Source organism: Arvicola amphibius, chromosome 5 (genome assembly GCF_903992535.2).
Source record: "Arvicola amphibius chromosome 5, mArvAmp1.2, whole genome shotgun sequence".
NCBI lineage: Eukaryota > Metazoa > Chordata > Mammalia > Rodentia > Cricetidae > Arvicola > Arvicola amphibius.
The window spans coordinates 158,910,807-158,982,895 of NC_052051.1; positions in this window are offsets into that span (position 1 = coordinate 158,910,807).

The following is a 72,089-nucleotide window of genomic DNA, read 5'->3' on the forward strand; positions in this document are numbered from 1 at the left end:
TTTCACCCACAGAGAAAAAATGAAATTACAACATTTACAAGAAAGTGTACTTATCATTGTAAAGAAAATTAATCTCTACTCAGTAAAACAAACACCTGCATGAGCTGAATGGTGTCTTTAATATTTAGATTTTAAAATTCAAACATTACACAGTGTGTGTGTGTGAGAGAGAGAGAGAAAGAGAGAGAGAGAGAGAGAGAGAGAAAGAGAGAGAGAGAGAGAGAAATAGAACCAGGGCCAAAAGAGAAGACTGATTTTAAAAGAAAGAGATAATAAAATACACATGGTATGAAAGTTAATTCCACGGCAATTTAGGAGGATTGTCAGGAGGTAGACAGACATGGTAGGGAGCAGTATGTGATAGAAATAAATAGAACAAAATGTATGAAAAGGCTATGGAGAAACCCATTACCCTGTGTAATAATTTAAAAAAACTAATAAGTTAACTAATTTGAGCATAAACATCAGATAATACAGTAAATCAAAAAAGCAAAATTAATACAGATATTATATATATATATATATATAAATTTTTGCAGAAGTCATTCCAAGTTTTAAATATGATAAACTTGCACACATACAAACACTCAAACACATGTGTGCACACACACATTTTTGATCAGATATCAGATGCTCTTTTATAATTAGCCATGCTACAACAGTGATAGTTTGCATCTCCAGTCAGGTGGATTATGTCTGATACTTTACTAACCTAGTATACTTTTCTGGCTTGATTCCAGCTAATGTGTGATGGAGGATTCTCATTGGCTAATAAACAAACTGCCTTGGCTTTTTGATAGAGCAAGATTTAGATAGGTGGAGTAGACAGAACAGGAAAAAGGAAGTGTATTACTTTCCTCAGTAAAAAAGTATCTTTATATAACTCTAAGCAAAATAAATTGATTCATGGTCATTTTAACAGGAATGAGATCACTACATGACGAATGACATTCACTGATGCCCAAGTCATGTTTAAAATTCTTCCACATCATTATTCCTCATGATTGCCAGACAGCTGTCACAGTTGTGTTAAATGTGAAAGGATATCTTTATACTTTCAGACACAAGTTTCTGGTGACACATACTTTCCTGATATTATAGCACTGAAAGAGAGAAAACGAGGAAAAAAATACAGAAAACTTTTATTCTCTTAAACCTTAAGTAATGATAAAGTTCTTTAAAATGTGTTAATTTTTAATGCCCACTTTAATAATGGATTCTGTTCTTATAGCAAATTTAATAAACAATTATATTTAAAATTGTAGTTGCCAAAATATAAATTAATTTTATTGACAATTCTATTTTACAGAATATAACATAATGGTTCATATTTTAGTAATATGACTATATTTTAAAATAAAAGACAATAAGACTATCTCTCCAGTGGGAAAGTGAAAATAAAAGATTATCATATTTCTTCACTATCATGTGATCTAAACATGACCAGAAACAAATTAGTTGCATATTTCTAGAGTGATCTTATTTCTGAATAATGAACCTCTGATATGAATATGGCAGGCAATACTGGGCACTTTCATTTTTGTTTGTTAGTATGATAGTTTACAGTCGGGTAGCATCAGTCCTGATATAAAATACTCCCATTTTATATATTTATTTATTTGTATCCAGAGGTTGGAAGGTAGCAGTGCTAGCTACTAGAAAACAACTAACACCACCAAAATGATTATATTCTTTATATGATATACCTAAACTAGAAAGAGTACCTAGCAGAAACCTCATGGTTGCCTGGGTACTGTGTTTGTATACACACACACACACACACACACACACACACAGAGAGAGAGAGAGAGAGAGAGAGAGAGAGAGAGAGAGAGAGAGAGAGAGAGCGCACAACTGTTTTATGAATATGTGTAAGTCTGTGTATGTGTTACTAATTTCTTCTTTGATGATTGCACACATGTATTTAATTCACTCTGGCTATTCCTGTCTCCTACACTATCTTATTCACATCTTATCTCTGTCAAACTGCCCTTGTCTTAGAAATCCTTTCCTTTATCACATTCATGTCTCCTAGTTTTGACTTATAAGTTTAACCCAGGGCATCTGTATGACTATTTCAAACTATCCAATAGAGCCTGTTCCTCTGTGTGAAAGCCTGTACATTCTCTATATCCATTAGGGTAAAAGATCATCAGAAGATAAACATAGAGCTATCATACAAATGTGTTCTACCACTTATGGGTGTATATGAAATTTATAGGTAAATGCGTGGAACTGGAACAATTACACCTAGTTAGGTACTCTAAGCACTGAAGGAAAACACCTCATATTCTTTCTCTCAATTTTAGTCTTTAGATTTGATGTTTAACTTGGAATACTTGTGGAAATGAGGAAAGTAGAAGGGGTTTCTTGTGATAGGGAATGCCTGAAGGGAATATGAATGAGCAAACATAGGTGATATGAAAGGAGGGGGCAGATATTGTGGTTATGATGGAAAGGTATGACCAAAACAATGCAATTCTGAAACTGCCATATCGAAACCTACTGTTTAATGAATTCATTAAATATATATGTAGGTTAAAAAGAAAGTAAATGCCATGCATAACAAGATAATGTTTTACTAAAAAGTATAGGTCTCTATAACTTCTAGGAAAACATCCAAGTGACAAATGTGCGACACCTTCCTATGGGCTGTTGGTTTGAAAGGTACCAAACACCTTCCAACTAATGCCGCTTCTTATTGTTCTTCTTGATTGTTCATTGGAGTATGTTAGAAGACACTATTGCTGGATACTGTGTTACTGTGTCAGAATCTTCCTCCTTGTTAGGGACCTTGTAGTATTGAAATGCGATGTGCAGGTTGCTGGGGGGAAAAAAACATCAAAAATCTTAGCCAGCTGTGAATCCTACAAACTACCATGCTAAACTGCTCAGCAAGATGTGCTGACTGTGCAACAGTGGTATAATTCCTATAGTCCTAAGAGACATTCTCTGCTTGGATTGAATCCTGCTCAACAAGAGGGAGTTTGTATCCAGTACTGTATATGCTGGGCAGGAAGACTTGACTGAGAGGGTCTTAAGTCCCATGGGAGAGGATCACTTACTATATAGTCTCACTACAGTTCTTTAGTTGAAGACACATAGAACCAAGATGCCTTCTAAATATTTGTACTTATACACGCAGACAAATGCTACTTAACTAGAGATGCGTTCTTTGTAACGAACTGCAGAGACTCTTAGTTTTTTAGGGTGCAGAAAAAAGTGACAGCCCAAATTCTCCTCTCTAAACAGAAGATACATCTCTAGGGTTGTCTTTTCAGTCAGAGTCACAACAACACCACATTCTTCTCTATAGTGTGAGAATGAGAACTGGAGTTCATCTGTCAGATGGGATGAAATTATTCCCTAGGAGACACTGTCAAAGGCTCTCGGGACACCAAAGATGTTGTATGCATGCTCCTATCTTGCTATGCAAAACCCCACATAGGATATGGGGCCTCTACCACTAGTTATTACATATTACATACTGAGTTAAAAAGTGTCTACCTATGCCCTCTGACCTAAGAACATATACAAATTTTAAAGGGTACTTTTTGTGATTTTTACCATTTTACCTAAAAAAATGGACATCTGTCTTAGTAGTTATAGCCATTCAGAACTCTTGAAAATGTCCTTCTATGTTCCATATGCACTATAATTATGTGAGAGCAATCAAGCAAAAGTATCAGTAGGATTGACATTTTTAAACATGATTGCTGAAAATGATATTTCCCTTATGTAACCATGGAGATCTAATGGGAGGAATAGGTTTGTCAACAGTTACATGTTAGTGTGTGACAGTCCTTTGTAAAAATTTGTATAAGGTAAGATTTTTTTCTCTATATTTGTGAATTTTAAATCACAAGTATAATTTGTATTTAATTCTACAGACTGATTAACTTATTCTACACTAAGCTCATTGGAGTGTTAATCTTCTCAGTGTTTGCATATTTAACAAGATTTCCTTGATCCTCGTTTTTTACAACCAGAACAAATGACAACTTTATAGGTTTTCATTCACTTCAAGTAGTAATTCCTATGCAAAATGAATAGTATTTTAAAGTGCATGCAATTTTGAACTTAAACAATAATTTTATCAAAATGGATATCTAAGAACAGCCGAAAAGTTTGGCAAAAACAGAAATACATCATTTTTATGAACACACTAATGTGTTCTTCTTAAGTAAATAAAATTATGAATACAGGGATCCCCTACTAATGTATAAGTTTTATCAGTCTTTAAGCATATTTATCAACATGTTTTGAGTACCTAACCATTTGCAATATAAATAACTGCTATGTCTTATGGACATTTGAACTTTAAAAATGTTAGGAAATTTTTCTACAAATAGTTCAATGTATATTTTTTTTGGATTCTTTTTATACCATGAAAAACTTTCAAAGTCTGTTGGGTCAGTTTATACTTGTGCCAATGTCTTTCCCATCGAAAGGGGATGCTGTGATTATTATATGCCTTGTGTTTATTGTTGTGTGTACCCTCCCGAGATTCACTATCTTCCAAAAACCAAAACAAAGTTTTCATTGACAACAGTACATTTCTTTTCACTTTCCTTTTCTTTATACAAATCTTGTAATGAAAATAGATTTTATGGCCAGATGAGCTGGTCTGTATATATTTATCCCTATTCAGTTTGCCAAACCTAATTATAATTCATGGGGAAATCCGTGATTCAGGAAGAGGTATCTCTAAAGAGATTAAAGGCAGGAAGGGGAGCAGAGAAAAATGTAGAGCTCATTAAAAATCAATAAAAAAGGGATGAAAGGAATCAAGTGGTTTTCAAATCTTAGAACTAGAAAAAGAGAGCAATACCAGGACATATCTCTTCCCCCACATGAACTCATGAAACAGAAACAAGATTGGTCATTAGAATTTGACAAAGTACCTAACAGAATGCACCACAAAGATGTGATATCCTACATTAACAAAAAAATAGAAAAGCTGAATGCTACCTCAAGAGAACATTAGTGACCTCAAGCCAAGTAAAAATGTCTCCAAATAGCATGTCTCTAGCAATGCCTTTGCCATCCAAAGACCCTCAAATAGACAGCTTCTCTGCTAAAAGCAGCTGGGATTTAACCTAAAAGGCAGTTTGGAAATAATTTTAGTTTCTACTCTTACTAAACCAAAGATAGAGAGTGATTACGTTGCCTTTGAGACACAAATTATATACATTATGATATCTGCAAAAATTTGACGCTGTAACTACTGATAAAACCTGAGAGAGAACTGATCATTTATTCTACTGGTCTATTTGTACATTTGTACTTGCATTAATTACATTTTATATGTGGGCAAATACCACACTTTAAATCAATAATTCATAAAGTACAGCAGTATAAGATGTAATATAATGAGATAGATGAAAAAATAGGTAGCTAGACGATACATAAGTGGATAAATATATTAGATGATAGATAGATAGATAGATGATAGATAGATGATAGAAAAATAGATTAGATAGATAGATGATAGATAGATAGATAGATGATAGATAGATAGATGATAGATAGATAGATAGATAGATAGATAGATAGATAGATAGATAGATAGATAGATGATAGATAGATAGATGATAGATAGATAGATAGATAGATGATAGATAGATGATAGATAGATAGATGATAGATATAGATAGATAGATAGATAGATAGATAGATAGATAGATGATAGATAGATAGATAGATGATAGATGATAGATAGATAGATGATAGATGATAGATAGATAGATGATAGATAGATGATAGATAGATAGATAGATAGATGATAGATAGATAGATAGATAGATGGAGAGAGTCAGATAAATAGGTAGATAGATGATGATAGAGAGATGCATAGATAATGATGTAATGATAATAGATGATGTTTATAAACAGAGATGTATGATAAATAGATGATAAATGTTATACATACATGTATACTAATATAAACCGAAACATGTAGAATAAAAACACATGTGAAAATATGTAAAATAGAGAGATGGTTCGATGGATGACAGGAGAAAATAGCCACATAAGCTCAGGAAAAGAGGGGATTTGAGATTCGGCATTATGTAAATGTAACATTTAGAAAAACAAACAGCTGAAGAAGGATTGAATAGAGAAAAATATGATTAAAGATGATGTGTGTGAAGACAATTTTTAATGTCAAACTGTCATTACAATAAGAAATAATGAAATTTAAGATCTCAATAATTATTAAGATATTTAGTATTTCACTTTGTGGTTACCTAAAAAGATATACCCCACCTTATTATCTACTGCTACACTTACAAAACATCACTCTGTCTTTCTTTTCTAATACTTGAAGGTGGTTATAAAACTGCACAAATCAAATTCTTAGTTGTATTATTTTATAAAGTAAAAGGTTACATCTGATGGTGAGATATTCTTTATGTAAAACTGTTTCTAAAACTGATTAAATTCAAGAACATTTTGAAAATTCCATCAGTTGTTTAGATTATAGTATTTTTTTTCTTTCGTACCAGACAAATATGTCCATTTCTATAGATGTTTGTAATTGGTTATGCATACTGTGTGTTCATTTGTAAAAGTTTTTATTTATTTATTTTTATGTCTTGATATTCCTTATGGCTTCTTAGTTTGTAAATTAGTGTTTTTTATAACTTGAAATTAATAACATTTTGACATTACTTCTTTAAAAATACTTCTTAGTTTTCTCACTATACTTAGGCAAGTTAAGGGTGTATGAGAAAGAATATTTAAATATACACAAAATTATTACCCATTTACTATTTCCCAGAACAGTGTGCTAATTATCTATTGACAGAAAGAATAATTCCTTCAAGATTTTTAAATAATGACTCTGTAGAATTTCCCAGTCATAAATACAGTCTCTAATTCACTCTGTAATTTTTTTTTTCTTTTTTGGTTTTTCGAGACAGGATTACTCTGTGTAGCATTGACTGTCCTGTAGACCATGCTGTCCTCAAACTCACAGAGATCCGCCTGTCTTTGCCTCCTGAGTGGTGGAATTAAAGGTGTGCACCACCACTGCCTGCCTAACTAATTTCAATATGGCATTTTCATATATAGTTTCTGTTCATATCTGCAGACCTATATTTAAAATTATCATCATTACGATGAATAAAATATAGGAACTTGGAAACTCAAATTATAGAAGGTAATAGTGGTGATATCTCAATGATTCCCCTCTCAATAATCATTTATCCTCATGGGGAAAATACCTTGAATAGATCATTTATTTCACATATTTATCTCTGCTTACAGATCATCACAGATTACAGAGTGATAAATTTAAACAATTCTAGAATTGAAAGGTTTCCAATTAAGTCACAGTGTAGATGTTCCACAGTAAATGGCAAAGAAAACCTTCAAGGAAACTGGAAGGCAATAGAAAGAAACAGATTCTGCCTCTTAAAACTCTCGTTATTTCTGTGAACTTACAACATGACCATTTATGAACATTTCACTAGGAAATGCTTTTAATATATAAAAAAGTTGAGACCATTAACTCATACAATTGGTTACAGGTTCAATAAGCTTGTGCCTGTAAAATATAAAGAATAACTACAATTAAAATCCATGATGATTAGATGATAAAAATATTTATGACAAGAAACAGAAATGTATTTTGAGAATTACATGAGTGAACAATATGAACAGGGAAAAAAGCAGATAAAGTGCTGCAGGCCTTCAATAAAGTAAAATATTAATTACTGTAGAAATGAGAGTCACAAAGCAACTATCTGCTGAGATGGTGAGATGAGCTCTGAACAAAGGTTTCTATGGGTCAGCATGGGCAGCAAATGAAGTAAAAGAATAATTGACAATTATCATAATAATTTTTGGACTAAGGTTATAAAATATTGAGAATTTCCTCAAGTAGAGATACACATAAAATATATAAATATTTCAATGACAGCGATGATTTGATGTCATTTTATTTATATTATAAATGCCTTGACTTGAAATTTAAAAATACCATGCTGAAGAACTGAAAATAATACCCATTGCTATCATTATAAGTCATTTCACACCTGTGATCTGTGCTAGACACTAGACTCCTGTCTTCCTTCCTGTGCCTCTTCCTATGCACATATATAAGAAGACCTCCCAAGTTGGCCAGTACCACTCAGAAAACCCCATTGGAGCATTAACACCAAGTTGTTCAAACTCTGAAAGCTAAGCCAGAGTTGTTCAACAGCTTAGAATAAGATAAAACATCCACTCAACAAAGGAGAGACAAAATTTCCGTACCAAGAAACAATACCTGTGCTTAAGTCCCACTTGTTTCAGTATATATCCACCTAAAATTAGCTCTACCATAGTAATGAGCTCAAGGAACGTGACTTAAATAACATATAAAACAATGATTTCAAAATTATAACAATGAGCATGAACAAAAAACTCAAACGAGATATGAATAAATTCCAGAATCAATACCATGAAAATAAAAATTACGACTGGAAAAAAATAATAAAAAAACTAAAGATTTCAAAAAACAGAATTTATTAGCAAATTAGAATATTTTCAAAGAGTGAACAAAAATGAAAATAAAAGTCCAATAATTCAAATTAAAAACCTCAAAAAATTCATAAATTTATTAGACAAAATCAAAGAAAGACAGGACATGAAATTAAGGTATAGGACCTGAATCAATGAAACAAAGAAAATATCCAATCCCCAAAATGAATGAAACTGTGGGATAGGGAAAACCCCGCAAATAGTAGTGAAGAAGCAGAGGAAGAGGCGGTGAATGTGGAGGAAAAAAAAGCAATGACATCTTGAAATTTGCATGAAAATGGAAAGAAGTAGAAAAAAAAACTATCCTGAATGAGGTATCTCAGACACAGAAAGATGAACAGGGTATGTACTCACTCATAAATGAATACAAGCTATAAGCAAAGGATAATGAGCCTATAGTTAATGACCCTAGAAAAATCTAAGTAACAAGGTGTACCATAAGAGAAACATATAGATCCCCCTAAGAAGGGGAAATGACAAGATCTCTTGACAAAATTGGGAGCATAGGGGTGGGGGAAGAAGGGAGGGCAGAAGGGAAGGGGAAGAAGAGAACTTGAGGGAATGGGATAGCTGAGATGGGAGAGGAACAGAAATATTTTGATTGAGGGAGCCGTTATGGGGCTAGCAAGAAACCGGACAAGAGAAATTCCTAAGAATCCACAAGGATGACCCCTGCTACGATCCTAAGCAATAGTGGAGAGGGTGCCCAAACTGTTTTTGTCCTGTAGTCAGATTGATGACTATCTTAAATGTCACTATAGAACCTTCATCCACCAATTGATAGAGACAGTGCCAGATACCTGTAGGGTAGCACTGTGCTGAGCTCCCAAAGTCCAGTTGAAGAGTGGGGAAGATCAAGACTATAGTTACCCACTGAAAAAGCTTACATGAGCTAATGGGAACTCACCAACTCCATTGAAGGAACCAGAATTAGACCAAGCTAGACCCTCTGAATGTGGGTAACAGTTGTGTGGCTGGAGCAGACCTGGTAACTGTCAGTGGTACCAGGATTTGTTCCTGCTTCTTGTACTGGCTTTTTGGAACCCATTCTCTTTGAATGGATATTGTGCTCAGCCTGGATATAGTTGGGAGGGACTTGGTCCTTTCTGGGAGCATTGTACCTTGCGCTCTCTGGGGAGTTGATGGGGAAGGGATGAGGAGAAGGTGGAGGGAAGGTAGGGGGATGAATTAGGAACTGGGATTGGTATGTAAGATAAAAAAAAATATACTTAGTTTTCTTTTTTAAAAATAAAATAAGAAGATTTGGAACAAATTTTAACAAAATTAAAAGTAGAAATAAATAAAAAATGTGGTATTAATGAGAAAACTCACCAGTTAAGAGCATTTACTGCTTATGTTGAGGACCAAGATTTTTATCTCAGCAGTCACACAATAGCTAATAGCCATCTTTATCTGCCATTCTATGGGTCTGATGCCCTCCCTTGAACAGACACAAAGAATACATGTGGTACACATATATACATGCAAATAAACTACTCATAAACATAAAATAAAAAATGTATTTCTAGCACCAACCTTAATTTGGCTATCAAAAATATGAACAGTAGATACACTGAGAATGTGAGAAGAAAATAGGGTTTCAGATTATAGACTAATTTAAGTAATAAACTCATTACAAACAAGCCAGCACATCAAATACTCAACTTCTAAAACCTTATTTAGAACTCAATTATGCCTTCAATTAATATAAAATATTTTCAAATTAACATCAATTGGGGGCTCAAACACTAATTTTAAAATATTATATGCTGGTAGAAAAGCACATCTTTGGATTCCCTATAGTTAACTTATACATCAAAAATACATCTCTTAACTTATACATTAAAAATGAAAGATCTTTTCCTTTAAACTGTGGGGAAAATACTTGTTCTATCCAACTGTTCTTTCCAATTGTACACTGAGGACATTCTATAAATGCTTCATCAGGTCCCTGAATGCACTGATAGAAGCAAACCAATTCATTCTCTCTCTCTCTCTCTCTCTCTCTCTCTCTCTCTCTCTCTCTCTCTCTCTCTCTCTCTCTCTCTCTCTCTCTCTCTCTCTCACACACACACACACACACACACACACACACACTTCCACACATGAGAGAGAGCACAAGAGCACATATTGCGTAAGTGAAGTAGATTATAGTCTGCAATATGGCCATCATTCAAGGGCACTAGGGAAATCAGAATCTGTAGCTCTCAGTAACATTGGTTAATTGAGTCTTTGCTTTCTGTCTTCGTTACTTTTTAATTACTGTGACAAACAGCATGACCAAAGCAACTTATAAAAGGGAGTGTTTATTGGGACTTTAAAATTCCAGAGGGTTAGAGTCCATGACTACTAAGGCAGGGAGCATGACAGCAGGCTCCTGAGCAGTACCTGAGATCTTGTTGTCCTTACCCCTTGTAGGAGGCATAAAGAGGCATAGGAGGTGGAAACCTAAAGCTCACCTCCAGGGGTACACCTCCTCTAACAATGCCACACCTCTGAATTCTTTCAAGACAGTTCCACTAACTGCAGGATAACTTTTCAAGCTAATGAGGCTAAGGGGTTTATCCTCATTAAATCAACACACATTTCATTTATTGCTCTATATGTTATCATAACAAATCAATGTCATAAATGAGCTTTACCTTGAACCACATATAGTGACCAGACTGGTTTACTGACCAGATTTTGTCCACAACAAGTTTTCAGTGTTCTTTATTTCTTTGCTTAAGAATTTGGTTTATATTAATAATTAACATAGTCCCACAAAATGAGATTAGTTATAGCATATTATATAATCATTACATTTCACAAATTGTTAGGGTGTATTGTTTTAAGGGGTGTTGCTTTTGTTTATGCTGCATTTGTTTAACTCTGTGAAGCTCTGATTCTTTGCCTAATATACCTGATGGTCTCATGAAGAGCTGAACAGCCAACAGCAACGTAGGAACAAGGATAGGTGGGTCTGGCAAGCAGAGAGTATAAGTAGAAGGAGAAATGAGGAAGAAGAGCAATGATAGAAAAAGAGAGGGAGGACACGAGGGGCCAATCACCAGCCAGTCACCAGCCAGCCAGTCACCAGCCGGCCAATCACCAGCCAGCCAGTCACCAGCCAACCAATCACCGGCCGGCCAATCACCAGCCAGCCATGGAGTAAGTATGAAAGTGAGACTTACAGAAGTAAGAGAAAGGTAAAAGTCCAGAGGCAAAAGATAGATGGGTTAATTTAAATTAAGAAAAGCTGGCAAGAACAAGTCAAGCTAAAGCTGAGAATTCATAACTAAGAATATTAATTTATTATTATTATTATTATTATTATTATTGTTATTATTATTAATGGAGAATAAGAAATCTCCATTTATTTGAGAGCTGGGTGGCTTGGCCCCCAAAATAGCCAAAAGAATAAAACATCACACAACAGCTAAGAAAAACCCATCATGATATATTTGCTGAAAATTCCAACCAAAATATTAAATTCATAAAAAGCTACTGTTGACAATACAAAGACTCTATACTCAGTATATAGGCCTTCAATGTTTATGATACAAATAATCAATATTTACATAGAAAAGATCAGTGTGGACCTACACATGATTTGTATACCTATGTATGATTACAAAGCTGGTGCATAGTTAAGTGTACTTTATTACAAATAAGATAATAGACATTCTAGGATTAGTTTTATAAAATGAAAGAACACAGAGATGAGAATGTATCCACAAGGTATTAACACTTTCACAGGCCTTCTCTAGTGTATGGGGATTATGTAACTGCTTTGACATATCTTATCATGCGGAGTGATAAATTTTTAAATTATTGTTGAAGGCATATCTTTACTTTCTCATAAAAGTACAACATTTATCTTTAATTTTTGGGAGAATCTTTAAATCTTTGCAGAAAGATACTTTACAATTATAAAATGAAATAAAGGGTCTTAAGCTGTATTAATATTTTCATGATGAAACATAATGACTAAAAACAATTTGGGGAATAAAAGATTTATTTCACTCTCAGTTCCATATAACAGTTGGGCAGGAACTCATGAAGGGGAGACCTGGAGGCAGTAACTGATGCAGAGACCCTAGAGGAGTGCTGCTTACTTGCTTGTTCCCGCTGGTTTGCTCAGCAAGGTTTTGTATAGAACCCAGGACTACCACCCCTAAGGCACTCCTCTCACACTAGGTCAGGTCTTCCCACATCCATCACTAATTAAGAAAACGCCCTACAGGTTTGCCTACAGACAAATCTTATGAAAGCAACTTCTCAGTTGAAGCTACCATGAAGAGTCTAGCTTTTGTTAAGTTGGCCCTAAAACTAGCCAACAAACAAGGTTCTCTAGAATAGTAAGAAAAAAATGTTATGGTAAGTAAAAGAGCACTGAATGAACTTCATCAAGTATAATAACAGGGGAGAAAATACACATAAATATCCATTATTAAAAAAAAAAACCACCTGGGTGGAAAATGTAAAGTAAAATGATTGAAACTTCAGTTAATTGAAGTACTGAAGGAAAGACAGAAGAAACTCTTTTAAAGGTATTTGGAAAAATAATAGTTTTTTTCAATTACAAAAGAACACAGAAATTATAAATGGAATACAACTGTTAATCAAGTGTAATGCATATCAAGTATTACTAAAATCTTGTTTGATTTACCAAAGTTTCTTCAGAAAGAACGAACAGAAGAAAAGATGATGTCGCCGCTAACACACTGAGTGCAGAAAATTAAAACCAGACACACAGAAAAATATAAAGCATCCAAAGTTTTATTGAAACAGAAAAAGGTTGTTAATAAATAGCTTAAGTTTCTACTTTAAGAAAGTAGAAATGATTGAGACTATAAAGCCCAATACTGAATAGGACAGTAGTACGTATTTTGAGCAATACTCCTCCAGTAATTTCGGCAACACCGTTTAAATGAAAACCACTCTCGAAAGGAAACAAACTGCAAATTTTTAGTCAAAAATTAATAAAAGAGAGTAACAGTGTAATGTGTAAGAAAGGAGTCAAGTGATTGTACGAGTCTCAGAAAGAAGCATACCCTACCTGATAAATTACACAAATTGTTAAGAAACGCGTAGAAATCTTACTAATCTCCTTCATAAAAAGGAGGAAAAAGAATACGTTCTAGCTAGTTACATTATGCAAACACTTTCACTTAAACTACAGACACAGTATTGTAAATTATAGGAGCAAACGCTATGGTATGGATAATTGTAGTTTTGTTTCCCATACACTCAATTACTTTAAGATCGAAAGACTCAGTTATGAAGATATAACAGACAGGTTCCTGTAGCTCACAAGTGAAACATATATATTAGCCATCTGACTAGGAAGTTTTAAAATCTCTACCTCTATAAGGAAAGGGGCTTTAAGCATCATTTTCTTTTAAAGGTGAAAAACTTAACAAACAGTACTTAAGGTTTTAGCCAGCATGATAAAGAAAGGGGGAGGGAAAAAAATCACTAAATGTAAACTAATTAGGAAGGAATGTATCTACAGCCTAATGATTAGAGATTAAAATGACTGCTACAAATAATACCCAGATTCTGCATCAACTAGAGTTTCAAGGACAACATAAGCCCTAATTATAACTTTATATTCTGCTGAGAAAATCTTTAACATATTATATCTTATTTTTGTATGGTAGTCTTTATATGCTTATAAGTACTTAAAAATATATTTAGCCTGTTCTTTGTAACTCATGTCTTTGAATATTTCAGATACCGAGAAAGGTGATGTAAATTTAAATAAAGAGATACAACATTTTCATGAAGTAGAAACAGTATTTTTCAGATAAATTTTCCCAAAATTCATTTATAGATTCCTATAAATATCAATCAATATTTAGAAAACATCTTCATTGAGAAACATAAATGCCATTTTAAAGACAGCATATTAATTTTGGATAAATAATTCTCAAGTATAGGAAATATTATAGATCTTGCATAAATTGAATTCCAATCTTATGTAAAACACAGATACCAAATTTGCATATATGGCATTATTAGTACAAAAAATCAAAGAAGCATAGAGATATTTTTCAAATCAACCTATATGTATAAACATGATCTAGTTTAAAATTTTTAATTAACTAAGTTTGTAATACTCATCAAATATTTCTGTAACTGTATATTTCTGAATGATGCCAAAACATTGCCCTTATAATGCACCTAAACACTTAAATAAAATTGTTAAAATAATGCCTAGGATTAAATGCATGCACTTTATCTTATATGAGATGAAGTAATGTTTCCTAAACATGATACGAACAGAATAATAATTTATCATGCTAAAAAGTCCCTCGTGACATTTTCAAATTATCTTTTCTATTTGAAATTTGTGGTTACAAAAATGTGAGACATATAAACTACACAAAAAGTGGATTATTAGTAGATAAATATTTATAGCAACATTGTTCCTTTAATGTTGGTGTTTTTGAACAGCATACAAGTAACATATTTCATTATGGTCTTTTCATCCATGATCAATTTCTGTTTGCCATACTCTTCCACCTGTTTGCTCTGTCCCCTGATCTTTCCAGCTCGTTGCTATCAATCCCTCAATAGCAATGTATAACAGCAACATTGTTATTAGTTAAAACATACTGGAAAGAATCCAAGTGTCAACAGTTGCTACATAAATAAATAAGTAGAGAATTATAGGTACTTTGTAAATAACTTATTAATATAAGTGAATAAATTATCAAAGCATAAGAATTATGCTAATAGGAAAATCTAAAAGTTCATAAAACTTCACTTATGTGGGCACACTTGTAATCCCAGCACTTGGTTAGGTGAGGCATGAAGAGTTCCTTGCATTCAAAGAAATCCTGAACTATATAATGGCTATCAGGCAAGCCAGCAAACATAGTAAGCCTAGAAACATCCTGTCTCAAAGGCAACAACCTGAACAAATTGTTAAGTATTATTCCATTTACATGATTTTTTTTAAAGAAAAGTCTACAACAGAAAGCATATCAGAAGTTTACTGGATCGGGGCATAAGTAAAATAAGTGGAAAATTTAATATTGAAACACCTTAGAGTGAGGGTGGTTGACATATGCCTTGATTTTTTTTATGTTAGATGTGTAGTAAAGTTAAACATTATCACAGAGGACTTCTGTGAACAGAGCAGACTGACTGCAGAAACACTAAGTCAGATCTCCATCTATCTCAACACCAGCATCATTTTACTTTGAGGTAAAAGGATGAGTTAGATATCAAAGAAACAAAATAGCAATGATCAACAAAGCTAAAACTGTGGCAGATTGCTTTCTCAGTCTTAAAAACCTATGTATAAATATTAAGCATGTGTTTGTGCTAGAGCATAGAACACATGTCAGTTGTTGCATCAGGAGACTCCCCATTTAACACCTCAGTACAAAGCATGAAAATGAACATCACTTTTGCAGCTACATGCTTGGTGAAAAGGCCAGGTTTTTAAAAATAATTCAGGCCGGGCGGTGGTGGCGCACGCCTTTAATCCCAGCACTCGGGAGGCAGAGGCAGGCGGATCTCTGAGTTCAAGGCCAGCCTGGTCTACAAGAGCTAGCTCCAGGACAGACTCTAGAAACTACAGGGAAACCCTGTCTCGAAAAACCAAAAAAGAAAAAAAAAAATTCAGCTGCTGATAAAGAAATCCGTGTGGTACATGTCTTTAATCCCAGCACTTGGGAGGTAGAGGAAAGACAATGTCTGTGAGTTTGAGGACAGCCTGGTCTACAAGAGCTAGTTCCAGGACTGGCTCCAAAGCCACAGAGAAATCCTGTCTCAAAAAAAAACAACAAAAAAAAGAAATCCATGAATAAAGTAGATCTTAAAAAGCAGACGAAAAAAATATTAAGTAGGAATAATAATTGTATCCAACTCAATGTTAAAATAATAGAATAAACTAATTTGCATAACACACTTGAACCACTACCTAGCACAAACTAAAATTTTAATAAATATACAACCCTACTACATTGTGTGCCTTAGAGACATGAACTTTCTATGTAGCTGAAGATACCTCAGAACTTACTAGAAACCCTAGGGTGTCCTGACAGCACAGAAATCTTCCTGCCTCAGCTTCTCACCATGCTTGATACTGCATATTAGTGTCTCTATGCTGTGATAATAAATAGTTTAAACGTTTTTATAAAAGTCAAAGTTCTACTAAGTTGTAGATACTTACTTAACAAAGACAGAGAAAGGAATTTGAATACCAATACAGCAAAAGATAAGTGTGTTTGTGTGTGTGTGTGCATGTGTGTGTGTGATATCAGCATTTTTGTTCACATTAATGACAAACAATAAGAAAATGGAGCCAAGAAATCACCAAATCTTTAAAATCTGCTAGAATAATTTTTATTATAGTATTTAATTAAAGAGCTCTAAAAGGTAATGCAAAATGCATAAAGTTTTGGCTCCAAAGTTCAAAAATTATTTCAGAACAAAGTGTTGATAACTGATAATTAAAATATGATTAAAAATATGTAGTGCTAAGGAATGCTAAGGCAGTATAAGTTCAAAGGGATAAATAGGACATATGATCTTCGCACTGCATGGAAATAAATCAAAAATAGTTATTTTATGATGAAATTACTTGAGAGGTAAATAATACTCTGTAGATAGTTAATTCTCTGGTTGAATAGTAAGCAATTGTATCTCTACCATATACTCACCCATCATTCTTCATATTTCCTAATACCCCATTTGACTTATTGTATAATAATGAATAAATCCTCTACAAATGTCCAACTAATTAGTGTCTTCACACTAATGGAAGTCTGAGAGTTAAAATCCTAAGCATCTAGAACATGGTGTTGATTTTTTGCATTTCTCATGGGAATAACGTTTCAGGATAATGGAAACACGGTGTGGTACCCAGAGGACAGTATAGCACCATGCCCTTGTATATGTTTTCCAAAGATGAATGGACTGAGTCCCAACATGAGGAGTTATCACAAGGGTTCAGGTGAGGCTGCTGCTACAGAGGGGCAGACCTGCACTCTTCAAGATGATCAGGACAGAGAGCACATTGTTCAGATTAGAAGCCGCTGAAGGACATGGCATTGTAAGGTTGGGAAAACAGGTCCTATTCTAGAGAACAGAAATACAGACTATGGGCATTATTCATTCTAGACATAAATCAACTTGATTATTGTCACTCATCAATAGACAGAAAAATATGTCCCAGCTTCCCAGCTATTCAAGCTAAACAGGCTATTAATTTATGAGTTTCCTACTATTATAATGTATAGAACACTGGAGTGTCTTAATTCTAAACAAGAATTAAAATAATAAAAATTCAGTGTTTATTTTTATTTCAAAGATAAAATAATGTGCTAGAGAATAAATAACATAAACCAAGATATTCATAAAACACAATGACAAGGGGCCCCCTATCAGGAGAATAAATGGCATAACTCGGTGCCTAGAATAGTAGAAAGGTATGTACAGATGACATGAAGTGGAGATTTATTGGGGGAATAAATGTGAGGTCAGAGAGCAGCTATGCTTTTCTGTAAAGAACAATTAGGAACTATGAAAGTCCAGTGCTGAAAGGGACTATTGACTTTCTTTGGATCAGTCCCTTGACTGTCTGCATAAAGCTTCCAGTAAATGCAGAAATGGAGTAGAACAGAGCTTTAGGAACAAAATGCCAAACTGAGGAAGACCCAGAATTCAGACTAAAAGCTTTAGTTAGGTTTGCAGGCAACAGCGATGCAAAAATAAACTCCCTCCACGTGTGCCCATCTGCCCTTACAGGCTGTTTTTGTCGGAATCCCAAGGTTGCAACCAGCCTTCCCAAGTTGCCGACGTGGATTTCCTCAACTTACCTGTTTACCACAGGTTACCACAATGGCATCAACAAGATTTTCTGGTACAGGATGTGCCATAAAGAGAGTTCTGAGGTGGAAGACACTGCTTGGCAAAGTCCCAGCGAAACTTTTCCAAGAGATTTGGTTGCCTTGCACTGACTTCTACTTTTACTTTTAGAAGCAATTGTTTGCATAATAAAGAGATTTCTGCTTATACAGCCCCTGGGGAGGTAAATATAATCATCTTCCTGAGAACAAGGGGTCATAGCTGGAAAGGAGAGTGGAAGAATCCTTGTGCCTCAAAGATTGTAGTACCAATAGAGTAGATTCTGAGAAATTTCTTGCTCAGTTCGGGATACAAGATGCACAAGTGTGTCCATTATCCAATATTGGAATCTAAGTAAAGAAAATAACAATTGAGTGGACTAATGGGAAAAAATGAAATACCATAATCTTCCTTTCTGGGCATGTATGAAAAGAACAGGTACTTACTATAAAACTGGGGAACAGAAAAACCACTATAATCAGCCAGTTAAATTATTATTATGAGGTATTTTGTAAAGCTTGCATTTTAGAAAATATCGAATGATTCTACACATAACTTGGTTAAGGTAAAAAGATTTCAGACTGTCTAACATAACTAAATGAACAGTCAACCCAGGCAGGGCTGTAAATACAGAAGATTCTGTGCTTTGTAGACCTTGAGAATATGTGTAATTTCCTTATTTGACAAAAAGATGTTTGAAGATGTTGTTTCAGATAAGAATATACAAAAGTATTTTGGTTTTTTTTCACCTTGGACATTTAATGAAGAAATGAAAAAAGTAATTTGGGGCTCTAATGCTTGCCAAATGACTTAGGAAGTCAATATGCTATATAAATATGGTATCTCTGATTGAGAGAGAGCAAGGGCTGCTGAAGTCTCAGATGGGTATCTGTCCCTTGTCCATTTATTCCCCCACCGACTCCACACCTCCTCTTTGGGACCTGAACCCTACTGAAGCTGGACTTCAGCAGTCATATAAAGGTTTCAATTTGCTTTTTACCTTTGGTGAAACATTCACATCCACAAGGAATATTGATGGATAGGGAAAAATTAGCATAGGTCTTGGAAAGATGACATTGGAACAAATGTTTCAATATGAAGAGGGTAAGTTACACGAAAACATGACTGAAGAAATTTCCACTCAGAGAAAACAGGGTTGAGCAATAGCAAAGAGCCTTGTGCTTTGGATTTCTGTAAACACGTAAGCAGAGATGACTAGTGTACTTATAGGCTGTTAATGGAGAGCAAATATTTGCGGGTTACTGTTGCAGGATATCCAGTTACACTGTGAACCCTGAGTTTGTGTTTGCATTAATTAAATAAAAGTAACCTTTGGTCAGGAAGCAGAGAGCAACTACTTGACAGAAAGTAATCTTAGAAAGTCTGAGGGAGTCTGGAAAATGGACAGAGGGATGCACAGAAATTAATAGGGAGGGACTTTGATAAGGTGGTCGGTTTTGGCATATTACTTTAACTATGTTAGTATGTGTTACACTTGCTTATATTGTGGAGTATTACTTTAACCATGTAAAGTTGTGCTGCATTTGTTTATATTGTATTTTTTCTTTTTTGTTTGTATGTTTCTTTATTGAAGAGTAGCAGTGGATGGTTTGGACCATCCTTTTAATTTTTTAACACTTCACAGTAACATTCCTTTATGCTTTCTAATTTGGGTTCTAAAAATACAGCAGCTGTGAGAATTTATGTACAAATATATGTATGAACACGTGTTTTCATTTCTCTGGGAAAAAGGCCCAAGAGTGCAGTTGCTTGGCCATGTGGTTAAATGTGTAAAAACCTGTCAAACTATTACCAGAGGGGCTGTACCATTTTACATCTGCACTGTAAACACACGAATAGCGGCATTTCTTCAAAGCCTTTGATATTGCTATTTTCATTTTAGTCATTTTGATAGGTGTATAGTCACATGCCATTATTATTTTAATAAAAATGTTTCTCATACTAGAAGCTCATTCATTTGGGCTCAGCAATTCTAATCTATTTAGGCAGTATTCCAACATTAGATCCTTGTCACCTGCATCTGCCATTTGCACAGTGGAGGTAGGATAGCAGTGCCCAGTTAGCATCATCCAAGAGCTCTCACTGTCCAGGTGCTTACACTCCGTCAAGTTCCTTTTTCAAGAAGCACACTAGCCAGCTGGTGTGTCCTATGGAGAGGACGGTCATAACTGTGGAGGATAGTGGTGGCTTCCAGGAATGCGATGCGTCTTCTTGGTGCTGCGAGAGAGAAATCCTAGCAGATTTCTGGGAGAAATAAACTCATACAGGCTGCCATTTTAAAGGAAATCCCAGGCAGGACCCCTATGGTATTCTCCAAAGTAAGACTCCCTGCAGTCTTGTTTTCTTCTAGTCTTGAGTTCTTAATTAGGGTACCTTTTATTTTCAACCTTCCAGTTTAAATCTTGAGTGCTTCTTGAGTTATCCCCAGGGTTGAAGACTGTACTGCCAAAAAAAATTTACATATTTTCTGGACTAACAGCTTACTTTTTAAAACATGATCATCAAGGCTCCCATTTTGAAATTTACCAGTGTATAAAGAAAAATTCAACAGAAAGTAATCATATAATTAACAAATGATGTAAGAGATGAGAGCGGCTTGGAAACTAGCAATAGCAATAGCATGGTTATACTGTGACCATATTTTGTGTATCTTTCAAAGATGGAGTTCAAAAAATGAACTTTGTGCTTAGAAACGCCATCTAGGGTGAACAAAACGGAACACATCAGAATGGGACAAAGCTCTTGTTGTTGGTTGTTTTTATTGTTTTTTTCTTTCATGTCTTTACTCTTCCTGGGACCTGCCACGCAGCTCCCAAATAAACCACACACAGAGTCTTATTCTTTATCATAAACACCTGGCCTTGGCTTGGCTTGTTGCTAGCAAGCTTTCCTTCCCTTAAATTATCCCGTCTAACTTTTGACCCTAGGCTTTTATCATTCTCTATTTCTGTATACCTTTCTTTACTTCTTTCTCCACGGCTGGTTGCTTAGCTGGGTGGCTCCTCCTTCTTCTCTCCTGTAACTGTTGCTTCTCTCTCACGTATCTCTTCTCTTTATACCCTTTGCCTGCCAGCTCTGCATAGTCTTTCTCCTTCTGCCTTGCTATTGGTTTTTCAGATCTTTATTAGACCATCAGATGTTTTACACAGGCAAAGGAACATAGCTTCACAGAGTTAAACAAATGCAACATAAACAAAAGCAGCACATCTTTACATTGTTAAACGAACATTCCAGAGCATAAACAAATGTAACACACCATAAAATAATATTGTACAACACAAAACAAAGTGAAGGATAAGAGCCCAAGAGAAACCACACAGAAAAAGAAACCCACTTTTGCAAACACTCAGAAACGGCATAAAAACACTAAACTGGAAACGATAATATATACACAAAAGACCACATGGAAAAAATTATCTTATCCCAATATATCATGCTGTTTAATATCAATGGTGCCTAACTTAAGAATCCTGGTCAATGCTCCTACCTACCAGGTTATCAGAGATCGGGTGGAATATTAATAAAATCAATGATCAACATTTATACAATATGAGATTTATGTTTAGTATCATTGCATTTCTTTGGGATTTCAATGAAATTATTATTTTAAAGATACAGTTTTTAAAAATTAAAAGCTAAGCACATTAAACTTATGGATATTCATGCATATTTCTCATAGCAGTTCCTCACCCCTTGTCATTTCTTCAAGATACCACTGATAATCATAAATAAAGGTATTTTGAGATCATGAGAAATAATACAGAAAGAAGCAATATGGGAAAATTTAAAAATCAGTATAATCTAACAGATTAGAAACCAACAAAACAACACACTTGTATCTAAGGAAATGATAGTATTTAAAGATGTTATGAAAATCACTTTACTGAAAATCGGAAAAAAGAACACTGATATAGGTATCACAGCATAGTTGAGGTGTATTTCTGTACTAAGGACTAGTCAGAACCTTGCTAAACTACAAAAAAAACCATATTGAAAGTAATTTTGTATATAAATTTTAAACAGCAAAATTATATTAGCTAGGTTTTCAAAAAAGAAATGCTAAATCTTACTGGAAAAGACATAAGTGTCTTCATAGTCTGAAAATTTCAGAAAATAAAGATAACCAAACTGAAGCATTGGGTGTACAGCCATGGACACATAGGGAAATAGCCAAAGCAAAGACAAGCTATGCATCCAAGGCATAATTGTCATTTTATTCATTATGTGATTTTGAATGCTCACATGCTCCATATGACAATAATATGCTAAGAGCCGGTTGTTTCCCACATCCCCATAATCCCAGCATTCTAGAATACAAGGCACTAGTGTGAGAAGTTTAAGGTCAGGTGCTGAAGAAATGGTTTAGCATCAAGAACAATTGTTCTAAAGAACCTGAGGTTGGGTCTCAGCATCCAGCTTACAAGCACCTGTACCTCCACCTCCAGGGAATCCAGCACCCTTGAGTGGCCTACTTACCGACATATGTGTACACACACACACACACACACACACACACACACGTAAAATATTTTAAAAAATGAATATTGTGAGGAATAAAATAGTTCAGAGTCAGATTTAACTATGTAAAACATTCTAGAATAACTTGGGCTATGTGAGACCCTATTTTGAAAATCCATAATAATGATGATGATGTCCAATAATAAATCCTTCTAAGTCAGAGAGTCTGGAGGAGACTGAGTTATCTTGATGTTCTGATGCTTGCTTATAAAACACACAGATGATCTTGAGATAAAGAGAGCATATGGTTTCCAATATGTTAAATAGTGAACATATTGGAGCTCCTTTGAGATTTCTGGAAAGTCTATCAATCTGATTCACAAAGCAGTGTAAGATATTCTTTGCTGCCGGACGGTGGTGGCGCACGCCTTTAATCCCAGCACTCGGGAGGCAGAGGCAGGCGGATCTCTGTGAGTTCGAGGCCAGCCTGGTCTACAAGAGCTAGTTCCAGGACAGGCTCTAGAAACTACAGGGAAACCCTGTCTTGAAAAACCAAAAAAAAAAAAAAAAAAAAAAAAAAAAAAAAAAAAAAAAGATATTCTTTGCTATCACTGTTGTCTGGAGTAACATAACCTGCTTAGTTACACACAATATTCAGGTCACTTTTCCCCCACTATGGTTGCCAGTAAGAGTGGAATTTAAGTTAAGGAACATGTATTTTATTGCTCATAATCAATTAAATCTCTCTCTTTTTTCTTTTACCTTTAAAATAGATTGACAATACTCTGTAGTTTAAATGGCAGTAAATTTTGTTCCAAGTGTTTTTCTAAAGCAGACTTCAAAATTTCAAAGTGTGACACCAAAATATATTTTTTAAAGATTTATTTTTTCATTATGTATACAGTGTTCTGCAGGCCAGAAGGGGACACCAGATCTTACTAAAGATGGTTGTGAGCCACCATGTGGTTGCTGGGAATTGAACTCAGGAACAGTAGGCAGTGCTCAACCTCTGAGCCATCTCTCCAGCCCCCCAAAAATATTTTTTAAGAAAAGGTTTATTTTTTTATATTTTATGTTAGTGGTATTTTCCATGCATGTATGTCAGAAACAAGGTATGTTCATGGTGAGCACAAAGGCCAGAAGACGGCTGTGGGTTTTTTGGAACTATAGTTACAGATAGTTGTGATCCACAGTGTAGGTGCTGACAATCAAGCCCAGGGTCCTCTGCAATAACAGCAAAAACTTTTAATCACAGAACCATCTCTCAAACCACTGATTCTAACTTTAAATAAATAAACAGTCATATTGTTTGAACTATTTTACAGGAGACAATCTATAGCATGCTCTTCGTTCTCTGCAGCATTTTAAGTTTTTATTCTTTCCCACCATCCCTTGATTTTCCATCAAATTTTATTGAATAGTGGGGTCATGTGATTCTTTGATCACGTCCAGCATCAATTTTCAGCGTAAGTGTCTAAGAAGGTCTTGACACAAATTAAACGAAGCTTCATTCTATAGTGTTTGATAATGTTTTAAAGTATCAACTGTCCCCATAATTTCAACATTATTAATTGTGCCAGTGGACAATAGTTTCTTTACACTTTTACATATTTTATAGAGAATTATTATTTTAAGCCAATGACACACACACATATAACACACACACACACACACATATATGAAATTTCTCTCATATATTGCATTCCAATACAGCTTCCCTCTCTTCCTCTCTCCCCACTCCTCCCAGTTTCCCAGTTTCCCCTACACACTTACACACCTCCCCGCTCCTCCAGATCCATTCTATTCAGGGATATCAATTGAACACACATAATAAGTTACAATAATACCAGGCAAATCCCTCATATCAAGCTGGATAAGACAGCCCAGTAGGAGAAATAGGTTCCATAAAGCAAGCAAAGGAGCCAGATACTTTTTCCCACTCATAATCTTAGGAGTCCCACAAGAGGACCAAGTTACACAACCATAACAAACATGAAGAGGACCTAGTCAGATTCATGCAAGCTCTTTGATTGCTGTTTCATTCTCTGTGAGCCCCCGAGTCCTGCTTAGTTTCTTCCATAAGTTAAGTACTAGTGGTGTTCTTGATACCTTTGGCTCTTAGAATCATCCTCCCCCGCTCCCGCACTCTTCTATGGGATTCCTTGAGCGGGGCCTAAGGTTTGGCTCTGGATCTCTACATCAACTCCCATAAACTGCTTGATGAAGCCTCTCTGTTGACCTTTAGGCTCTTAGGCTCTATCATTAGAAATCACTTCATTGACTTTTGTCTAATAGCCTTTTTTACAATATTCATAGTTTAATGGCTTTCATTGCATTTAACAGAAACAGTGATTAAATCATTTCAATAAATGTTTCACAAAATCATCACATGAACCAGGTGGGGGGGTAGAGGTACTCACATTTAATTCCAGTCCTGGGGAGTCAGAGTTTTCTTAGTTTGAGGTCAGCCTGGTATAGAGTGAGTTTCAGCATAGAAAGGGCTACCGAGATAAACCGTGTCTCGAAAAGAAAAAAAAAAAATTAGAGCCTGGTTGTCGAGGGGCACGCCTTTAATCCCAGCACTAGGGAGGTAGTGGCAGGAAGATCTCTATGACTTGGAGGTCAGCCTAGTCTACAAGAGCTAGTTCCAGGACAGGCTCCAAAGCTACAGAGAAACCCTTTCTCAAAGACAAAAAAAAAAATCAGATGTTTGTTTAGGTTTTGATTTGCTTATAATTGTATTCAGTTAATTATAAAATAAATAAATTTAAGATTAAAATACTTTAAAAACTTTCTCCTTTGTGTGGTTTATACTCGCTTGTTTTTTTTTAATCAAAAGTGCTATTTATTTATTTTTATTTATTTACTATGTGACTGTTGGGGACTGAATCTAAGAACTCATGCATGCGTGCCAGGCCAGCTAGTACTCTAACTCTGAGCTGCACAACCACAAATCTCAGAGGCACATTTGATTTTAGTTTAAGCATTACCTAAGAGAATAGGGGTGTGTACAGGAGAGAATAGGGTTGTGTACAGGAGAGATGCATGACATCTGTTACCATTACGGTTTCTGATTTTAAAGCTTAATGACGTCTTTAATAATTACTGTGGGGTCATTATAATTTTAAATACTTCTCTAAATGACTGATTCATAGACACTGGCTGAAGTTAAAATGAGACTACATAAGAAAGAACAATCACCTCGAACATCTGGTCACCTATCCTGCTAATCCAGTAGTTTTTACTCATCTGTAGATATGGAAAAGAATTTGACCAGGCTGCCTCAATTGAAATGCTTCTGTATTCGTAGCAAATAAGGAGTAGATGTGAGAATATCTCACCTTCCAGAATACAGAACTTGCATGGGCTTTCTTTGATTAAATGGTTATATGTGTGTTTACACATATAAAATACTATATCAAATATATTGTACACATGCATTATATGCACGTCTGTCAATATCCATTCCTAAAGACAAACTCTAACAAACATTTAAGTATTCTAGCTTTTATTTCATCAAGAGAAGAACTCCATGGTTTACATACCAGAGACATATTTGAAATTTTTATTTTTATATTTTCTGCATGATCTTGTTTAAGAATAACCTAAATACATTCCTGGAATAATGTTACTTGTAAAATAAATCTATCTTAGAATTTTATATTCTATTCACCTGATTTTGTTTTCTATAAACAATGCATAAAACCTGAACAAAAAAATTAAAATGCATTTAAAAGTGTCCCGAAATAACAAGTGTACAGGTATTTTCTGAATGTTTGATATCTCTTAACTATAGCATTTTGATCAAAATGTATAATATTTATGCAATAACTCTTATATGTTGTATAACATGCTAATAATTCTGTACCTAAAATACAAACTAATTTTACCAAGAGCCATATATAACTTAGATGTAACTATAGTTTATAATGTAGTAGATGTATCAATGAACTTAAATCACTTTAAATTTTAGGAAAGGTTTACCCATTTTTAACTTGAAAGTAACATTTGCCATCAGAGAATTGCTGTGAAACTACCTGTACTGTTTAAATAAATTTTAAGGCATTCCTGAAAGAACAATTATACATATTTCTGTCTCCTACAGTATAAAACATGTGAAATCAGGTCTCGTGGAATCCTGAGCTTACTATCTAAAACTGCCTTCCCACACAGTCGCAGTTTTAGGTGAGCAGCCCCACACACTGCCTCATAACATACTGCATAAATGATTTCTTGAGCCGTAGTAGGAAACTCACTTTATTTCACCAAAAAATCATAGCATATAATTGCTCCTCGCTACATGAGAAAAATCAGGTTCATGCTTGACATGTTCACAAGTGAACATGTTTAGGATCAGTAAATTAATAAGAAATTGAAAAATTTTGCTGCTGTCTCAATCACTGTTTACCCATCTTTCATAGTACCATAAATGATTTAGTTAATCTAAAATATGCTAGACTATCGTTTTACATCCAGTCTGTTGGCTCTCACGCCTTTTTCTTATGGCAACACTTGCTAGTCTTTACAATGATATGCCTCCATGTCAAGTGACATGTCTGAGTCCCTGAGATGTGGGTCCTGATTCATTGGTTATTGGCAGCATGAATACGGCATGCATCATGCCCCTGAACATATACGGTCCCTTTAAGAAACCACTTTTTGCAATAGTGTAAAATGTAAATGGCAAAAGTAATGATAGTCGAAAACAAAATGATGAATCTAACTGGTAACGAGAGATAAGTAAACCATTAAACATAGAGACAAAGGATGGATAACATATCCTAGAAACTAATTGTAAAAGGAGAGGCTGGTTTTCCTAGGAGGTAAGATGCAAATACTATAAAGTTTGTACACTGCTGGAACTGACTGTGAAAGGAGACATTGGGATTCTACAAGAGACAGCACAAATAAATGTAAGTGGGACTCTAACCTTAGCTCAGTGCCTCACTGGAGCCCGCATGGTAGAAACACACATTACAATGAGTTTTGGAAGCACTCTGCCTTCGTTCACTTGTCTCTCACAAGAGCTAAGACTCCACTGTGGAAAAGCTAGAAGCAGAACCAACAACACGGCCTGAAACCTTTGCTTCAATGAAGAAGCTGGATGGGGACGTGAAGTTGCGCTTGAATTCACAACACGTGTGTTGAAAAGCATGTGCAGCTTCACCTCTGTATGTTTCACTTGTTCAATAGCAACAATTAAAGTACTAAATAAATTATGAATACAAATATCTTGAGAGGGCTGGAGAGATGGCTCAGAGCTTAAGAGCATGGGCTGCTTTTCTATAGGTCCTGAGTCCAATTCCCAGCAACCACATGGAGGCTTACAACCATCTGTAATGAGATCTGGCGCCCTCTTCTGGCAAGTATATGTATAATAAATAAAAAAAATTTAAAAAATATATCTTGAGAGACTTATTAACAAATGAAATAATTTTGCCTCAAATTCCCTGTTACTGGGAAACAATTCTCCTCTGCATGTTTCAACAGCTAATACTTCTCAGGTGATGTCAACTTTGTCTCTTAAATCAACTGTACCCAGAGAGCCCTGCTCCACCCATAAATGAATAAGAGACAATGGGGGAATCTATCATGAAGCAAACCTAAATTAGTTTGACAGAAAGATCTCATGCAAAGGTGTAATGAGCTGTAATCCTGCAAGGAAGACACTCCAAGATTATATATCAGCATCACTATCATGGTCATCAGTGTCAGAGGAAGGAGGAGAAGGTGGGAAATTCAGGTTGGAGGGGAAACAAAGGGAAGGTAAAATGGGGGATCATTGTAGTCACCAGCCTGTAAGAAACATAGCCACTGTTGGAACTAATGAGACCTGCCAAGGACACTTGTTTGAGAGGATAGTGCGCCCACTTTGACTTGAGCAGTTGCACAGTTGAAACTGTTAATGTAGTTCAACACTGTAACTACAGAGCAGGTTGCATTCACAGAACATTTTTGTTCCTGGAACTGTATTAAAGCCCTAATATTCGCAGCCCAATTTAAATGTCCTTACAAATTTGTGTATGTAGAACTGTTATAAAGTCCATTAAAAGTACTGGAGTTGTAAGACAGTTTTCAAAATTTTCTTACATACTTAAAGTAACCAGTATCAGACAGTTAGCTAATTTACATCAGTTACCACTAAGATTGCCTTCCAGGCTACCTCACCTCAGCTTAGCCTTAAAGCTAATTTACAGAGAGAAAGCCTCTAAGAAAAACAGTAAATGAGAACTGAGTGTTTCCAGTCCAGAAAAATAGGTGAATAAAATGATGATGGCAAATTCTTCCACTTTACTCTTTTTCTTGTGCTCGAGACTTGTATTTAACACATATATATGACTAGACATTTGCACAAATAACCATAAGGCCAATCAGCCACACTTGATAAAGCATCACTTGTGTCTGTTAACATTTACTAATCTGGTGAGATTTTTCCAAGACAGAGGGCAAATGAGAACAGCTTAGAAATTTCAAAAGAGGACACTGGAAATAAAATTGACACTAAAGAAAAGTTACAGATGATAAGTTACTGTTACAATAATTCTGAAGAGCAAATATTTTCATTAGAATTTTATTTGTTATCCATTTTCTCTGAAATGTTTGTCCCATTAAGACTAAGTATGAAAATTCTCTGGTTATATGGATCAAATTTAAATATCAACTATTATTTGTTTGACCTAGAAAATAAGTTATTTTGATGTTATATCAAAATGTGGCATTTCTGATATTTCTGTATCTAGTTCTTTCTCACATACGTAGAACAAGAAGTGTTCTCTGAATATGCCAGTCTCAATCATACTACTCTTGAATCTACAATGCATATATCACAGTGTTTATTCAGCCAAATTAATTTTCTGTTCCCTTAACTAATTCAACTAATTACAAGATATGTGATAACTAAATTGGAATACCTCAGAGAAGAACAGAGTGTAGAAAATACTGAATATATTGAGGCAGATCACATTCAACAATGTCATACTTTGTGAATTGATGTCACCTCATTCTATGTGAAATCATGGAAAGTTTATTGTGGGCTATGGAAATAATTTACTTTCTATGAGTTAATAATTCATCATCTAATGATGTTTCCCAGCACAAATAGATGAGCATATCAAAGTTGAAGAGCATTAGGTGGTGATCAAAATTGAGATAGTCTAGTCCTTAACAAAGATGAAAACATTCCTAAATTTAATAACATTTTTCATTTTAAAATTTATTTTTCTTATATCTTGAAATTATAATATAATTAAATCACCCCCTCCATTTCCTATCTCCAAGCTGTCCCAGATACTCTTCCTTGCTCTGTTTCAAATTTATGGCATCATTTTTCATTAATTGTTTATATATATATATATATATATATATATATATATATATATATTCCTAAATACATAATTACAACCTGGTCAGTCTATATATTGTTACTTTTTAAAATAACCTCAATAGAAAAAATTAAATCTTTATTTGCCCTTTATGAAGAACTTTTTATAAGACTCTGAAGCATGGCACATGCTGTATGTGTGGTCCTGAGAACAAGGCTGTAGCAGGTGATGCTGCCTCCTGTCATAACTGATTATATCAGCAGTTGATTTCAGAGCCCTTGGAATGAGCTGTGAATGCAGTCACTAGAAACATCAGTTTGATTAGCTGGTGGTGAGCATTCTACCTAAAATGTCATAAAGACTTTGGGCCATTTTCATTTCAATGTACTGTGTCTATAGCATCCAACAAGCCTAAGCCCCAAATCTGCAGAAAGGCACTGAGAAATTAACCTGGCATAAAAACCTAAGCAAAGAGGACACCGTTGAGATTACCTGCCTGAACAGATTGGCCCAGACCCATCGCCCAGAACCAACCCCTCAGGTCCAGGTACTCAGGATAGGTAGCTCTTTTTGCATCTAGACTTATAAAATATCAGAAAATACATTTTGATACAATAACAATGAAAAGAAAAACATACAAAGTGTAAAGTTTAATGTGGCTCTTGAATAAAACATATTTTATAAGATTCAGATATAATGTTTTCTGAGATAACAAATAAAAATTTTAACTAATTTTAAACTATATTTCCAGCAACATAAAGCAATGTAATGACTACAGATGGTAAAATATGCAGTGTTTCTAAGGGTAGGCTTGTTACTGAAGACTCTACTCTATGATTTATGGAAGAACAGCGAATGAATTTATGTCTATGAAATAAAATATAAGCAATTATTACAAAACAACAGAAAGAAAAAATGTAAAGTAGATGAATTAATACAGAATAATATGAAATTAATGAGTATCTATGTTATCTATTCAAATGTTACTCTTGTCCTTATCAGAATAATTTTAGAAAGCATAAATACATTATCGATAACATGTAACTTTTTTGATACAAGGTTTCACTATGTAGTACTGGGCTGCCTGAAACTTGTTACATGGACCAGGTTACAATTTAATTCCAATACTAAGGACACAGAGGCAGATGAGTCCTGAGTTTAGGCATGAGTAATGTTTTTTACAATTGCCCATAAACTAGTTTAAAAAGCAAATCTCAACAACTTTTAAAGGATTGACGTTATTCAAGGCATGACGTTTGTTTCATTTTACAAGGGGATGAATCAGTAAAAGAAAAAAAGAAATCAGCAATAGCTTAGATACGAAGCAACACATTTCCAAATAACTAATAAGACAATGTGAAAAATGAATCACAGTAAAGAGAAGGCATTTTACCCAACTGAGAAGAAAACTATGATATATTAAAACTCATTACACACAACCAAAAAATGGATGTGAACTAATCTGAAAGGAAATCCAAAGATAAGATGTACCTCTTGGTTTTCAAGTTAATAGCCAAAAAGAAAGAATAAATAAAATCACATTATTATCACAGCAAAGATACTGCAGATGACAAACTGGTTATTTCTGGGAATGTACCCAGTAAGTTAAAGACAAGGGAAAGGTGCCTATAACAAAAAAGAAAAAGTAATCACTAAGTTAACTGAATCGCATAATGTAAAGGTACAGAAAAAAGTTTTTCTTGAGAAGTTGTTTCCGATAGACACCCATGAGAAGAGGAAATTTATGAAAATAGTCCAATATTTTTTGCCTGCAAACACAAATTAAAGCCAAAATGTGTTTCTGTCAAACTAACATCTAGAATGATTAAGAGGTGAAAGGTGGCCCTTAATGTTTTATCAGTAAAAATATGGATAAGCACCAATCTCTGCAGCATACATGAAGACTCATACCTTATTTCAAAAGTTGAAAAGTTAATTTATTAAATGTATGTATGTAGCTCAGTATTCCTGCTGGTGAGTACACCCGCAGGGGATATATATGGGATTTGAATAATACTATTGGTGTAGGAGGTTCTTCTGTTTATGTGTTGCTTTCATTGGTTAATCAATTAAGAAACTGCTTTGCCTGATAGGGCAGAACTTGGGTAGGTGGAGAAGACAGAACTGAATTCTGGGAGGAAGGAAGAAGAGTCAGAGAAAGAGCCACCATGGAGATGCCAGGTCAGTCATGCTGAATCTTTCCCATAAGCCACGACCTCATGGTGATATACAGATTATTAGAAATGGGTTAAATCAAGATGTGAGAGTTTGCCAATTAGAGGCTACAGATAACAAGCCAGGCAATGATTTAATTAATACAATTTCTGTGTGATTATTTCCGGTGTGAGCTAGCCTGGCGACTGGAACAAGGGGCTCTACTCCATACAACAAGTATGATGATATAATTGGCTTTATTTATAAAAGAAATAGAATAAAGTATAAATATTTTGCTTGTATGATTCAGCATTTATTACTACTTCCACTGAATTTTTCAACAACTGCCAGAAAAGTACATTCAAAAGAAATATGGTAGGTTATAACCTTGTTATCTGTCATTGGTGGAAAAATTAAGTTGTGGAAATGGACTCTCATTTTGTAAGGATTATTAAGTATATTTTAAAAAATTATGTTTGTGTGTGCACTGTATGCATGTTTTCATATTTACCTTACAACAATGTTTGTGAACATGGGCATATGTATGCCACAGATGTGTGCAGAGGTCAGTAGGCCAACCTAGATGTTAGTCCTCAGCTTTCTTCTTACAACACAGAGTTTCTTTATGATTCATCACTGGGTATGCGAGGTTACCTGACTGTTGTGCATGCTTGAGGGACTTCTCCAGGCTGTACTTCCTGTGTGCCTATCAGAACCCTGGGATTACAGTTACTCAAGCTAAGTTTTACAACTTTTGCATGGGTGCTAGCAACTGGAACTCTGTTCATCACGCTTGTGTGAACCTTTTCCCCGGTTCTGAAGTAACTAGTACTATGCCACAAAGGTTACAGCACCAATGATTTTCACAGAGCGAATGAAGTCAGGCATTCTGTGATTCTATTTATAGAAATTAAAAATTTGGAAACATATCTATAAAGTTTCAGATGAAGACATCATTTCACATTGGGGATAAGGAAGAGGTGATATTCCTGGCAGGCAGGGGGTGATGCTCTTTCACCCCATTAAGAAGTAAGTTGTGATTGCATATCTTAATTTTGTAAAATAATCTCACCACAAAGGTATGACTGACAGCCATCTCTCTATCACATTTCAACAAGGCATTTAATTAAAATTAAAAAGCAATGATTATTTAATTTATTATAATTACTTATATTTTACAATTTTTCATAGCTCAAAACAAAACATATTTTGCTTCTATAACCTTACATACATGTTGTTTTACCATTTAAATAATATTTAAATATTAACTGCTACTTTAGGGGTGGTCAGAAATTATGTATGCCCTTGTTTCATAAATATTGCTTTATTTAGCTTTTTTTCTGCATCTGTAGGTATGTGAGGTCTTCATGCACATGCACACCTATCTGAATGTACATGAGCGTACATATATGTATGAATTCATATAGAGACCCAAAGTTGATCTTGAGTTACTTCTTCAAGCACACCAAATTTTATTAATTAAAGCAGTCTCTTGTGAAACCTGGAGCTTGCTCATTCTTACTAATGTATCTTGTTATCTTGCCACTGGTACTTCCTGTCTCTGCTTCCTTAGTGATTACAGGTTGTTTCTAGGCCAAATTAGCTTTTCTATGTGTTCTGGGGATATAATTTCTGATACCTATGTTCATGTGCCAATCGTTCTATCCATCTAGGCACCTTCCCAGCCCTTGTTTCAGTATTTATTGAGCATTAAATGGTCTCAAGATGCAAAGCATGGCTTGATTTAATAAACTCAATCTTTATCTTTTATTAATGGATCTTTGAGATATATTTGTTATTTTTATATGTACAATTTTTATTAATAAACATGTATGTCTGAATATGTGAGGAAACTATTTTCATTAATTGAAACATAAAATAGTACTCTCCTGAAATTCTTTTGAACACTTAATTATGCCTCTTTTACTACAGGATCTTCTCTAATTATAATATTTTGACAATATGCATAGAAATTAAAATAGACTTATTAATACTTCTCCCAGAGTAATTTTTAGTGGAAACTCTAACAACATGATAATATGCAATTTAACAAGGTAAAGGACTGCCCGCGATGCTCAGGATGAACTCAATTTTGAAGTTTTCCCCTCTGTTTTAGATACAACTCTCTTCAGAAGATCTGCTGCTGACTGAGGCTATTGAACACAGACTTGTTTCACTATCCTGTTTACTTCTTTCTCAATGTTCTCCATAGCAAATGGTGTCTTAAGCAGGAGGAACTTATTTTCTACAATTAGGGTGAAAACTAAGGGTAACAGCAAGAGCCTATAATCTTTTGGGAGTCTCTTGAAAAACCCTGAACAACAATCCAACAGAAAGTTTCATATATCTGGTGATAAGTTTTGTTAGATGACTTTGGCTCCTTGATCAAACATTGTCATCTCAGGTGTAAATGTTTTAATTAAACTATATAGTATATTAATACATTGACTTATGTGTATGTTATGTATTTTTAAATGAAGAGTTAGTAGTATAATTTCTTATAAGTTTATCAGCTATCCTTGCTGTTATTTTACTCCTTCCTCCTTCTGTATTTATCCAACTCCTCCAAATTAAAGCTCCCTCAAATTTTTCCATTTTCCCCAAATCTCACAAGGTCTCAAGCCTACACAAAGAACACCAAGCAACTAAGGTATGCCAGAGGAGGAGAAATTACCATTCCCGGTGAAAATCACATCTACGAGTTGCCCAATATCATTCAGTTATTTCTGAAAAACAACAGACCTGTAGATTTACACAGACTGAGCAAGTTCTATTTAATTATTTCAGATTCTGTGTGAGAGAGATTGGATGTGTAATAGAGACAGAGAAAGAGGTATTTTTGCGAGTGAGTATGTGTCTGTGTAACAAATGGTTAATAAATAAGGAGGTCATGAATTTAAATAGATACAAGGAGAGGCATATGGGAGAATGTGAAAGGGGGAAAGGAAAGGGAAATTCCATAATTAAATCCTACTCTCATAAAATGATAGAAATAATTTTAAAAACGATCACAGCACAAGTTTGTTTAAATATAACATTTTAAATTTGTGGTCAAGAAACACAGAGAGAGCACAATATAAGATCATGTCTCCATTGTTATAAACATTGGATGTCTATTGTAACATTTCAACAAGTTTGGAATTGATGTATAATTGTTGACTTACCATTTCTTCAAAAAATACTTAAAATTATTAACCCCTTGTCAGTAACAATCACTCAACATCCTCCTCTGAGCTACCTTTCTGCATGAGCTTCTGGACAGAGGTTTTACAAAGAGAAGCAGGGAAGGATAGAAAGAAATAATGCCCCCACATCTATGACAGCAAAAATGATGGGGGACACCCAGGGGTCTATTCTTCAGGAGGAGAATGACCCTATTTTCCACTCTTCGGTGCCTCTTTTTCCACAGTTACAGACAATTCAAGTCTCCAAAAGATTAAGGGTCTGTGCTGGCTGCAGGTTTGCATCTTGGAAAAAAAACACCATGATCATTGATAACTCCCTGCTCTGCCATCCCTTCTAGCACAGTTGTAATCAACTGTTTGTTGTAGAATTCCTTAGATTAGACATACCTCTAGTCATTCATTATCCTTGATTGAACTGGTATTGACAAAGGAATTATGAATGGGAAAGAAATTGATCCCTATCTACTAATTTTACATCAGGGAAGCAGAAAGTAGTTTAAGTTAATAATGCATGTTTCCTGGAATATTATGATCACTATTAGCTATGGTCATCTTTGTCATTTGGCTATAGAAAATAGCTTAAAATAATCTCTTTTAAATTTATATAAAGTGTTTTAATATCTGTGGCTTATTATCATTATTATTCATAGTTAATATTAGACTCTTTACTCTTCCCAAATAATCTGTCCCCTAATGGAGATCATAGACTTATTCATAAAAGAGCTGGGATCCACCAGAGCATTGTAGGATTATATCTTTGGTTTGATTGTCTTATTTAAATCTTCCTAACATGAAGAGGAAGGCCTATTTGTCCATTTAAAGAGTCAAAATACTTCATGTGTTTATAAAAAAATTCAAAAGTTCTTAGTATTTGATATTAATGAATTTATGCATTAATCATTTTGTTCTATAACAGCTATACTACTTCACTTAAAATATTTTCTTTGCATTTATGTTCCCAGTTTTCTCGCCAAACACCTACTTTAAATTGAATACATTTTTTCTGTATGTGTGTGTGTGTGTGTGTGTGTGTGTGTCTATGTGTGTTTGTGTGTGTCATCATATATGTGGGCAAATGCTTGTAGAAATGAGATGACAGTTTGAGGCTGGGGATCTCCCTTAATTGCTCACCACCCATCTAGCAAGCCACCTTGCACTAGGGAACCCTTGCCTACCATGTACTCTGAAGAGACTTGCTCTGCCCAGAATTTATATTGTGTTGGAATCCACACTCCAATACTCACTCAGTCTTGTAGCGAAAATATTTAACTCACTGAGCCATCTTCCCAGACTATTCAAATTGCTACTGTGTAAATATAACTACAGATTATATGTGTATATAAATTCAAGCAATTCCTTCACTTTGAGATAATTTAAGTAAATCCAAGTTACAGATGGCCTTTTACTCAATATAATAAAAAATAACCAAATAAAAGTATGCTAAAGAAACACCAATGAGATCATTATTGTTCATAAAATGAACAAATGGCATAGTCAATAAACTCATGGCAATGCAAACTCTAGGGAGCTTCTACTCTATTCCAGACATATTAAAAATAACAACAAAAAGAGGAAAAAATCAAAATGTTTAGCAATTGTTTACTTTTGCAAACTAAATTTGGACAAACACTGAACATTGCCCAATTTTGTTGAATATATTCCTTGATAATTGCATAGGATACAGGCTACAGGAGATGTATTTGGCACAACAGCATTTTCAGGGCTAGATATTAACAGGAATGTTCAGATATCCACAGGAGAATAGTTAAGCCTGCTGTTCCAGATGGCAGGCTATTGGGACGACTGCTTCTAATATAAAAAAAAAAAAAAAAAAAAATCCTACCACCAGACTGAAAAGCAAATAAAAATGGCCTTATGAACCTTCATGAATCCAAGCAAATTTATTTCTCTAGTGAAGCTTATCTAGGTAAGACAACCATGAATGAAATCCAGTAAAACTCAAAGCACTGGGCCACATCTAAAACTGGGGAGTCAGGCCACAATCGGGGAGCTGTCTATGTAACATTGGGAGTTGTTCCTCAGTCCTAAATGTTTCGTTTGCTTTTACAAACACTTTGTTATTGAAAATCTCCAAATGTGGACATTTATTACTAAGGAGGTATCAAACGGACTAGAAAGGGCATTTATAAGAAACTTGCTTAGTACTCAAACCTGATGTCCTCAAAGGGAACAAAATGCTAACTCTTGAAGACAGAAAGTTTATGGAGGGTGAAATAAGAGTTACTAAATCCACTGTTGTCATCTCAATGAAATGCAAAAGAGCTTGACGAGAAAGTCAAGAGTCTTTTTTTGTATTTTCTTAATTTTAAGGAAAGGTGCTTAGGCTATAAAAGGGATTCCAGAATTCAACAAAATAATTTAATATTTATTCACAGTATTGAATGCATACAAATAAAAAATAAAACAAATTCTATCTTTTAGGAAAGGAGGAGAAATGTAATAAGTAGGTCCTGAACCTGGGCTGGAAGTACTTCTCCATGAAACCTTGCTGCCACCAATTAGCAACATTGCACTTTTGCATATTTATTCACAGACGTCCTCCACTGACTATTTGAAGATCTGTTTCTCATTTTTTAAACAATAGTTTACATTTACATACATACATACAAGATTCTGAAAATCTTATTGAAATAAAGCATTTTTCAAATAATAATTGTATTTAAATATTTTACAGTGATAATTTATTCAATAATGATAATACTTTTAATATTGCACCAACATTTTATCAGATATATATAAAGGAAGTTATATTTTCACAGTCACATTCCTTTTGGAGAGAGGAATACTAAATCCACATTTTTTTTAAATTTAATTTCTTATTCTGTCTTAACTAGCTAGGGTAATATAATAAATGATCATAGATGATTAAGTGGGTTTAAGCAATGTTTAACTTAAGTTCTGATAAATTGCTTTGATGTCCAAAATCAAGGATGCATTCATTGTCAAGTAAAAATCTCTTTCTAGGTTCATGAGAAACAACATAATATTGCATGTCATGTGATAGAAAGGCAAGCAGACTTCTTATTGAGGGCATTAATTTTGTTCACGAAGCTTTAGCTATGATATATCTGCTTTTCAGATGCTCTACCTCTAATCACATTGCCATGGTGTTAAGGTTTCATCATAAGCTTCTCCGTGACATAAGTATTCAGAACACAGAAGATACCACTTTATACATTTGTTATAAAAGACTTCTCTTCTTTACTCATAACTATCCTGAAATTGTTCTTGATTTTTTTAAAATTTTTATTCCATCAATGAGCAGCATGATTCATTGCATCATCAATGAACTGAATAAAACAAAAAAGATATAAAAGTTCTGATCCTTATGAGTCTATTTAAAGGTCTTTGTCTTGTGTTGCAGCCACAACTTAATTCTTAGGGCATGTGTGACAGACTTGTTGGGGGCTCTAGTGGGGGCTTGTCTTGGCTATTATTGATTGTGTTTTAATGCTGCATCTAAGCATCTGGGTTTTGGATAATTGTAATTCTACGTTCCACTATCTGGTCTTGCCTTTGTTGGGTGGGTGCATTTTTTATGGTTTATGTTGCCCATTCTGGTTCTTAGGAGGGTAGCTCTGTGTCACCTGGTAAGGAATTCCCCTGGGATCACCCAAAGTGTGACCACTGGGATTTCCATGTAAAATATGTTTCTAGGTATTGAAAGCTGACACTAAGGAATGTAGATGGGCTGGAGGCAGCAGGGTTAGAAGATCCACGGGAGGGGAACAGGGTATTCCATCAGGATCTGCTTAGTCCTATGAGAATGAGGTGAGAGAATGAGGAGAGGGAAAAGCAGGCTGTCTGGGACAGAGCTGGGGATGGGACTGGAGAAATGGTTTGGGAATAAACAAGGAATAAGTGGAAATTTCAGTTACTGTACCTTGCTCTCGGGCCAAAGTCTCGATTGTTATTTCTAAGAAGAATTAGTTCATGCTAAATCATTTAATTGCAACATGAGACGAATCCTGTGCTATCATTACTTCATAGGTCGAATTAGTTCATTACCTGTTATTAAGTTTTTCAGTAAGCACCAAAGCTGATGTACATAATATGTGTCTGTCAATAAGTTTCCCAATAGTATTTCAGTATAAATCAAAAAGCATATTTGTCTCTTCAAATATGTGGAGAGGAAAAGATTTTACTTGTATCAAATATATTTGAGCAACACTGTTTATACAAACGCTAAAATCTAATCATCCACCTTGAACCAACCCAGTGTGTTCATTTTACCTATGCAAATATTTAAGTACAGTTATTACGAGTGCATATACAATATTTCACAAACTCTCAAACGCATCAAACATAATCAATATTTTATGTGCTTCCAAATCAGATATAGGAACCCCAACAAATGCAGCAAAATACTTACAACATTCATTCTAAATCCATCTTCAGTGAGGTACCTGCTGAGCTGGAAGAAGGATCAGATTCGGGCAGAATTTGGAACATTTACTTATAGAAGTATCTATGGTGGCAGAGTGTTGGGAGCAGTGAGACCCCAGATCCTGAATTTCTTGTTAACAACTTGTTTTCCCCTGATCTGAGTGCCTACAGCTGCTCCGAGCACGAGACCTTCAGGAGTTCCTGATGGCAGCAGAGTGGTTTCTGGTGGGGTTGGCTGGGGCGTGGCTATCTCTATATAATCTGCCCCTGAACACAGTAAAGGGGGCATTCTTGGGGAATTCAAGGATGACCCGTGTCGCTGTCTCTTTGTCTGTGTGTGTCCGTGTATTTTAACCTCCAGCCCCTTGCCCGAATCTCGAGAACTGGGTGCCAGCGCACCGAATGCAGACACAGGGGCCCGGTGCCCGGCAGCAGAGCCTCTTCCCATTCTTGTGATAGTTATTGATCCATACTGTTGTTGCTTGAAAGAGGAATATTATCAATAGTTTTCAGCATCTGATTATTGATTCCTATTTGCTATCACTCTTTTGATGTTTAGCTAGTGCAGCCTTGCTGGAGGAAGTATGTCACTAGAGGTAAGCTTTGAAAGTTAAAATCCTGGGAACGCCTCTAGAGTCAAGTCTCTTAATAATCCTAAAATGGCTCCCTTAATTAGGATATATGCTTCCCTGCTCCCGTATCCACCCTTCCTATATCCCAAGCATCCCATTCCCCCAAACTCTCCCTATCCTCCCCTTCACGCTTTTCTTTCCCCATCTCCCCTTGCCCCCAACCCACCCCACCCCCAAGTTCCCATCCACTGAGATGGTGGGGCTGATCTATTCGGAGCTTACCAAGCCCAGCTGGACTGGGACTGAAAAAGCATGGGGTAAAACCGGACTCCATGAACATGGCGGACAATGAGGGCTGCTGAGAAGCCAAGGACAATGACACTGGATTTGGATCCTACTACGCATACTGGCTTTGGGGGGGCCTGGCGTGTTTGGATGCTCACCTTCCTGGACCTGGATGGTGGGGGGAAGAACTTGGACTTTCCACAGGGCAGGGAACCCTTACTGCTCTCTGGACAGGGGAGGGAGGGGGAGTGGAGGAGGGAGGGGGTAATTGGGAGGCGGGGAGGAGGCGGAAATTTTTAATAAAAATAAAAATAAAAAAAAGAAAGTTAAAATCCTCCTGTCACTTCTCTTTGGTCTGTTTTCTGACTGACTTCAAGATACAAACTCTCAGCTACGTGCTCCAGCCTTCGTGCCTGCTGTCTGCTGAGTGCTTTCACGCTGTCCTTGCCATTGTGGGCATTGAATGATCTCAAATAAACTGCCTTTTGTAAGTTTTCTTGTCCATGGTGCTGTATAATAACAGAAAAGTAACTGATACACATACACAGCAAAAAAATATATACTCTTTACTTGAAGCCTCAGTCAATGTGCTAAACTGTCTTCAATCTTTCTTACCAAAGAAAAATGAATGTTCACTTAGATGATAGGAATGAGAAAACCCGAACCTGCCTGGATTCACCAGATCTTATGTGTGTGTGTGTGTGTGTGTGTGTGTTTAATATATACATATTATATATTAATACATATAAATATTAATATATATATTAATATAGGGGAATAGAGCCAGGGTAAACTACAATATGGATATATTGGAGGAGAAACTATAATCACAGTATATTGTATGAGGAAAGGACCTATTTTCAAAAGGAAAAGAATAAAAACAGAAAGATAAAAGTGTGAAAATAGGGAAGAGTAAAGACTTAGGAGAACTTAATTTAAGATTAATTATACATTAAGATGAAGCTTAATTAAGCTAGCCTAACAAAAGAAGACCTGAAAGATAAAATAGTCTCCCAGAAGGCAAGGTTAAAATTCAATATAATGGAAATTATTAGATATTGGTAAATGATGTTGATGATCAATTTCAAGTGTTTGATAATTTCTTAATAAGGATCACTATGAAATAAAAAAATGATAGTAAAAAAGTTTAAATTTAAAATATAAAACTAATGAAATTCATACTGAACGAGGCATTTCCAGATTTCAAACCCTGTTGGGTGTAGTTTAAAGAAAAATCTCCTTACAAGACTTCTGAACATACCAGAATATATAATTTCTGAATATTTAAAGAGGAATCCTACCACAAAGGAAAATGTTGATGTTTATATTAACTTACCAGCAATAGCATAGAGAATATAAATAGTAAAAATGTGTCTTTAAACCAGGAGACCATTTATCACATACTCAAATAGTAAATTTATTGAAGATATAAAAATACATCTAATAATACAGAAACTTTATCATATGCCCTTCATAAAGGGTCATCTTAAAATTTAAATAAAGAATTTGAAATATAGCTAGCAGGACACTGTAGTAAAGAAAAAATAGAATTAAGTCACTAAGAACAAAGAGAAATAGTTGTTTGATAGTCTCAAAATTAAGTTATTCCAATGAGGCAATCAAGAAATTTTGGCCTTGAGAGGGAGGGAGGGGAGGTATGGGTGGAGGGGAGGGGAGGGAAGGGGGAGAAGGAGGGGAGAGAAGGGGGAGAAGGAGGGGAGGGAGGGGGGAGGAGGAGGGAAGGAGATGGAAATTTTTAAATATAAAAAAAAATAAAAAAAATAAAAAAAATAAAAAAAAAGAAATTTTAATAGCATAAACATCTACATTGTCATTTATATGCTTTTTCTTCCTCAGTTCTAGTCATAAACCCATTACAAAAATATTAGAAATTCAAAAACTACCCCAACTACTTTGAAATAGCTTGAAATTTAACTCAGAGCATTGTAGCAATGGAGAAAGGGCTTATTATTTTTAATTCCTTATTCTTATGCACTTATTCAAATAGCTACTAAGGTAATTTGACAAGGTGCAACTCTAAGTCACAAATTTTAAAGTGTTTCCTAATATGTGCTGACTCTATATGTGCATAAAATCTTTGGAGAGTCACAGATTATAGCAGCTTACTCTTTTCTTTGCCTTAACCTACTTTACAAATACAATTTATGACATTAATTTTCTTTTATTTCCAAATTTCAGAATTAATAAAACTCATTATCGTGGTTTGAATGAAACATAGCCTGCATAGGCTCAAGTATTTGGAAACACGGTCTCATTTGCTAGCATTTTTTGGAGAAGTTATTGGAAGGTACATCCTTGTTGGAAGAGATAGGTCACTGTGGGTGAGCTTTGAGAGTTTATAGCATTGCCCAATTCCAGTTTGTTCTCTCTATGGACTTGGTGTTAGAGGTTTAGTTGGTGATTGTTCTTTCTTCTTAAGCTGCAATACTTCTCCAGTAATTAGGGGTTCTGCTTTTGGAACTTTAAGCCAAGATATACCTTTTATTCCCCTTAAGTTGATTTTGGTCATGGTATTTACCACAGAAACATAAAAGTAACTAATGCAGATATTGGTACCAGAAAGTGAGCTGTTATTGTGAAGAACCTAATGTTGTTTTGGTTTTGCTTTTTAATATGAAAGATTTTAGAATTTTGGATTTGGAAAGCAATTGAACACTGTAAGGAGAGCTCAACCAGTTATTCTACTTGGAGCTATAGAGACATTAATGCTGAAGGTGGGTGATGCAGATTGTGGAGGCTCAGCTCAAGAGGTTTCACAGGGACGCACAGTTTTAACAGTAACTTGAGAATAGTCCAATGTTATCAGAAAAAAAAAAGGATTCCCTTCTGCCCAAGATCTAAGAACTTGACTGAAGCTAAATTTAAAAAAAATCTAATTTCTTTGGAGGGGGAAATTTCAAGGCTACTGTTTTAGTTGTGGTTTTTTTTTTTTTTTTTTTTTTTTTTGCTATGAAGAGACACCAAGGCCACAACAACTCTTATAATGAAAACATTTAGTTGGGGCTGGCTTACAGGTTAGAAGTTTACTTCATTACCCATTTGTTTGGACACATGGCAGCATGCATGCAGATGTAGTGCTGGAGAAGTAGCTAAGAGTTCTACACACAGATCTAGGCATCAGGAAGAGAAAGACAGTGGACCTGGCTTTAGCATCTGAAACCTGAAAGCCCATTCCCAGTAGTACATGTCTGTTGACCGAGGTTTCTGTCCTGCCTGGTCCTGCAGTCGTTCAGTCCCAAAGAAACAGAGAGGCCCACATTAATTATAAACTGGTTGGTCTATTAGCTCAGGCTTCTTATTAACTAATTCTTGCATCTTAAATTAGTTCATGATTCTTGCCTGTATTAACCACGTGGCTTGGTATCTTTTATCAGTGAGGCATTCTCATGTTGTTTCTTATGTGACTGAGGCTTTTCTGTTTCCAGAACTCTCCTATTCTGGTCACCCTGAACATATTTCCTGTCTGGTTGCCTGACCTATACTTCCCACCTGGTTACTGATCAATAAGCATTTTATTAAACCAATACAAGTGACAAATTATTACAGGGTACAAGACTATTGTCCCACAGCACACTTTGTCTAAGTAAACCACACCTGCACCAACAAGGCCACAGCTCCTAATAGTGCCACTCTCTCTTGTGACTAAGCATTCAAATCCATGTGTCTATGGGAGATATTTTTATTCAAACCACACAGCTAAATAATGTTGAGACTGAAATGGTTATTATTGATTTCCCTTATGCAGGTCTATGGTGAAAATGAGCAAATGGAATAGAAAGAAATTTTTTTAAATGTCTGGTATAAAGAAAAATGAACACTAGGTAACTTTATATTGCAATAAAATCTTATTTTGTAAAACAAAATATAATCGTTAAGAAGAGCAGTTAAGGAAAGACCATTGTCTTTACTGGGCAAAACGGAAGGTAGTCCTGCTAGCAGTACCTCACTTAACCAAGGTCTAACTTAACAAAGAGCACCTAAAGAATTCCCTACTCCTTAAAAGTTTCAAAAGTTGCTGCTAATGTAGAAGGAAGTGAGAGTCCATCACAAACTGACAGTCAAATGTGGCAATGTTACCCACATAATATGGGCTTATAGGCATGAAAAATAGCTTAATAATGAGGGGGTTGTGGATTCTGCCTCTGCAATTTTGAGAGTTTTGTAGGTCAGACAAAATGTAGCATTGCTTGGGAGCTCTAAGAAGACAGCCATGAGAGCCCAGGAGGCTGTAAGGGGTCATTGCACGAAGTTATGAAAGCAAAGCCTGGGTAGCATTGATGACTCCTGTATTCTGGAGATGTCAGAAATGTGAGACATATTCCAAAGATGATTGAAGACAAGAAATAGAACTAGCTCACAGGAGCAATACATACTACAGGCAGCAAAGCTGGAGGATCACCGTTGTCTAAGTTAACCTGGATCATATAGCTACAGTATTTGCAGTTTGTCTAGCTGGTATTCGGAACTTCTTTGCCCCAGTGTTTCCTCCTTATGCCCATTCCCTCCCTTTATGAATAGGAATGTCTAGTCTGTGCCATTTTATGTTTGATATGTGATCTGCTTTTAAAAATTATCTTACAGGATATCACCGTTAAGAGAATATCTTGTTGGTAGTGATAGTGTGTTTGTGATTACAGAATATCTGCTGTATGTTGATTCTGATATGTTTCTAATGCAATTAGTAGCCAATGAAATGTAATGAAAAACAATGCAAACACGGATGTTCTTTCTTCTCTATACAAATTCAGAAACGTCGATATTATATTATGCTAAAACATTAAAATTTGATATAGTATCAGTCATCCAAAAGAATTAGAAATTAATATAATTAGATAAAACAGTCCTCAAAAATCTGCTTTTGTTTTATAAATATATGCATATAAATTTTGTGCTAATACAAAATGCTCTTTCTTTTTTCAGCTTTTCTACTACAAAGACAAAAGTTGAATGCAAATTTTCTTCTGAATTTTGGGTACTTTCCTTCCAGGCTCACATACTTTAAAATTATATATCTGACACCTCACATTGTGGCATCTCGAAATTAAAACATGTATTTTATACTCAAGCACAAGGATTTTGGCAATGCGGTCAGGGTTCTATTACCAGGACTTATTAGTTATACTTTGTTTGACTGATAATGATGGTGTACTTGTGCAATCTGGAATAAGCAGAGCCAATACAAAGTCTTTCTTTGAGTCAGAAAAATTATAATTATATGGTCTGTATTCCAAGAAAACTAGATATTTTTAAACATAAGTAGAAGAATTAGCTTAAATAATTATAAGTCAGGGTATCTTCCTTTGTAAAAGTTTTTCTCTTGCTTCAAATTTCTTGGCCAGAATATGACACACTTTCTTTTAAAATGTGGAATGCAGTAATTCAAGTTCTTGAATTATTCTTTTTTAGATATATCACTAACCACAAGAAATATATTAAACTTTAATCTTTTTTTTTCACTTTAGGATTTCTCAGCCTTTATGAGGATCAAGTCATCAACTTGAAAAAGGTTGGGGTAACATACTTAGTCAATAACAGCATGGCTTACCTAATGTACTGGGCACACTCAGAGAAGTCAACATTAGGCACGTTTTCAGGAGGCAGTAACTCACCAGCAAAAGAAAGCTTGTACTCTGCTTTGTTGAAGGCCTTTCTTCAAGGCAACTGTGGAAGGAAGAATGAATGTCATTTCCTGCGTTTGTCAAAAAAAATTCTGAGCAATATGAAAAACCAAACAGAAAAAATTAGATATTCTCACTGAAGCCCAGCTGCTAGAGAATCAGCTGTTGAGGCAGGGCCTATAGGTGAAGGTTTTGAGGAAGAAATACAGAAGCAGTTAAGTTACAAAACAATAATTAGAACAAGTGAAATAAATATAAGATATTGAAAAATAATCTATAGGACATGTTAATGCATTCAATAATAGGAATTTAGTTGAAATATCTATTAATATAGTTAAAAATTAGGTTGTGATACAAGCTATCATTGTACAGACAGATGGACTTTAGGGTCTTCTTGCCTAGGTTTTCCTCTCTCTGATTACAATAATTTGTTCAAAACACCATGACATTTGCCTGTAAATTCTTCTTCCAACATCTGTCAGAGAGTATACATTATGGATATTATATATCCTGGTTTTTGTTTATGTTTATGCTTCTCGGTACTCTATTGCTTGATATAATTTTAACAACTCTTTGCAGGCAATAGCATAGTAAATTATAAAATTTTACCTTAACCAGTTATCCTACCATGCCTGCAAAGAATATTAAAGTTTTTAAGGTGGAGCAAAGATTCAAATCTTCTTATGTTTTTTTTTTAGTTGTGATATATCTTTAAGCAAAAGAATATAGCATGAGTATCAGAGACTAGCTTTTATAGTTGGTTTGCCTACTTGGTTGCCTTTTTATAGTTTAGATAGAAATTCATATATGAATTTCCTTCAAAATTTCTGCTAATAATAAATTCACTTTATTGTTGCAGAATATTCATTTACACTGTGAAGATGTGTCCTTGCCATGATGCCTTCTGATTGGTTTAATATAGAGTTGAATGAGAGGTAGCTAGACAGAAAGAGGTTAAGTTGGAGGCTTTGGGGGCTTGAGAGGACTCTGGGATGAAGAAAGGCAGAGTAACCAACCAGACATGGAGAGGAATTAGGAGGTTCTTGATGAAAGACAGGTAATGCCACATAGTGGAAAGTAGATTAATATAAATGTGCTAATTTAAGTTATGAGAGAAAGTGGGACTGGCCTAAGCTAATGTCTAACTTTCTGTAATTAATAAGTGTCTCCATGTCATTATTTGTGAGCTGACAGCCTACAAAAAAAGCATGCTACATTTTACAGTTAACAAAATACTGCAGAAATATTTGTATGTTTGTGTGTTTTTTTTTTTTTTTGGTTAAAAGAGAAGTGGCTGACAGTACATGAGAAAATTCTACAGAAAGCCTGACACACACAGAGATACACAGACATATACACACAAGGATATACACATACATTCATACACAGACACACATGCACACACAGAGATACACACAGATTTCACACACACACACACACACAGGAAAAGATAGGATGGCATCTACAAAGTCTTTCATCTGTTGTTGAAGCTACTGTCTTTCAGTTCCGATTCTGTAATGGAAAATTGACATCTGACACGCCATCCTTCCTATGCCTTTGTCCAGCAGCTGGAATACACAGACTATTCACCACTGGAAAAACCCTCAGCCTCAGGCAATTTTTGCCCAGATCCCCACTCCTATGTCTTCTTCCTTCCTGACAGCATGAATGTAGTGAAAGCTAATTGTGCTGTAAGTCAAAACACAAAAAAATAACTTATTTGAGGTAAATCAGCACTCTGGATTACAGGATAGAGTTGCTTCCTTATTATTATTGGCGTTGAATTATTCGGTGGTCCCTATTAGCACTATGGCATGGAAATATTTGTATTTAAAATTCTTCATTGACTGCATCAGCAACTTTCTTTGAACACCTGGCAAGTTGATTATGCACAGATTCAGAAATTATTAAAATTAGTGACCAAGGTAAAGTGATAAAAGCTTATACTTATTTTTCAAACTGAGGTCCAAATAACTTGTCACCACACTGAATTTTCTCCTTATTATAATTTCTTGCTAATATGAAAATAATTAGTCACCACTACCATCAAATAAATGTTAAGACTATCCTTAATTTTATAAGACTTCTTCCTTAGACCATTTGGTTTCCTATAATCTGATATTGATCTTTCTATCAAAGATAACCATTTTTCTTCTTTAATTTTTTTTGTTGAAGCATATGGTTTTCTTTATATATCTGCACTATAATTCCTTTTGGGATTATATACTCTTTTACAAAATTGTTGATATTTTTCAATAATGTTTCAAATATAAAATGATTTCTATCTGACAAAAATTAAACCTTTGTTTCCTTTATTTCTCAAAGCTTCTTTTTTACAATAAATATAATATTCATTTATAAACGTCATATATCTTTGTAAGTAAATTGATTTTCAATTATTTATTTTATTAGTGATAAAATAGAAAGTAGTATAAATTTTCCCTAAATCTCTGTTTAAATTTTGTAACTATAGCATATATTCATTTCATAAGAGATCTATATTCCGAAAGAATTACTAGAATATTAAAAGTGATTTTCTGTTTACTACTAAATTTTGAAGTGATGAGAAGTTTTACATATCAAAAAACTCATCTGTATTTTCCATACTATACAAGCATTTCTAAAGGATTAAACAAAGTATATTATTATTATTATTATTATTATTATATAATATAATTACTTATTCTATATCATAAAATAAAGAGCTATAATGAAGAAAATTTCCAAAATATTCTCATAGCATATATTTGTTCATAAAGATTAAGAAAACTAAATACTTTAGTATGTTATGTAATTATGATATTGATTTTATGTCCTTTTTAATATCAAAGTTTGCCATTGTTCAATTTGGGGGGGCATTTCTAGGCATCTTTTCACAACCATTTGAAGTCTTAAGATGAAACAAACCAACTAGTTCTAAGGGTTCACAAGTTCATAAACTTTAAGAAGGAATCTTATTTTAATTTTGAAGTGCTTTCTTATTCTCTTATTCCATTCATGCTCTTTTCTGCAATTAGGAATAATTTTTGAGTTAACTTTATTTTTAAAATTAAATCTTAAAAATTTCAATTTGTTTTACATGGTGTTGATTATAATAATAATAGCTTTATATAAAATGATTCATAAGCCCCATTAACTGTGGATACTAGGTTTAAGGGATCTTTCAGCATTTTATAGATAAAGAATTTAAAAGAGCATTGTCATAGCTTGGTTAATTATATTTCAAATCCTTTAAAAATTTCTTTAATTATAATAAATTTGAGATTTATGGAAATATAATTTATCTTCTTTATATAAAATATCTTTATCACTCTTATAATCGTTGTTTCAAATTGTATTTCAATAATTTATTGGAGAAAGGTAAAAGATCTGAGCAATAATTTTAACATATCTTTTGCTTTCATTTGAACCTACTTTGAACTCATTCTAAAAAGTCTATATTTAGTCTGTAATGTGTGTAGACATCTCCATCAACACATTGCTTTATTCTAACTCATTGGTTATATCCAAATAATATTTGAGCAAAATACAGGAATGTGTATAATTAAGTACAGTAAAATTTCAGGGTATATTTCATCATTCAATAAAAAGCAGGGTAAAATATTTTAATGCTCATATGAGATCAAATTATGGTTTTGTTAATCAGAAGGGAAAATTGGCAATTGCAAAATTGATGCCGCCATCCCAGCAATATTCTCTGTCTAGTTACCACTTAGATTTCAATTATACTGCATTTTGGAGAAATACAAACATTCCTGTACAATTCTATCCAGCTTATACCCTTTTGAGACAAACAAAACTGTGGAATGTAGTGTGGAGCAGCGGGCTGCGTTCCTGCCTGGCTCCCTGCTGCCTGGCTAGCTTATGCCCCGAAATAACAACACACAAATTGTGTTCATTTAAACACTGCCTGGGCCATTAGTTTCAGCCTCTTACTCACATCTTGACAAATCCATATCTAATAATTTGTGTAACAGCACGGGTGGTGTCTTACCAGGAAAGATTCAGCATGTCTGACCTGGCGGCTGGCTCCATCGCATCTGTCCCAGAGAGGAGAGGCAGGGCAATTGCCCGAGGCATCTGCCTCACTCCCAGCATCCTGTTCTGTCTGCTCCACCCACCTATGTTCTAACCTATCAGGCCAAGCAGTTTCTTTATTAATTAACCAATGAAACAGCAGATGGATAGAAACACTCCTACATCAGTGAAATAGTGTATAGAATTCATTACTAACTCAAAAAATATGTGGTAAAATTCTCCATATTCATTTTAAATCAGTTATAGATTTAACCACAAAGTAACTTCAAGACATTATTCTATGTAACCTTGTTTTCTATCCTGATAAGATAGAAAACAGTATTGTACCGCCTGCCTGTACTACGTGACAGTATGGTACTACTCCTGTATTGCAGCACCTGCACTACAGGACCATTAGTGAGCCAGAAAAGAGCCTGGAGATTTAAACACACAAAGAAACACAGACAGAAACACGGGTCATCCTTGAAACAGGAATGCCTCCTTTATTGTGCCCAGGGGCTGCTTATATAGGGATCCTTAACTGATAGCCATGCCCTAGCCAAACCCACCAGTAACCATTCCCCTGCCATCAGGAACTCCTGAAGGTCTCTGCTCAGAGCAGCTGCAAGCATAACATATTGTTTACAAGAAATTTAGGATCTTGGGGTTCACAGCTCCCAACAAATATAGAAAGAATAACTACATTTTGTCATGACTAAAATATTACAAGAAAAAATGTGTTGTTATCTTATGAAGCTTTATTCTACTTGATTTAGAATCTTTGTTATCATAGCCATTATGAATATAAGATTGCTTATCTAGAAACAGAGTCACATGGTGAATATTCATGTATGATAGTTGAGTGCAATTGAAAATTATTTTAAATAAGCCATTGTAAAGTGTATTATCCTTAGGTGTATTTAACAGCAGTTTAGAACATTAGTCTTTTAACAATACAGGATTTGAAAATAACATGAAGAAATATGTGAATCATCTTCTAGCCTATTAGCGTAAGTAATTATATATTTGTTAGTATTCATCATTAAAATTAAGCATATTTTAATGCAGCTATTACCTATTAAACTAAAAAACTTTACCTTGAATATCATCAACACCATGTTAACTCAACAAAATTCAAAAATTTCATGAACTGGTTCCCCTACCTGCAGCAAGGTAGGCCCTTTGTCAGGGAGCTGCTTGGCCAGCAAGGAGACCTGACTGTCTACCAGAAAATCCATCATTCATTGGGAACCTTCATCTGGCGTTGGATGGAGAAAATGACAGAGCCCCACATAGGAGCACCGGACTGAGCTCCCAAGGTCCTGATGAGGAGCAAAAGGATGAAGATCATGAGCAAGGAAGTCAGGACCGTGAGGAGTGCGTTTACCCATTGAGATGGTGGGACAGATCTAACGTGAGACCACCAAGTCCAGTTGGAATGGGACTGATGGAACATCCGACCAAACCGGACTCTCTGAATGTGGCTGACGGTGGAGGAGGACTGAGAAACCAAGGACAACGGCAATGGGCTTGGACTCTACAGCATGGACGGGCTCACTGTGAGCCTTGTCAGTTTGGTTGCTCGCCTTCCTGGACTTAGGGGGAACTGGGAGGACCTTGGACTTAACATAGTGAAGGGAACCCTGATGGCTCTTTGGCTTGGAGAGGGAGGGAGTGGGGGTATGGGTGAAAGAGAGGGGAGGGAAGGGGGAGGAGGAGGGGAGGAGATGGAAAACTTTAATAAAAAAAATGAGGAAAAAAAATCACAAAAAATTTCATGAACTGACACAACAAAATTCTCTTTGCATTCACAAGAAGTAATTATGTCACATATTATTATATTGTTGAACACAGCAAACATTTAACTTTATTAGTATACTTTAAAATTCATATCTTGAAGCAAACATAGAAGAATGTTTCAAAGTAAAAGAGATTAAAAATACCATTACAACATAGCTTACAACTGGCCTGGTATTGGATGAAAAGGAATTTAAGTTGTACTTGGAACATTAGGTAAATTGTAAAAATGAGTCCTTGCTCTGGGAACTCCTTCAGTCAATACCCTTTAAGATACCAGTGCACCTTGGGCATGGTCTATGTACTATGAATGAATGCATAAAGTGTGCACAAGCCTTTTGGCTTCTGAATTCAATCCCAGTACTCAGCACATGCAGAAGACTGCAGATTGGTCCCCTTTTCTGTGAATTCATCCCCTATTAAATAAAACTTTATTATATTCCATTCTGGGCTAGTGTGGCATCCAATGTGACCAGAGTCCATTTATGTTGAACTACCCACACAGCTAAACTACCTCTCTGCAGCTCAATTACCCCTTTGGTGTACAGCTGCAAACCATTTGGCTGGCCCACCATGCAGCAAGTTGTCAATTTCCCACCAACCTTCCCACTTGGTCTGCTCCCACTAACCAGGTGGTTTGCTTCTCTGGTTTCTTCCCTGCCTGCTCTAATCCAGCCTATCTCTGTATCCAGGGACAGGGGCTTCCAGTTTGCATTCCCAGGTCAAATCTGTGAATGCCTGGCCGGAGCCCCAGCCTGTAACCTCACGGATGGTGACTCCCTTAAAGCTCTGTGTTCCATTAAAACCTTCTCCATATTTGGAATTGATTTAATTGCTCTTAATTTGTCAGTATATTTGTTAGAATGCATAGGTCCGGAAGGACAGAGAGGAAGGCTAAGGCAATATGTGGCTAATATAGCAGTGAATTTATGGGGTCATGATCAGTTGCAGCAATGGAATACCCAGATTAACATTCCTGAAGTCCCAAAAACAGGACATAAATTAACTCATGTTTCTAGGAATGATTATTATAAGGTACTATAAAAAAACATTCTCCAGATATTCAGGCTGTACAAAAAAAGAAAATAACTAGTAAACCTTCAGAGGTACTAATGAGACTAACTTTTAAATAGTTAATTGAAGAACCAAAATGGATTAAACAATAGCCTTTAATTCTATTCTTTACAGAAGAGAAACTGTAGACTTTAGAACAGCTGCTACAGAAGCAACTACATACTCACCATATTGAAAAATCAACCAGTCTTGTGACAAATCTAAGAGCTGTCAACAAGGTAATTCAAGCACTCTACAATCTGAAGTTCATTTGCATTCCCTATTGTGTAAAGGATGGCTTCTTATAGTTACTGATTTAAAAGATTGTTTCTTCACTATGCCTTTACAAGAAATAGAGAAAAATTTGCCTTCACAGTACCTATTTATAATAATTATCAGCTTACTTGGATATATCAATGGAGTGTCCTCCAACAGGGAATGCTCAATAGCCTCACCCTTTGCCAATATTTTGCAAGTCAGCCACTGAAAACCATATGTAAGCAATTTTACAAATCTATAATTTACCATTACATGGATTACATTTTATTATCTGATTGAAATGTAGATAATTTAGAAAAAAATGTTTGAAGAAGGAATTGAAGTTTTGCCTAAATGGAGATTACAAATTGCTTCTGAAAAAAAATATAAAGAGGAGATTCTATAAATTATCTAGGTTAGCATGCGATCAAACTGGACTCTGAATGTGGCTGAAAATGGGGGCTGACTGAGAAGCAATTGATAAAGGCACTGGGACTTGTTTCTACTGCATGTACTGGCTTTTTGGGACCCTAGTCTATTTGGATGCAAAGCTTCCTAGGCCTGGATGTAGGGGGGAGGGCCTTGGACTTCCCACAGGGCAGGGTTCCCTGCCCTCTCTTAAGGAGGGAGGGGGAGGGAAGAGGGTGAGTGGGGGAGCTGGGGGGAATGGGCGGAAGGGAAGAAGTGTAAATTTTTTAATAGAATAAATAAATAAATAAGAAAAAATAAATTATCTAGTTTATAAAATAGATTTTCAAAAAATTAGATGTCAAAAGCACAAATTAGGAGAGCCTGATTGCAAACTCTTAATGGTTTTCAGATATTGCAAGGAAACATTTCCAATCTATGGCCCACTGTTAGCATAACACCTGATCTCATAATTCATTTAAGAAAAACCTTAAATTTTGACAAAGACTTAAATCAGCCCAGGGAATTAACAGCTGAAGCTGATTAATTGATTTGATTGAAGAGAAATTACAGAAGGCACATGTGGATCAAGTGGCTCTAAAACTTAACTGCATTCTAGTCATATTGCTTTCCAGAATTTACCATACAGGAATTTTAATACAGAGAGAAGACATTATCTTAGAATGAATCTTTTTACCACATAAACCAAATAAAAAATTAAAAACTTACAAGATAAAAATCTCTGAATTCATTAAAAAAACGAAAATTGAGACTTCATCAATAAGCAGGTATTGACCCAACAGAAGATTATACTACCTTTTAGTAGTGATGAAGTTAAAAATTATGGGAAGACAGTGATCACTGGCAAAGAGTGTGTGCTAATTTCTTTAGGAGAGATTAATAACAACTATCCCAAAAGCAATAGAATTAACCTTATAAAAGCGATACTTGAATCCTTCCCCACATTTTATGTGACACACCAATAACTGAAGCCCATACATTCTATACTGATGCAAATAAATCAGGAAAGGCAGGTTAAAAATCAGAAGATTTAAGTAAAGTGGAGCAAAGCCCTTATAATATTGTTTAATTATATTCCATTCTCAGGATATTAAGGGATTTTAAAGAATTCAAACTAGTTACTGATTTGCAATATACAGAGATTTTCTGTGTATTGAAACCACTGGGTTTATGCCAGATGATACGGAATTGATTTCATTATTCATTCATGTTCAAAATATAAACAGGAATAGACTTTGTCCCATACACATAACACACATCTGATCTCATATAGGTCTGCCACATCCTCTAGGACAAGGTAACGCAGAAATTGATCAATTAATAATTGGAAATGTTCTGAAGGCCTGAGAACTTTATTAAAAAAAACACGATGTCGGGGCTGGAGAGTGGCTCAGCTGTTAAGAGCATTGCCTGCTCTTCCAAAGAGCCTGAGTTCAATTCCCAGCAACCACATGGTGGCTCACAATCATCTGTAATGGGGTCTGGTGCCCTCTTCTGGCCTGCAGGCATACACACAGACAGAATAATGTAAAATAAATAAATAAATAAATAAATAAATAAATAAATACCATGATGTCAATAGCTAATGTTTAAGGAAAGTTTTCTATTACATGGAAACAAGCTAGGAAGATTATAAAGAGATGTCCTACTTGCTCTTTATATACCCAAACACTGCTATCTGCAGGGAGTATCCCAAAGGATACTCAAAGGGATGAAATCTGGCAGATGGATGTGTTCCTCTTTGTAGAGATTGGAAAATTAAAATATGTACACCACACCACTAACAATTGAGTTTTACAATGGGCAACTGCTTTGAGATTCGAAAAGCCTGATCCAATAATCATGATTTACTAGAAGTTATGGCCATGGTGGGTATACCTGCAAAAATAAAGGTAGAAAATGTCTCTAAGAAAATGAAACAGGTTTTTGCTTATTATATTATAAAACATATTACAGGTATAGCAAACAATCCTACAGGTCAGGCAGTTATAGAAAGAACAAATCAAACTATAAAGAAAATGTTAAATAAACAGAAAGGCATGTAAAGTATCCCCAGAAATAGATTTCATAATGTTTTATTAACCTTGAATTTTCTTAACGCTATTGAGAAAGGAGGAAAACTTTTAGTTTTCCCCATACTTATTTTTGTTTCTATTGTATCTTTCATTGAATATATATCTTTATGAATATTGTTTAAGTTTTCCACAATGAACAATATTTTTTCTGCAATAATCATTGAAATCTCTAGGAAAAAGATGGGGCCCCACAGCAATGATTTGACCTGGTTGGTATGACACCATGATGCTGATAGCAGTATTTTAAGATCAGTTTTTGGCACAAGCTGCTCAAGATGAATCCAACTTGGTTATGTGAATACGTACATCTCTTTACAGCATTCAGGACAGAACTTCAAATAAGAATTTCAGAAAATCCCTACCAACTACTCAGAGACTATTGGCAATTATACCAGATAATAATCTTGAAACTTAACCATCATTTCAGTTTTTATAGTATCATAGAAAGAACATTGCCTGCACAACACTGGAATTAATTCTAGAAGAAAAAAGTTTGTCCTCAGAGTTAGGGACATGTATTATGGGTTGATTATAACTGGTATAGGTTGGGGGAGTGGAAATTAATTAGTCTCAGGGATTTCTTTTGAAAAAAGTTAAAAAAAATTAGATGGGTTAATAGGTAGATTAGTGTCAGCTTACTCACACTAATAATAATAATAGTGAGTAAGAGTGAGAACACTTGTGAGCTATTGTGTATAGACAATTTATATTGGTATAGATTCTTGTATATTGATACAAATTCAAATTATATTTGTTATATTGAATATGTTCCTATTTCTGTTTACAATCATCTGCAACATCTGAGAACCCTTTCACCATATTCCCGTAAAAACTAATGTAATAATTACAATGAATGGAGCAAAACACCTGGAATCTGCTCTAAATACAGTCATAGGAACATTGTTCCACACATGAACACACTAGGAATAAGAGTATTAACAAAATCCCTTAATGAGAAACACAGAAACAGTGCTAAGCTTCAGGATTTTCATTAACAAGTTTATTCATTGGGAAGAAATCAGACCTGTCAATTAGATACAACACATATAACTCTCAGAAAATTTAGCAACAGAGTCTAAAGATACATTTGTCTATTATTTACAAAAGTATTTGCTAAGGGAAGTAGTTTGTTTGTTACAAATACATGTAAAACACTAGAAGGTGATGTAGCATGAATCTTGTCATAAAACACATGGAAAATAATCTCATTAGTATGTACATTCACAACTTGTCTCTAATGGTCATGCCCAAACTCAGGACCTCACAGGTAGTCCTGAGGAAAACTTTATGGCACACTAAAAAAAAAAAAAAATAGATAAATGAGTGAGATATATATTTCTAGAGAGGAGGGGAACTGGTGAGGAAAAGATGGAAATGGAAGAGGTGGAGGTGTCTGGAAGACATAATGTACAATTGCAAAAGAATAAAATTCACTAGTAAAATAAATGTCCAATCTTATGGATACAATAAATTTGTGATCTCTTTTAAATTAAAAGCAAAATATCAATCTCAGAGAGACTGAATGTTAGTACCAGAAGCTAATGTGGAAATGAATAAATATGGAAAAAGAATCAAGTTACAAAGTATCAGTTAAACATTAAAGTGTGATATATTCCAAAATTTCTTAAAGAGTAAAATTTAAATATTCTCACTTCAGAGACGTGATTAGAGGTTGAGGTGGTAGATATGTCAATTAGCTTGATTTAATCTTTCTAAGTGTGTACACACATAAAGCCATCACATTGTACTTCACACATAGGTCAATTATAATAATTAGAAAGTGTGACTTTTAAATATCCAAAATTTCAAACTTGAAGGGCTAAATTCCAAGGCTGTGGTAAGCTTATTTTGTAGTTAGCAAAGCATAATGAAATAGGCACTCTCTTGACCCAGCTCAAACAAGGTCTTCACCCTTCCTTTATGCCTGTTTTTCTTATTGCCCATCCCCAGGCAGAAATTGCCTCATAGAAAGTTAATACAAAAGAGTGAGGGTCTGAATAAGTTCTGTTTTGTAAACGTTACCTGCTGTTTTAATGTCTTAAATTGAGGATACTCTTCCTCTTCCTATTTTGTAAATCAACTAGGAAAGAAAAAGTTGATGTATGAAACAGAATTTGAGTATTGAACACAATCAAACTCTAGAGAGCAAATTTAGAGACTCTGCTTACAAATATGAAGGCAGCCAATGGGATGAGGAGAGATATATCAGTGTCCAGGTTTTCCTGTACATTTTTGAGGAGGTACCATTTGTATGAAGCTGGAAATATGAGACATCAGTTATGAAAGTCCTTGGAGTAATTTTAGTACATCTAGTTTGTGTGACTGCACAGTCAAGAAGCATGACAACTTCCATGAGTGACAGTGGCTCTATGAGTAGGAATTTTAGTTCCAAACATGTTAGTGCAAATGAGACAAAAGTACAGTTTTCCAACAAATCATCTGAATAAATAATTCTTCCAGTTTATAAATTATCTATTATATATATCAGCACTATATTCTGACATAATACCAGTTAAATCTTTATATCAAGATATGTAAAAAAATCTAATTTAAGACTTAATGTAGGACTCATTTTATTTTAACTTTCATGACATTGGACCATGTGATACTAGAGTACATTTTGGTTGATATTAAATAGATGATCTTTAGAACTTTAATAATGAAAAGATAAGACCTTAAATACCTTTGCAAACTAAAATTGAAATGTTATAAATTTACCAGTATTTTTTTTCAGATTATAATAAAAATGCACATTTCTTTCTTTCCTTTCTTTCTTCCAATACCTCCTATAACTTTGATATTTCAATTCCATGGGCTCTTTCTCATGATATTAATATGCATATAGATATATATTCCTAAATATAGTCTGCTCAGTCTGTACAATGTTACTTGTGTGTATACTTTCAGCATTGGCCCTTTGGCATTGAATTACCTATGGTATACTCTTTCCTGGAGGAGTCTGTTTCTCCTGACCTCAGCTTTCCCCACTTGCCTACAGTTCTTTGTGTAGACTTGAGATCTCATTGGCTGTTTTCCGTCCACTTTGGTATGTCGATCGGTGTCATTCTTGTTCAGCTCATGTTTTAATAGTCATGAAGATATATGTAATAGATAAATTAGCATAGTAACATGCAAAATGATGAAAATAATAAAGATACAAGGACACATTTTTGTAAATTTTCTGATAATACTTTCACACTAACCTTTGTCAAATAAGATATAAAAGGATCTTCTCCGAAGTAATTTTTATTTTTTTCTCTTCACAGTCAAGATGTGAATATACCAACATATGTGCACAGGGGAGACAGGTGGCCTTCCATGTTTAGTACATATATGTGAAATTTTCAAGGCTGACAAATATAAACAAAAAGTGCAGTATCCTTAAATAACATGACTTCGAAACTACTGACAGGACATGAACTGCTAGAGTGAGTAAATGCTGTAAAGTAAATGACATATGAAATATTCTTTCTTTTCACATGTATGTTAAGTATGTATTTTTAGCAATGGGATAGCATGTTAATTGGAATGAATAATTTCTCCTGTAAGCTCAAGTATTTGATCACACTGTGCCACATTGGTGGGCTGTTGGAGCGAGTTATAGTACATTGAAGAGGTGGGGCCTTGCTGGAGAAAGTGTTTGGAAGGCTTTGAGGTTTAGTGCCTTGGACTCAGTTGCTGTTGTCTTTGTCTACATGAAGACACAAACTCAATCAGACAGCTTCCTGAGATCATGTTTTCTCTGCTATGTCAACAGTGCTGAATAGGCTGTCTCTCTCCAACCTTAGGAGCAAGTAAGCTTTTTTCTCATCTAAGTTGCATTTGTTATGGTATTTTATCACAGGAAGAGCAAAGTAATTGATACTATTAGTTAAGACTATCCTTAAAATTATAACTGAAAAAAATCTGTAATTTTTAATATAATTTTTGACAAAAAGTACTTAGTCTATCCAAAAAATATACATTGTAAAATTTCCATTTTCCACATTTTCTTCATTGGTGTGTTTTGTGAATCAGTCAGTTAACAACAGGATTTTACTGGTGGTCATAAAAGGAAATCTCATGTAATCTAAATCCTCTTCTGTTCTTCATATGAAAAGCCTTGACTTAGACATTATGTTTATTGTACTGTTTCCTTGCAACGTGATTTTAGTATGTACTTCCAATAGAGTTCAGGCTTCATTGACTTTGATTTTTTATAATTAAATGTATTTATTTTGTTTACATTCCGAACACACAGTTTCCCCTCCCTACTCTCCTTTCCTTCCCTTCCTCAACCTACCCACAGCACTCCTCCCAATCCAGTCCTCCTTTCTCTCTGGTCAGAAAGGGGCAAGCCTGAAAACTCTCACCTCTGTATATAATTGTCCAGCATTTCTCACTCTCTTTAATTCCACATGTTCACATATGTTTGTTGTATATGCAGTAATCACAGTCATCCTTATATTTATAGGGTGCTTTTCTTGAATTCCATCAACTTTCAGGATCCCCTTTTCTTCATCATGTTCTTTTATTTTAATGTCACAAAAATATCCCTGTATGACTTTTTTCCACTGCAGTTTCTACAGCTCAAACCAAGGTAAAGTACCTAATTTCACAAATCTTATGAAGAATGAGATCACATTGGGGATTATACTTAACCCTCAGCATTTGAAAGGGCCATTGATGATAAGTCACACTTCCTGAAAAATTCTTAACTTTCAGGGAAGGGTCTGACCTACTGGCGAGAAAAACATGACCATATATATTGAAATTGCTTTACCTACCTGGAAAAAAAAAAAGTCTCCAGAGTTATAGAAACCTCTGAAAATGCTTAAACTGTTCTAATCAATGCAGTTCTGAAATTTAAAGTACCATGTTTGTGATGGATTGTTGAAACTGAAAGCAGTCAAGATGGTACCTTATAAAGCATGAAAGAGACTGGTTCAGTGGACCATATTATAGTATCCTCGGCTGTATCACTATGGATTTGACTTTCCTTTTGCTATTAGAATGATGGAGTGTGATGTAATTAAATCTCTCTATGCTTCTCTCACTTCTCATTCACATGAAATGTAAAATTCTTAAATCTAGGTCATGAATCATTGACTGAGCTGCATTTATTAGCACCACAGAAGTGCAAAAATCAAGACGTTCTGAGATCAGTGATCTCAGAGGAATTGAAAATATTGCATAATGAAGTTTTGCCTCTGAACCATGTGAATGCTTTCTTTCTCATTTTAGTAAATTCTGTTAGACAGAAAAAAAAAAAGAAAGAAAAGCTTAACATGATCTATTTAAAATGTCAAAATAATGTGTGTTTTAGTGTGATTGAATTTCTATAGCCTTCCCATGATTTCTCTCCTCCATTTTATGCATGAACTGCTTATTTCCATTTCAATGACAGATATGAGGCCAGATAATAGATTGAACATATCTATTTTATCAGAGTGGTTTTTTTTTTATCACAAGTAAAATTGAGCTGGTTCTTTCTCAAATTATCTGTGCCTGTGAGACAATGTTTACTCATGCATTAAATGAAGGTTTCAAATCACATTATGCTTGGAATTTGTTACATGTTAAACACCAATAGGTTTCTTTCAATACGGTTATTGGCATAACACTTATGCAATAATAAAAAGCAATAAAATTTTACAATGGTTGATTTGTACCAATAGCTCCCACCGCACAGTAGCTCTTAAATGGCAGACATAAAACCAATGAAAACAATGGCTCTGGAAGCAGCCTTATATGTAGAAAGAGTGCAGTGCTGGGAATACCGTGCTTTGAGGAGTTGAACTTTATTCCTTTGGGTGAATTATGGCACCAGTGAATTCAATGAAGCTTTTCAAAATGAATTTTCTATGACTTGGCAACAGTTATAGTCAAGGGGATGCTGTAAAGTAAAAGAAAAACATAAATAGCACATACAGATATTTAAATTGTTCCTTCAGATGAACAGAATAGTGATTATTTCCGTATTAATATTTGAAGGCTCCTGGGTCCAAATTCATACCTTTGAAGAAATGTAGTCAACAATAAATTCCTCCTGACCTAGAAAGATTGAGAAATTCTCAAACTTTCTTAATGTTTCTCATAACTGTTGAAATAATAGCTGGATAATATGGGATAGGATATGTCATTCTAGAATAGTGCATATAAAAATATTTAAGTGTGTAATTAATGATCAGCATAGAAAAGGATAGAAATGCAGTCATACACAGGTGAATATAAATGATATTATTATATCTGGATTTAGATCTTTGGAAACATATCAGCTATAGCTATAACTTTCAAATACCAGGATATATTGTAAAATTATGTGTGTCTATATAAAGCATTGCTCACACATGTCACATATATGACCTATATGTATATACACACTTTGTTATTAGTGTATTGCATCTCACATTTAGTGTATTAGCTGGACTGCTGAAAAAGTGGTATACAAATCATACTATATGCTGTTGATACACTGTAACCCCTTATGTTCTACGAGAATCTTGTTTAGCTAGGCAGCTCTTTGCAAATACTCTGTTTTCAATTTCCTCAGTAAGGAAGTGAGTGACACCAAGCCTGGTATTTTCAGTTACTAATAAGAAATTTCAATAACACTATGGATGGGCATAATATTTACTTAATTTCAGGAGCATATGAACACTCACAGCTGGGTTCTCACTTATTTCATAAGCTGTACATATTGCAGAAGTTTAGTTGAAAAGAATACTAATGAATCGATACCATAAGATATCCCAGGTCCTACAAAGTCCACAATAAGAACAGAAAGATAATAAGAATTTGCTAAACTGAAACTGATTTACTACTCAATTAAAGAATACTTTATTGCAATGCAAAGGGATTTCAGATACTGGTGAGTCACTTGTTTTAATTGCATTGCAAAAACCAGGGAGGTTTCTGCTTTATATAAAGTGCTTCATAATCTTTGATTTCTACAGCATGATCTTTTATTTTGATGCAAGGGCCAAGTTCCACTTCCACCATCCCTTCTGTACAACACAGAAATGGAGATGAGGAATAATATATTGCCACCTGCCACGATTGACAGTCTTGCAAAAATCTGTACTGCTGCCACTTTGTACAACACCTGTTAAGCATTGTATTTGAGATTAAATATTATTTGAATATTTGAATGTGTAAGCATGAATTTGATGTATTATAATCACAGCCATTACATCTAGGAACTTTTCAGAGGAAGCCGAAGGCATGTCAGCTTTGACACCCACTTAGTAAAAACTGACTCACAGAGGTTTCTGAAAACATTTGATTGGCACTGAAATATGCCTAGAGAAATCCCTCATGTTGAGATTCTAACTCACAAATGAGATGTATGAGAATTTGGAGAGAAGCCATCTTTTCAAGAATATGTAAATATGCACCAGCACACTTTAGTGTTCAATCCTAGAAATAATAAGAGAATTTTGACTGTTACCATAACATTAAAAGGAATAAAAGGAGATTTTTAGGAAAATTTAAAAATTGCCTCATAGTAGAAATTGTGAACATACAACAAAATTAGGAGAAAAAGATACAACTCAGTGGTTGAGGTACTCTTTGTGCAAGTTTGTGGACCTGAGTTTACACCCATAACCGTATAAAAGCCAGGTGTAATCTTAATATTAATGAGGTTGAGACAAGATTTCTGGGACTCAGAGGCCAGCCATCCTAACTGAACAGGCAGTTCTATGACTCAAACAGCAATGTAGCTGGTTCCTGATGAACAACACCCAATATTGACCTCTGAGCTTCAACTGCAAGCTTACACACATCTATATAAACACATGTACTTATATCCTCCAAAATCCTCACACATACACATACCAATTAGATATACTATTTTGCTGAATAGTTTTATATCAATTTGACACAAGCTAAAACCATTTGAGAGGAGGGACCCTCAATTAAGAAAATGCTTCTGGACTGTAAGCAAGCCTATAGGGGCATTTTCTTAATTAGTGGTTAATATAGGAGAGTTTAGCTTATTGTGGCTGGTGCTATCTCTGGCCTGGTGGTTCTGGGTTGTACAAGAAAGCAGGATGAGAAAGTCATGAGGAGTAAGACAGTAAGCAGCACTTTTCCATAACTTGTCTCCAGCTTTCAGTCCTGTTTGAGTTCCTGTTCTTACTTCTTTCAGTGATGGACTACAGAGTGGAAATATAAGCCAAATGATCCCCCTTTTCCTATTTGCTTCTGTTCTTGATGTTTCATGACAGAAACAGTAGCCCTAACGAAGACAATGATGACATCTAATTTCACATCTGTAAAACAGTGAGGTCGAAAATTAACCTGATAGAGAACAAACTAGCAAACACATTGGGACGAAAAGACACTGAAAAAGACTTCTTTACCAAGAACTTGATATACCAGGCAGTAAGAGTGATAATTAGTAAATGGGAACTAATGAATCTTTAATTAATTAATTAATTTTGTCTTACAGCAAAAGAAGAACACTATCATTTGAGTGAAGTGGCAGACTACAGAACAAGAAAAATTATCAATTATACATCTCCTTAGTTTCTAGAATATACAAAGACCCCAAACACTGAATATCAATAAAACAGCCTAACTAAAATTGGGACAAAGAATTAAACATGTTGTTAACAGAAGATTAAATATAAATGATTCTGTATAATATTTTTTTAATGTCCAACATCCTGGTTATCAGGAGAAAGCAAATTAAAATGTTGAACTTATATTCTACCTTGATTAAGAATGGGTAAGAAAAAAAATGCTGGAAAGTACTCCTATCTCTTATGGATGTGAGAAGAGATGCACACTTATTCACTGCTGGTGGGAATGCAAATCAGTGTAGCCACTATGCAAATCAGTGTGCAGGATTCTCTTAAAGCTATAAATAAATCCATGACATCATTCCACAATTAGGCTTATATACAAGCACTCTATATCTTAGTATAGAAATATTTGCTCATCCGTGTTCATTGCTGTCATATTCACAATAGCCAGCAGAAATAAAACAATTTAAATTTCCATCAACTGCTGAATAGATAATTCAAATCTGGCTTATTTACACAATGTAGTATTAATCTTCAGCTGTTAAGAAAATTAAATTGTGAAATTCACAGGAAAGTGGATGGAGCTCAAAACAATCATTCTGAGTGAGGCAGATCTAGAAAGACTAGGGTGAAGTTGTTCCTCTTCTTTGTGAATGTTAGTTTTGAATCTTCAGGTAAATGTGTTCTATTTGGAATACTCACAGATAAAGAAAATACTAAGGTGGCCATTGGGGTGGAAGGTAGAATTTCAACGTCTATAGAATAGGATACAGTGGTATTAAGTGTTAAATGGGAATAACAGTTGAGGGCGTGTTTGATGGGATAGAGCATTTAGGGCAGCGTAGATGATAGAATATGAGAAATAACTATCACTAAAGATTTAAACATTTATCTCTGTAGAAGCTTCCCAAAATGTACACTAAGCATATAAAGAGGGTTTAAATAAAGTTACTCTCTAATGGGGCAACAATGCCTCTGCTAGATACCACAAGACAATTAATAAAAATACTAGTGACAGAAATGGGTTGTTTGAAAGTGAGATCTCATAAACCCCTAAATATTATAGGCTACTGACAATGCTCCTAGTTATATTCCAGAATTTTATGGGTCCATCTTTATTGCTAATAACATCACATGAGTCATAGAACATGGATATATTAAGCTGGTACTTATCTGACAATCTCTTCTTTACTTATTATCTTTTATAATCCTGGCAGGTGCTATGCAGAGTTTGAATCTGATCTGACAAGTTAGGTCAGTCAGCAGAGGGCCTGACAAGACCTGTTCAGTGGTTCAATAGTTGCACCAATCATTGGAATAACCAATCACTGTCTTATTGGAATTAAGATTCATAGTAAAGTTAAAACCCATACTACCTTTTATCATAGCCAAGCTGCTGTGGTTAGACTGTCTGTGGGTTTTAGAAAATAACCTATTACTGTGCTTAATGGTAATATTAAACTGACTCCAAATGATTTACTGTTATACCCACAGACTGGTGCATCTCCAAAACCTTATCAGAGAAGCTTCTTTTTCATTAAGTGATAATTAACACAGAGACCAACACTGGTTAAGGAACAGAGAATGAGAGATTGCCAATGTTCAACTCTGATTGGGATATCATACCTTTCCTGCCAAGGCTCAGGAGGTATCATTGCAAAAAGAGGTAGTATAAAGACCTATAAGTGGTGGATGACTATAATGGAACTGTTTGGGACACAGCAAGTCATTTGGAAATATAAATTAATAGCATTTAAGATCTCACAGTTGCTGGACAATGGCAGCACACACCTTTAATCCCAGCACTTGGGAGGCAGATGAAGGTGGTTCTCTGTGAGTTTGAGACCAGCACTAGTACCAGGACAGCTAGAACCGTTACACAGAGAAATCCTGTCTCTAAATACCAAAAAAAAGTCACATGGGCAAGACCAATGTAGGCAAAATTCAGTCTGAGTTCCAGAATAGAGACAGATGTAGGCATGGAGTGCCACACCTAGCTAAGGAACCTTTTTGCAGTTGATAGTTATTAAGAGGACAACAGCTCATTTTCACTAACATAAATCCCCTGGTATATCAACTATACTGTAGGTAAGGCCATAAAGAAGTAATAAAATTTGGGAAAAGTCAGTAGAAGGGAAAATAGACAGAACTAATAAAAAAGGGAAATAAAGACGTTACATATCAGCAATGAATCAGAAAAAAAAAGTGAAAATGAAAAGGAAGAATGTAAAGTGGACTCCAACACTCTTTCCCCAAGCATTCCACTCTCTGGAAGTAAAGTATATTAACTATCATGATGAACTAAAGAATGTTATTTTTTATTGATTTTTATTGAGCTCTACATTTTTCTCTGCTACCCTCCCCACTTCAACCCTCCCTCAAGGTCCCCATGTTCCCAATTTACTCATAAGATTTTGGTTTTTTTTTACTTCCCATGTAGATTAGATCTATTTAAGTCTCTCTTAGTATCCTCATTATTGTCTAAATTCTCTGGGTTTATAGATTGTAGCCTGGTTTTCTTTGGTTTATGTTTAAAAACCACCTATGAGTAAGTACATATGATAATTATCTTTCTGTGTCTATGTTACCTCACTTAAAATAATGTTTTCTAGCTCCATCCATTTTCCAGCAAAATTCAAGTTGTCATTATTTATTCCCTGCTCTGTAATACTCCATTGTGAAATGTACCAAATTTTCCTTATCTGTTCTTTGGTCGAGGGGCATTTAGGTTGTTTCCAGGTTCTGGCTATGACAAACAATGCTTGAACACATGTCCTTGTGGCACGATTGAGCATCCTTTGGATATATACCAAAAAGTGGTATTACTGGGTCTTGAGGAAGGTTGTTTCCTAATTTTCTGAGAAACTGCCACACTGACATCCAAAGGGGTTGTACCAGCTTGCACTCCCACTAGCAATGCAGGAGTGTTCCCTTTTCCCCACGACCTCTCCAGCATAAGTTGCCATCAGTGTTTTTGATCTTGGCCATTCTTACAAGTGTAAGATGGAATCTCCGAGCTGTTTTGATTTGCATTTCTCTGATGACTAAGGACGTTGAACATTTCCTTAAGTGTCTTTCATCCATTTTAGATTCCTCTGTTGAGAGTTCTCTGTTTAGGTCTGTACTCCATTTTTTTATTGGATTATTTGCTCTTTTGATGATCAACTTCATGAGTTTTTTTGTATATTTTGGAGATCAGCCATGTGTCTCATGTGGGGTTGGTGAAGAACTTTTCCCATTCTGTACCCTGTCATTTTGTCTTGTTGACCATGTCCTTTGCTTTACAGAAGCTTTTCAGTTTCAGGAGGTTTCATTTATTAATTGTTTCTCTCAGTGTCTGTGCTGCTGGGGTTATACTTAGAAAGTGGCCTCCTGTGCCAATGCATTCAAGTTTACTTCCCACTTTCTTTTCTGTAAGGTTCAGTGTGGCTGGCTTTATGTTGAGATCTTTGATCCAATCAATTTTGTGCATGGTGATAGATATGGGTCCATTTTCATTCTCCTACATGTTGATATCCAGTTATGCCACCACCATTTGTTGAATATGCTTTCTTTTTTCCATTTGATATTTTTTTGCTTCTTTGTCAAAAATCGGGTGTTTGTAGGTGTGTGGATTGATGCCAAGGTCTTTTAGTTGGTTCCATTGGTGCTCCTGTCTGTTCTTACGCAATACCAGGCTTTTACAGTACCGTAGCTCTGCTGCAGTCTCTGTGAGTCCATACGTGCTTCAGTCCTGTTGTGCCTGGAAGACAGTGTTGTTATATGATATAGTATATTACTGTGACAGTTTCCTTTATAATTGTAATTTCTTCATAAAGTCCCGATATAACATGTTTGCATTTCTAATTGTTGCATATTTTGTGATTCAAAAGTATATATTCTTACATCTATAATCTAAGTAATATTCTGAATCAAGCATTAATAAAATATAACAAAAAAACAAGTATTATGCAATCTCTTGCTGACAAATCTAGTATTATAAATTTACACATAAAAAAGAATTTCTTTAACAAATAGAACATAGGAAAAAGTGGTAACATATGTCTTCCTTGTGTTTTCTTCTTTTGTTAGTTTTTGTTTTGTTTTGTGTTTTGCTTTTTTGCTGCTGTTGTTCATTTCTTTGTGTTTTCAAGACAGGGTTTCTCTGTACCTTTGGATCTTGCCCTGGAACTTGCTCTGTAGACTAGGTTGGCCTTGAACTTAAAGATCTGCCTTTCTCTGGATCTGCCTGTGCTGGAACTAAAGGCAGGCATCACCACCACCCAGCCTTCCTTGTGTTTTCTATTGTTGCTATTATTAAAATAAAATGCTGATACACAAAATGTATTTCCCATGTTTGGCTTACAGCAATTCTTATGTATACAACTTAAAACAAGATATGTCAACAACAATGACTATGATATTAATTTATATACAATATCATATATTTAAATTAATGAACATAATTTGGAATTTTGTCCCTTTCTAAGGTTAGAGATAAAAATACCATATTTTAACATGTTTCTATTACACTCTGTTTAATATTTTAAAAAACCCCAAAACATCCCTACTTGGAACAGGAGCTTGTATAAGTTTTGCAGTACTCCAGCAGTAATGACTTTCATCTCAGACACAAGTAATTATACAACAGGAGGAATTACGACAGTAGGTGGCTTACATTAAATGAGCATTCTAGAAGTCAACAAGAGTGTTTTGCTGAATATTTTGGTACTAGATTGATTTCTCCTATAGCTTCTTTCCTAAAGTTTCCAGGAGCTATAATTATTAAAAATGACAAAAAATTTATATGACAAAACTCCACTGTGAGTACTATTCATTACAACATGAATTTTTGACATACATCTGGGCTACAATTTAAGAAATGTCAGATTCTCTCTACTTAATAATTATAAGCTGCATGGCTTTAAACTTAGATTTTATGCATGTCTTTAAATTCCTGATCTATAAAATTTAGGGAAGGGACTGGGTGTTAAGTGGTAAAGTGCTTCCTTGGCATGTGAGAGACTGTACATACAGTTTCCATGAGTGAAAAGAATAGGAAAAAAGAAAAATAAACACCAAAAATGAATGGATGTGAGGGGAGAAATAAAAACAGATTTGGAGGAGACGGAAAAGAAGTGAAGAACGATGAAAATTTTCACACTTAGTAAGTTTTTAGGAAATGTAAGCTTCCTATGGCAAACCTTATTCTTGATTCCAATTCTGTTTATCTATGTATCCCACATACGATAATGAAAAAAATATCTGATCAATATGTATTTCTTCTTCAATTTGGAAATTCTTTTTTTAATGAAGGACTAATCCAGACCTAGATGAGAGATGATATACAAGTGGTTTTTGCTTTTCCTTGAGGTGAAGCCAAGATTACCAATAGCCATTTTGCCCATTCTAGGCAATATTGGTTCTTAGTTTAGAAATTCACAATACTGCAATGAGAGAAACAAATAAGCCAACATTTTTCTGGGCTACTGATATGTATTGCTATTGTTCTGAAAGTGAGCATTAAGTATCCTTAGCAAGTTCATTCATAATGAACTCAAGCATTATGAGTAATTCACAGCCTTGGTGCATTATTTCATAGAAACCGAAGAACATATTTAAATTACAAGAAAATTTAAATTCATTTCAGTATAATTTTATTGAAATTAAAATTACCATAACTGAAAGTTTTCTTGTCAAACTCTCGTAGTTATAGTCTATCTGGTAGAATATGAAAACTTAAAGTACATTTTAACTTATACATATTGGAAATGAGGTTGGGCGACATCGCTGCCAGACAACCTGGGTCAAGTATGAAAGAATAACTGTGAAAAGAATGGTTTTAATGAAGGTTTTGTTTGAATAAGTTAGCATTCCCAAAGGACAAGAAAAATCACTTAAAATATAAATGTGTTGACACTCCTTTGGCTGAAACCCCAAACTACCAGATTCTGTGAGGCAAACACATTTGCCCACAAATTTCAAAATACACAAAGAAGACACTAATTGCAGTAACCACAATTTAAACAATCATGTGGAAATATTTCAGTGGAGAAGCTGTCAAAGTAATTTCTTTTCAGAGTTTCATGAAAACAAAACAGGAAAAAAAATGAGATCTTTTTGGAAGCTAAATGTCTCAACTGTACTTAATTATTTCCAGTGCATCTGAGTTTGGTGAGGGATAATAAGTGTTTCTGGAAAGATCAGGTTGAGTTTGACTATCAAAATATTCCACCTCATCTCTTGTATTTTTAAGAGCAGTAGCTTGCATCCCTACACACACACACACACACACACACACACACACACACACACACACACACCATATGGAGCAGAGTCTGTAGCTTATCCTGGAAAGTATTTGCATAGCTTCTTGAAGCCCTGGCTTCAGTCTCCAGAACTGCATAAATCAGGTGACATGGTAAATGCAAATTGTCCCAGGACTCAATGAGCCGTGAGGGGAGGACTGCAACTGTGAATGTGGGGAGGACTTGTAGCTTTATAGGCAGGAAGACCATAGTTGAATAGGAGGGAGGACTGTAGTTGAATAGGAGGAAGGACTGTAGCTGCATAGGTGGGAGGATTGTAGTTGAATAGGAGGGAGGATTGTAGCTTCTTAGGTGGGAGGATTGTAGCTGCATAGGGAATTCGAAGCCAGCCTGGAACCCCCTGTTTTAAATGGAGCATGGGGTGCTGGAGAGATGTCCTACTACACACCTTGATGACCTGAATTAAAACCCTGGGACCCACAAGTGTAAAAAAGAAAACTGGCCCCCATATGGTCTTCTCACCTCCACCAATGTGCTATGTCATGTGCACACATATATGTGTACACACAAACACACTAAACAAGTAAAAGTATAGTTTAAAATATTTACTTTAAGGAATAGATTGCTTAAAATTTCAGTCACCAATAAAGACACATGGTACTACAACAAACACCAAAAGGTATCTCAATTTGCACTTTACACAGCACATATGGATTCAGAAACCTGTAGGCACAGAAAATAAAAGTGACCATACTTTTGACTACAGATAAATTACTGCTGTATGAAATAAGAGTGAATAGATGGATTATTCAATTCATGGGAGGGAGAACTCTGCTTGAAATGTAAAATGAAATTTAAAATAAATAGATAAATAATGTTAAAAAGAATGACAGCAGAGCTGTAAATACTCTTTTTAATCAGAACAAGATGGATGAACCATAAATTCATTAACTCACACCTCTTTCTAATAGCTGAAGAAATGAAAAAATCTTGTGTAATGAATTTCAGAAAGAGTCTAGGGAATGCTTAGGTAGAACAACACTACTACTTTTTATTAGCCATTACCACAGTAGTAAGTCTGGGCCAATACCATCATAGCCCATCCTCTCTTAATCTTAAAAACCAGATATATTTTGTCATGAGGAATGAGAATTCAAAGGCCCCAGTAAAAGGGCACATATATATGGCACATGCGTTATGCCAAGGACAACAGGCTAAAAATATGATGCTCCAAAGAGCTATCCTACCTGCATTAGTGTGCAGTGTGAAATATGTACGTGGCCTGTC